This window comes from Diceros bicornis, chromosome 29 (genome assembly GCF_020826845.1).
Source record: "Diceros bicornis minor isolate mBicDic1 chromosome 29, mDicBic1.mat.cur, whole genome shotgun sequence".
NCBI lineage: Eukaryota > Metazoa > Chordata > Mammalia > Perissodactyla > Rhinocerotidae > Diceros > Diceros bicornis.
The window spans coordinates 13522761-13594849 of record NC_080768.1 but is presented as its reverse complement, the minus strand read 5'-3'; the positions used below and the strand labels follow the sequence as shown (position 1 = coordinate 13594849).

Here is a 72089-nt window from a genome sequence, read left to right as displayed (position 1 = left end):
ATCATAATTATTTCCTTCCACTTTTGTCCTTGGGATAATGCTGCTGGTATCTATCAATCTTGTCATTCATCTATACATAAACTTTCATTTAATTATTTAATTTTTAAACTCACACCAAAAAGTTTGGAGACTTCTCTTTCTTCATACATGTATGTTAATTTTGGCAGAAAGAAATAAAAACATCTGTCATCTAAATAATACAGATGACTCATCAATAGTGGGCACCTATTCTAAAATAATATCATCAGTTCATTCACAAATAAAACGTCCTCTTTATGTGTATTGTAATGATACGGCCTGCATGAAAATGTCCCCAAACACTTATATTAACACTGAATTTTGTGTTTGGTTAACATCAAACATTATAGCAAGTGTCAGTAAAAGATGAATCTATCTCTGAATTTAATAGTTGATTTTAATCTTTCCCAACTTAAATTTAGTTTGTTAAACACACATTTTTTCATTATTTATAAATTGAGACATAAATATAAGCTTTACACTCACAATCTCACTTTTTGTGACCTGCTGCATGAGCAGTTATTTCCAGGTGCTAATCTGAATGAATAAAACATATTACGTGTTTTTATTAGCACGGATAGTATAGAGGAGAAGGAAAAACAAGCATTTTAAGTAAATGTGATAGGTTTTTTAGCAATTCAGTCAATAGGAATTGATCTAGGTTTCTTCGTAGGATAATTGTGGATAAACTCATAGTTGGTCCTACAGTAATACTATAATTAGCGATAAGAATTTTATTTGTACGATCATAAAATGATGTTAACAAAATGTAAATATATGTTATCGGTCACTGTGATTGCTAAGTAATAGCTGAAAATATACAGTGGCATAGAGCTTAAAATTTTACACAGCGCTTTCAAAATATCCTTTCTCCCATTCAGCCTCCCAACCATCCTGTCAGGTGAGTTAGAGCAGTTTTATTATTCTCATCTTATAGCTGAAGGAACTCAACTGACATCTTGAAATGCAAATTTTTTGCTACATTCCAAATCTGTTCATAAAATGAAAAAACATACTGTAAACATGCAGAACAGGTCAAAAGATATTTATCTTTTCAGTATCAACAAAGTTGGATAAATCATGATTTTATGTTAAAATGAGCCCCGGTAAATTTTTACACAAAGCACTGAAATTCCTCCCTGCTTTTTAACTGGAGAGATCATGTTTATGAGAGTGGAATAGAGGGCTATTTTTTAAGAGGAAGAAAGTTAAGGGGGCTGGACAGACAGACAGGTCTGGTACTATAATCATTTTATTAAAACAAAGGTTTTTAAATTGCTTCTGGCAAAGACCACAGAGTTTCTCTCCAAAATCCTGCTCCTAGTTTTCGCAGCCAACCTGTGTATAGGTGATTTGTTATTTGCTTTCTGATGCTTAGTCAATTGAAGCATCGGGTTCTACAAGAGAAAGCTTAGTCGCAAGTCTAAGCCTTTTGTGACATGTCTACCAAGCAGAGTATTATGTACCATTCCAATCAGCATTTTCCAAGATGTTCATAATGGTTACCTAAGGTGATATTTGAAAATGTCACTGTTTAAAATAACCATATGAAATTAAAAGTTAATATCAGGAATAGATTCTAAAAATGATTTTAAATTTGGCTTCAACAATGTGCATTAATTGGATGGCAGACAACACAAGACCATTTATTTAGAATGTTCTTTGCTATCGGGTCAAATTCTGAATGTCTGCAATTTGCTATTTTGATCTACTACATGCAAAATCTGGAAAACAAAAACTTGCATAAGCGTGTGCAGGACATTCCTTATTTATATGTAAAAGCTTTATTCTATTTTGTTATTTTAGATTAAATCCCATTTCAATTCTATTCTCTCAGGGAAGCATTAACAGTTTGAGCTCAGCGTGAAAACCATCAAACACTTGAGCTGAAATTTAGATTGGGCAATTTTGTCTGGTGAAGTAGAAAAGGGCATGTGGAATGGCCATGAACAGAATGGCTTATGGAAAGGCAGATGTTTTAATAACGTGTCATCTAGTGGGGTCTTCAGATATCTAAATTTAAATCTCTTGATATATTTAAAGAAAGTAAGTTGAAGAGAAAGAATGCTCTTTTACAGACAGAATTAATAAACTTATCTGTCTTCAATAAAAGTGAAGGATTGGAAATGGCCAGTGTGTTATTTAAAGCAATGATTAAAATAAAAAACTGTTATAACCTGAAGCTTGCAAATGTGAATGGGCAGCGGAAGTTCAGGATTTCGATTGTGAGCTTTGCTGTTGGCCAGCACAACGTATTGTGACAGCAGGTGCAGGATCAAGTTGCTAGATCTATTAGGCAGCAAAGAGAGGCAGTAAAATTACAAAAGAAATTCTGAGTCCACTTAACGATGACATTTTAATAAAAGACCATACTAAGGTATGTCTTTAAATTTATGTTTTTATAGCTTTTTCAGAAGGAAATAGTAAGGTTATTATAATACCGTATGATAATGTTACATTAAAATAAACTCCAAGCTTGTAGCACATTTGCATTTTATGGACTAGTTTTCATGAGCAAAACTATAATTGTTGCTTTTTGAAGAGAATGGCTACACATAAAGTACCAGTAGTCTCCCCAAATGCCCACTTATAAGCTCTGTCCCATTAAGGATAATTGAAATATTTTCCACTAGCATTTAATTGATTTGATTATAATTCTTATGGTATGTTTGGAGACAACTTTTAATATAATCCAGTCCATTTCTCACATCCAAAAGCAAGCTGCAAATATTTTTCCATCATTAATGATTTAAATAGGCTACCCTGTCTTATGCAAAGGGCAGAGGGATGGTTAGGTCATTTAAAAATCTCTTAACCCACACTTAAACATATAAAACCAAAATTGTGGACTCCCATTTTCCTCCTTGTAAGCACTAACATGATTCCGAATGTATAAATGCGTATGAGTAATTGGAGACATTATCAGCCACAATGAATCACACCCAGATGCTCATGCTCCAATGGTTTCCAATTAGTTGCATCTGAACTTTTTGTTGTTGTTGCTGGCAGCAATTGGTGACTGAAGATTTCAAGTCCTGATAAATTGTTTACGTATATAAGATAATTCTTTTTAAAACAAAGGCTCCATCTGGGAGCAACAGTCAGGCCATATTTTGGGTGGCCTTGAATATTTAACAATGGAAAAAATAATTTAGATGGATAGAATACATACGGGTCTGTGTGCGTATGTACGTGTGTACTCCAAATATTTTATCAGAAAAAATACAAAAAAAATTGACCTATTTTATTTTGAATTTTTCCTGAAATTTCAGGTACAAAATAAACAAAAGTGAGAAAAGATCTTATACGTACATACGTTACTAAGTCAATGAGAAGGAAATGTAAAAAATTTTAATGGAAGTATAAATTTTGCAGCTAGAAGATCTCTTGAAAGATCACTTATCCAAGTCCCCAGTTTTCAGGCTGCTTCCTCCTCTCAAGCTTTTGTTTGAGGTAACTAGATCACAGAAGGATTTTGGGACCTGCTGAGGGCCACAGAACCAGCCAGTGGTGGAAGAAACGATATAAGTGACACATAGTAGGAACTTGAGAAATATTTTTTGATTAAGTGATTATATGGATGAATGAAGGAATAAGTGAATGAACAAATTAGTTGGGTTTTCCTGTCTTCTCTTGGGCCAATTACCTAACCTCTGCAAGCCACAATTCCCTGCTTGGTAAAATGAGGCAAATAACACAGGAGCCTAGGCGGGCCTTTCAGATCAATGTGATGCTGCAGGTGCATTAAACGTGTGTGTTTCCAGAAGGTGCTATGCACACATGACTGTCCTTCTTTTTGGAAATGAGTGCCAAAGTCCTAGTCAGAGACCTGTCCTTATGCGCAGACATCCAAGGTAGAAAGGGCTTCTGGATTAGGTTTTCCTCTGCTTAACTGCGTGAATAGAAGAGGTAATTTTGAAGCCTCAGAAACTTTTACTGCGACCATTACCAACCCACTCAAAACATTTATGGCACATTCTTTAAGGAAGTGTAACAAATAGTTCTCCAAAATGAGCTGTACATTCTTTTAAATTTAGCACATAACTGTCTCTTACCTCTCTTGAATGGGGTATATAATTTAAGATTATTGCATGCAGTGCAGGGAAAAATAACGCTGTTTCCACCCCTTCACCCCCAGAACACTAAACAGAGAACTTCCAAAGACGGCTACTACTTCTCTTCTGGATGTTACTTTCAGGGTCAAAGCCACTCAATGAATATATTTATAAAACCCTAAAAATATACCAGTCATAATTTAATCCATTTGCATGTCCATAGCGTACTGAAGGAAGAAATATACAATAAATTCTTAATAATTGTCTATTAAAAGTGGCCTGGGTCAACTTGTTCAAGGATGAGTTGCTGCTGCATTCTGAGACAGCCCGAATAACATCGACCCTACTTATCCAGCATCTCAATTTAATATTCGTCGTGCGAGGGTTGCCTATGTTATCAATGTCAAAAAACTGAAAATTCTCATCTTTAACTTTCATTCCGGGGCTTCAAAAGAACTTTGAATTTGCGTCTTACTCTAGGGAAGATGTAGCTTAAAAACATTTTTGCCCAGCTTGCTCCATTAATTTCTGAGGAAAATGCACCTACTGCTGTGAATATGACAGTTCTCAACCTTGGTGTTTTTACAAGATGTCCCTCCCCAGGGAACAGTCAGTACCATTCTGACTTCTCTGCTGGAAGCACACCGCTTGCTGGGTAACCAGCTCCTGGCACTGCAAGGAGACACCTCAGCAGGACTCACCCACTGCCCCTTGCCCAAGCCCAGCAAAAGGAGTACAGCAAGCTTTGGTGGGTAGAAATATGTTTTACGTGATCACCTATATTCAGTTTGAAGAAGAATGTGCGGATGCCTGCGCTGGCTCAATTATTAGCAACACTTGGTACTTTTTTTTCGTAATAGAAAGCGTTAACTTAAGATAATCTTCATCACACCTATCAAATATTTTCCCCCAATTACTTCCATTGAGTCAGGAACAAAACTCATTTTGTAATGATTATCTGACACAGGGAGAGCTGATTTTCTATAAATCTAGGCTGAAGCCACTGACAAGGGCACAAAAAGGATTATCTTTCAGCCATTCTCAGTCCAGCTAAATCAGCAGATAATGGCATCCATGATGCAGAGTGATTCTGACCTAAAACCCCTTTCATTGTTAATGTGTCTCACATCTCAGATACCCGCAGAGGCAAAAAATATTCTAGAGACATCTCCACTGTCTCCAGAGAGCAAAAGGACAAGTTGAGGAATTCTTGATTTTCACGCTTTCAGTCAATTAACAGCAATTGCTCAATAAAAAGCCCAGAACTCGGTTCCTTTCTTCCTAGCATTTTTATGTGGGAAAGCACCAGCTAATAAATCCAGAGACAGAGAATTCATCTCCTTGACCTTGTTATTCAGATCCTAACAGTCTACATGGGCCCAAATGAGGACACCAAACAAAACTTTCAAATCTTCCGCCAAAGGTAAGAATAGAGGCTGCAATTCACTGGCCTTAGAGCTTATTCGGAGACGAGCAGGTGCCTCTTTCGTTGCAAACTCCCAGAGCGTAGATTTGGCTTTGGCGCAGAGACAAATTAGATTTTAAAAATCCTTATATTCTTAGGCAAAATTGACCTGAGATAGGTGTATTTTTTTTCTGTCTTTTGAGGACTACGTTGTTATTCATTTTAAGATATTTATTGCATAATCATTTGTTTAAAACAGTGTTTTTCAAACCCTTGGAGTCTAGAGTCTCTTCAACAGCCAAGTCTTTAAGTGGAGGATTATATCAATAAGGTAGGGGGCATGCGGGTGCCCTGTCTCCAATTCAACCAGGGCAACTCAGAATTTATCTGCTTTGCGTGTTGGATTTCCACGTAAGGAAGAAAAGTTGAAAATTACTGGACAGAAAGATCAAACTTTCATTATCATACTTGGGGTCTGGCATGGAGTAGCCACTCAATATATACTCACTGGATGAATGAATAAAACTGTTTGTTGTAAGTGATCTATTTCTTAGAATTATTTTTTAGTCTTTTGTAGTAAAGAAAAATGTATTTGTGCACTGTATTGTAAAAATTGAACCTCTCACAATATTCTACTGTTATTTATATACATATATATGTTTGTACACATATACATAATTGTATAATTATAGTTGTGACAATGGCTAAATGATAAGAAAGATAAGTTGAAAATGAGCAGACAGTAGGCATGTCTTGTCCCATTAGGGAATCTTAGCCATGATGGTCCAAAATCTAGTCAAGAACAATGGCTTTGTTACTTGACAATTACCTCAGCCTGATCTGTGGCTGTGACAAACATCTATATAAATAAGCTGATTGAGCCTTGCCTTTATTTGAAATTTTGTTCACTGTAGATTTTTTTGCATTAATTTTGATTTTAAAAATTATGTCATTAAAATATTGTTTATCTTGATTACTGAACTTTTGGCACCTGCTCCTTACATTTTATAAGGATGTGAGAGCCTCAATTATAAGCAGGATTAAGCAAAGTTGTGTCTAGATCAGCCAAATACCAAACTATCTCTACTATGATGACCAGGGTTTGTGCAGGGACTGTTCTAAAATGTGTTCACTCATCTGATTCTCACAGCAGTCTACGAAATAGGTACTACTATCCCTATTTTTCTGCATGGAAACCGAGGCACAGAGAGTATAGGTAACTTCACAGGATATACACGATTAGTAGGCATAAGAGCCCGGATTCAACCCAGGCAGGCTGCTCCAGGGCCCACGCTCTTAGCCGTTATGCTGCACTACTACCCAAAACATAATGAAACAAAAAACAACTCACCGCCCCAAATAACTCCAAGAAGGAGAACATGCTACACCATCCACTTCTGTATCTGGAGGGTTCCTGACCCTTCCCCCAGCCTCTAGAGGTCATCCATCCTGTGCTCAGGAACTACCCCCTCCTCAGTATCTGTTCTGGCCTCCTCATCCAAGGAGGGGCCTGGCAATAGGTTCTACACCAGGAGGGCCCTTTGGGGCTCCTCTATTCCCGCTCTCTACTCTCTGTGGAACCGACTCTGTGTTCTATGTTGAACAAAGGAGAAAACTCCTTTTCCCAGGGGTGTCATACTTTGCCCCCAGGTCCTCAAGTCCTCCAGTCACCTGACTTTCTTTTTAGAAGTGTCCTTGCGCCTTCTGCCATAACACCGTTCTCCTATTACATGTCTTTTGTTTTCATCTTCACTATCATCTCTCACAAGCGCTTGTGCAACAGCTTCCCACCTCCTCTTGTAATTCAATGACTGTGTAAGTAAATCAATCAACTCTTGTGCGTACCAAATTTTTGGACAGATGCTTAAGCAGGTGACCAAGGGCCTCATTCATCCAAAATCATTTTAGGCATGAAGGGCACTTCCCCCTATAAATGTTTGAAGCTAAGTGAGACGAAGAGACTTCAACGAAATAACACTAGCATCAAAGAATTGAACCTAGGGTTTTACGAACCAAATTCAAAGTTTGTCCCTTTATTTCTGCGTGTATTTGTCTTAACTTCATCACAGTTGTGTGTAAATACCCAGCACTGCAGTCCATACAACTACCAATTCTGCAGCTGAAGGGAAGGGTGAATGACTCCAGTTCCTGAATCTTTTTACACACTGCTGCAAAATAAGGCTCTGAATGAATTACTAAAATAATAACATTAATAATAATAATATAAAAGTAATTCAGAAACATGATACTCTCTAACAAAGTAGATGTAGGATTTGAGATTTCAATTGAATTATCCAGTTATCTACATTGGCAACTTGTGTTGCCTGAACTTACATACTTCAACTGTGGTTGATAAACCTAGGGTCTTTTTTTGAGATAGAATTTTTATTAATTGTTAAAAAAAATATGCATTGTTTAATGTACTCTTAACATTTACAGTCTGGAAGCTAATGCAATTTCTCTTGCCAGTCAAGGAATGGACATGTTGAAAAATCCATATGCAATGCCTCTGATTTAGTTCTCAGTAGTCAGTGCTAATGGGACCTTCCTAAAATCATGTCTACTTTCTTTTAAAAAAAAACTAACCAAATTATGCAATAAATGAAAATAATCAATTATGTCAAAAGACATGATAATAACTAGAAAAAATAAGTTATTTCACATTAAGGTGGTAAAATTACTGGTATTTGATAAAACTTTTATAAAATTTTCACCTTATAACCTATAGTGTTGCTTCTTGGTAAGCATGCTTTGTGTATACGCTGGTGCTGCAATTTGGTTTTCCAAGCCAATTATTATAAGGACTTGAAGAACAAAAAGTGGTCCATAGCATTTTAGCAAATCATATTACTGTGAGCTAATTAATTTTGATATATTTATAAAAAGACCGTTAAAGAAGTTTAAATCCAAGATCTTTGACAGAGAAAATACTTGGTACCCAACCTTAAAATGGAGATCTGGAGGCAGAAATGCATCCACAGACTCTCGTCACTGTGGACTGCTATGTTTCTACTGCTCTAGGAAGGAAGGCAGTTAGGGAACACATTTTTTTGGAAGTTTGTTACTGACTCACAGAGCAATCTTATAAGGTCCACTTCAATACCCAGTCTTCCCTTCCATAATGACAAAAAATTGTGTTTTACAAGTGAAAACAGCTTATCAGCAAATGTGTAGTATGAAACAAATACACCAGTTATATATATTTTTTGTGTATAAAGCCTGGAAAAATTTGAAAAGAGAGCTTTGGAAAAAAAAGTCTACATATACATTTTCCTCAAAATTCATTCTCTACTAAGACCCAGTAAACTGAAACTCATCAAATATGTTTTAAAATATTTTCTCTCTATATAAGTTAAATTATTGTATAGTTGAAAATTCCTGACTTGAACTTAAAATAATTTATTTAAAACATTGATAAATTCCTTTTGAATATTTTTTAGAGTCTTTCATAGTCGAAGCTACCTTTCATTTTTCTCAGTTAGTAAATCTTGCACTATGAATTGGCAGAAAGAAGATGTAGTCACATGTTGGGAACGAAAACATGTCATTATCTCATGTGCTATGATCTGAGATGAATCATATCTACTGGAGTAATACAGTGTGCTGTGCATAATAATCAGACAATAATAAAACATCGCGGAGGTTCTGCCGTTTTCTTATATTGTATATGTGCATAAAATGACTGCGGTTATAATCAAGTGGTGTTTTAAGAGTACAAGTGTCAAGATAGCAAGTCCCAGGCATAACAATTTGATAAAGTAGAATTTTATGAACTTGTTCATTTTTGGATGAGAATAATACAGTTAAAGGGAAATATGTAAAATACTGTTATTTTTAAAGTTACAGGAAAAGAACTAGACAAATTAGCTTTTCACTTAATTATTCACAAGAATTTTCTGGAATTGGTATTTGGTTATATGCATGCAAGACTATAGATATTTAGAAATGGCTTATAATTTTTCCATCAGCTTTACTGTTCTGGCCATGAACCGTGGCTTACTATCCTTAACTCTGATGCTATTCAAAACTGTGTCTGGACTCAATTTCCAAGAACAAAAATATACGAGTGTTTTTTAAAACAAAATTTTAATGAATAAATATCTTTAAAATTGATTGATTATAAATAAGATACATTTTTGTCCAAATAACACTATAAGATATTTGAGCCAACATTAGAACTTTATTTCATAATTGTCATAATAATTTATAGTAGTAGAAGTGATCACAAGTCATATTATATATATGGAGAGAAAGAAAAAAGATAGGATTGAGGGATTCCAAATATGAGGCTGTAATGTGGTATATTTTAGTTCATATATAAGCAAGATTATATTATACTATTATGCCAGTAAGCACAACATTGTATCACTCCAAATCAAAATCTATGATATACCTAGAGCAAACCGACGAAAAATCTTGCATGACAATTGAGAGTTACAATAGAGCCATTTGACTAAATAACTTTTTTAGCTCTTTGGATCTAACACCTGTGGATCAATCATTTATTAATTTTACAAAGATAGTGACTAACGTATGTATGTACTGAAAAAAATTCTGACACCCGACTTGACATCTTAGATTTACAAACTGATATACCAAGAGAAAGCAACAGGCAGATTTACACAGAGGAGACAAATAGGTCCGTTGGAATCAAAAGAGGTTAGTAAAATGTAGCAACATTTCCAAAAACTGTATTTGTAAGGAAAGCTGAAGATATCATGTAAAAAGCATGTTAAATCAGTGAGTGCAAAGGCAAAATGCTGGCACAATTAAAACACTTATAAAAAGCTGAAAATTAGGGCGGAATGATAAAAAGATAGGCATCCACATCAGGGACTTGGCAGCAACACAGCGTGAGAAACAGATCTAAGACTTCATTTGTCTGCCATGGATCGTAGGCACCCTAGTTGGAGGAAACTGCCAGCCCTAATGTGTCACACTACACAAATGCAGTTGCTAAAGGAAGCAAGAGAATTGAAAATGGGGAGGTTTAAGAGAGCACTATGCATATGGTGGCCAAACACACGTGATCAGTTGTGGCTTAAGATGATTGGAATTCCCATCTGGGGATGGAACATACAGAAATAGAAATTGTTCCATGGTTCCTTTACTGTGTAAAATAAAGTACAGAAAACTTAAGCACATTTGCAAGAAATAGAGACAAGATATAAAAGAGAAATAAAGGAAGGGCATAAAACCAGTGGTCTAGTTCAAGAAGTACTTTTTTTTTTAATTTTTAATTTCATATTAAATTTGGTTACATAAATGTGATGATAGAATATAACTTGAAATAGAACCAAATAATGTTGATGGTTGTAAAATCTAAATTATTTACCCTGGAAAATCTTTAAAATATATCATGTAGGATCAATCCTATTTCTTGAACATGGTAAAAGTACTGAAAATAAGTATTATTATCATCCAATGACACAGAGATCACTAACTTGCTTTCTTTTAATACAAAAAATCACTTGTTTTACCAACCATTTTAAAATATATATCAGTGCCAATGAGTCTTCAACTTCTTATTTATTTCTTGCTATTCTACCCTGTTCCTGTAGTTTTAGACCCTGGATTTACAATATCCTTGTAAGTGTCACTTTATATGAGTGTCACTCATTTCCATTATCCCTCACTCATTCACACTTAAATATTTTTTTATAGGAAAGTACTTTGCAACTTGGAGTATTTTTTTAACCCAACTTAATTATTTTTCATACCCCATTAAATTTTTTTATCCATTGAAAGGAGACAGTGTAATAATTAGACATTTATTGTACTACATTTGTGATCTAAGAAACTTATACTTTGAATAAGATAGTAATGAAAACCTATACTGGTAAAAATATTACCCAGTTCACAGTTGTCATGTGGAATAGAATAAATTCTAAGTTTTTATATAAATTAGATTAAAGGGAAATTCTGAACATAGCTAAAGTTAATTCAAATAAAGGGAAATCTATTATTTTTTCCTAAAAATAGCACCAATAAAAATTTTTGAGAGAAGTAGCAAGGAGGACTTACTACATGAGTCAGGGGTATCTCAAAAGAATTGGATAAAAGTACTGTGTTAACATGTTCAACATTTTTGTAAGTAAAATCTGGACAGAAATTTGAGAGGAATATTTTACTTCAACCTGTGAATGTTTGGGGGCAGTATTTCACATTTTGAGCAGTTATTTTCCTAAACATCAATATTAAAATGTGTAATAACATGTTCTGTCTCCAGTATGAAATCAGAAAGGTATATAAAATGCATAAACGACATAATTCTGGAGGGCTTGTTTTTCTAATGTAAACAAGCTGAGTGATTTTAAGTAGTCTAAATACTTATTACCATCCGATTGTGATATGTTCTTCCTTCTACCTCCCCAAGAATTTCTTGTATTGTAATAATGGATTTTCAAGGAATAAATTGCATACACACAACCAGTTCCTGAAAAGTGTAGGCGGTTCGCACAGCGTGATGCAATCACACTGTGGCATATAGTTTCCTTGTAACAACATTGACCTTAAATTTCATGAGACTCAGCCTTCCTCCACACGGGCATGGTCCTTCCCAGTGGTTAAGTGGATGTCAAGAATTCCATTGCTTGGAATAAGTCACGGCATGTAGGCTGGATCTGATTCACCATCTGAAGGTAAAGTGTGGAGTCAACTGAGGTTCAAATAAGGCACTGTAGAAGGGAAAAGATCATTCCCCAACAAAAGGCAAGAGGCACAGTGTCACAGTAGGACTTAGGTCCATCTTCTGTGGCTGTCTTTCACTCTGTGATGTGATGTGTACATCTAGTAATTTCCTCATCTGAACTTTCCTCTCTTTGGTGCTCAGAGAAAAAGCCACACTGAAGTGGTGGAGGAGAGTGGAGCAACAAGTCTTGAGGCCTTGGGTGTGTCAATGCTGTTGACCTTTTTAAATCTATGCCTACAAAATCTTACTTTTTAAAGCATAATTTTTATGGAATCTAAAATTCTGCTGGAGAAGAAATACAACACATATAAATACTTCTATAGGTTTGTATAATTCTAAAATTATTCATTTTGGGGGTCTTGGCTTCATCTGACTTCATCGTTTCGGAATGACATTGTGTTTTTAGAAGAAAAAAGTTTTTATTTTTTTTTTTGAGGAAGATCGGCCCTGAGCTAACATCTGCCAATCCTCCTCTTTTTGCTGAGGAAGACTGGCCCTGGGCTAACATCTGTGCCCATCTTCCTCCACTTTATGTGGGACACCGCCACAGCATGGCTTGACAAGCAGTGCGTTGGTGCACGCTCGGGATCTGAACTGGCAAACCCTGGGCCACCGCAGCGGAGCACGAGCACTTAACCTCTTGCGCCACTGGACTGACCCCATAGAAGAAAGAAGTTTAAGGAGAATTGATGAAAAGGTAATTCCTAAGTAGAAGTATTCTTTGGTTTTTAGCAATCCTAGGCAATAAAATGCTCAGTTGATCAATGTCTGAGGAACGTATTAGTCAGTCTAATATATCTAAATAAAAAAATAAAGAATTTGTAATAAATATGTGAATTTGACAAATTCTTTTCAGTTTTCTTTTTCTCTCAACACATCTACATGTTTACTTGATTAAAGAACATATAATGGAAAACAATTTTTAAAAAGGAACGGGTGCAGATTTTTCATTTCTTTTAAAAAACATATCTTTAAAGAGTGAAGTTGAACCCCTACTTCAGACCGTATACAAAAATTAACACAAAATGGATCATAGTCACAAATGTAAGGATTAAAACTATAAAACTCTCAGAAGAAAACATAGGAAAAAATTTGCTTGACCTTGGGTTAGACAATGGATTCTTAGATATGACACTAAAAGCACAAACAACACACAAAAAATAGATTGGACTTTGTCAAAATTAAAAACATTTATGTTTTAAAGAAAACCATCAAGAAAATGAAAAGACAACCCAGAGAATGAGATAAAATATTTGCAAATCATGTATTTGATGAAGGAATTTTATCCAGCATATATAAAGAACTCTTACAACTGAACAACAAACAGACAAAAAAGTCAATTAAAAATTGGGCAAAGAATTTGAATAGACTTTTCTCAAAAGAAGATGTATAGCTGGCCAATAAACACATGGCAAGATGCTCAATATCAATAGTTATTAGGGAAATGCAAATCAAAACAATAATCAGACACCACTTCAAACCCACGGGAATGGCTACAATAAAAAAGATAAACAATAACAAGTATTGGTGAGGATGTGGAGAAACAGGAACACTTGTACATTGCTGGTGAATTGTAAAGTGACATGGCTACTTTGGAAAACAGTTTGGCCATTTTTTAAAATGTTAAACAAAGAGTTATCATATGATCCAGCAATTCTACTCTTAGGCATATACTTAAAAGAAATGGAAAGATGTTCACACAAAACTTGCACACAAATGTTCATAGTAGCGTTATTCATAATAGCCAAAAAGTATAATCAATCCAAATATCTGTCACCTTATGAATGGATAAATAACATGTGGCATACTCACTCAATGGAATATTGTTTGGCCATAAAAAGGAATTAAGTACTGATATGTCTACAACACGGATGAACCTTGAAAATATTATGCTAAGTGCAAGAAGCTAGGCACAAAAGACTGCATATTGTATGATTCCATTTATATTAACTGTGCAGAATAGGCACATCCATAAGCACAGAAAGTAGACTCATGGTTGCTAGGGACTAGGGAAAGGGGAGAAAAGAGCAGCTGCTAATAAGCACAGGGCTTTTTGGGGGGGGGGGTGATGAAAATGTTTTAAAATTGGATAAGGATGATAGTTGCACAACTCTGTGAATACACTAAAAACAATTGTACAGTTTAAAATGGTGAATTTTATAATATACGATTCATGTATCATAAAGCTGTTAGATTAAAATATTTGCTACTGACAATGACAACAACCAAAATCCTTTTTACTATTTCCTTTTTTTTTATTAAACACTTATTGTATTCCTACTATTTTAAGTGTAGCTCCAAAAGAAAAGAAATACATAATTTTTATCTTAAAGAGAAAATAACCTAGTAGAATGATGATGGGAGAATTGGGCTGGGATGTCAGTAAGACTCATGTAGACGTAGAATAATGTTATTGAATATGAAATAGCCCTAAAATAGAAAATACATACAATATTGTAGAATACATAGAAAGGGACAGAATAGTACAGAACAGGAAAGATAAAATAGAAAACATGACAAGTACGAGTAAATTGCCAAGGCATTACAAATGGCAGTCAACCAGAATAAGCATCAGGGAAGCTGTGCATGATGTGTGTGTTAAAACAAGGGCAAGATTTTGATAGGTAGGGTTGGTGGAAAAGGAAATTCCAGCCAGGGGAAACAGCATAAGGAAAGGGCCAGGGGCAGAAGAGCCATGCGGTTTTTATAAATGATGAGCCCTTCAGATTTGCTAAATCATGAGGCTCTTGTAGAGAAATCCATGGTAGTGGATTAGGTCGTGTTATGGATGGTCCTGAAAACCAAGGTGAGATATGTATGTTTGATATGTGGACAAGGCAGAATAATTCAAGCTATTTGTTTGTTATAGAGTAGTAAGTTTGATTTCATCCAATACAGGTGAAGTGCTAGTACTGGGGGCACGGAAATGAATAAGACCCAGTCTCTACCATCAAGGGGGACACCAATTCGTGAAGCAGAAAAGGAAACCAACACTCAATATTTAATGTAAAATAAGTGTCATAACTGATGGAATCACTGTGAATGGAGATGTGCTAAGTGAGAAAATGACTCAGCTTGAAAAGTGGGGTCAGTGGTAGTCTCCAGTGAAAATGACACATGAAATATGTCTCAAAAAAAGAAAACAAAGAAAAACTGTCTGCTTCTGGGAACAGTTGAGTAGCATGGACCAGACATACCATCCTGCCGTGAACAACTATAAAACCAGACACCATATCTGAAACAACAGTTTTCAGACATTGGATGACAGGAAGCATAGGATTCTGATCCCCAAGACAAATGAAATAATGAGGTGAGTCCTAGCATTGTTCCAAGTTAGCGCCTGGAGGCGATTTCCAAGCAACAGCACAGAAGGAGAAATCCAAAAAGAGCCTAGCCATCTCACTGAGAAGAGGAGACCTGGAATCGGGTTCAGAGAGTCCAAGGCAGCTGTAACATGCAAGGTAGAGAACTGAGGAGGACTCTGGAGATCTGCAGATGGGACCCATCCCGTCGAATCTTTAATCTGTTCGTGCATAAGAGGAAACTACCAAATATGAGGAAAGAACCACTGGAAAGCAGTAGTACTACCACTGGAAATATTCAAAGATCACTCAGGCTTAGGGCCTTACCAACAGCTAGAATGGAAAGACATCATAAAATATGGGGAATTTTGTAGATTTCTCAAATGGGGTATCATTTTAATATTGAGGCTAAATTAGTCCTAGATTAAAGTTGCTTTGGACCCTCCCTAACAAAGCTTAAAAGCAAGTATAGAAAGGATCAAACTACTTGAAGTAACTTAACAGCCTGTCAGAACAAGGTATGTTGTAAAGGAATACAACTAAATCCAGAACCCAAAAATGTAATATTCATAATGTCTAGCCTCCAATCCCAAATTAGTAGGCATGCAAAGAAGCAGGAAAATATGAGTCCTAACTAGAAGAAAAGTCAAGCAATTGAATCAACAGATTCAGACAAGAGAGAAGATGGAATTAGCAGGAAAGAACATTAAAGCAGCCATTATAAATATGTTCCACATATAGGCATACCTTGGAGCTCTGTGGGTTCGGTTCCAGACCACTGCAATAAAGTGAATATTGCAATAAAGCCAGTCACACAAATTTTTTGGTTTCCCAGTGCATATAAAAATTATGTTTACACTATACCATAGTCTAGTGAGCAATAGTATTATGCCTAAAATAACAATGTACATACCTTAATTAAAAAATGCATTATTTCTAAAAAATACTAACCCTTATCTGAGCCTTCAGCCAGTCACAATCTTTTCGCGGGTGGAGGGTCTTGTAAAAATCACAATATCTACGAAGTGCAATGAGAAATGAAGATCAACAAACTGAGGTATGCCTGTACTTAAGAATGTTAAGAAAAGCATAAATATAATGAGGAGAAATACAAAAAACACACACAAAAACTGAAATGGCACTTCTAAAGATGAAAGAGACAATATCTGAAACGAAAAATAAGCTGGATAAAATTAACAGTAAATAATACACTGGCATAGAAAAAGATCATTGACCCTGAAAACATAGCAATAAAAATAATCCAAAACAAAGTGGAGGAAAAAAAAAACTAAGGGGAAAAAAATCAACAGCACCAATGACCTGCAGAACAACATCGAGCTGTTTAACGTACGTGGAAGGAGCAGGGGGACACAAAAGAAGTGAAGAAGTTACCGCTGACATGTTTCATGTTTGAAGGAAACCATAATCCCTCAAATCAAAGCTCAATAAGCTTCAAACAGAATAAATGCAAATAAAACCACATCAAGGGACAACGTAACCAAATTGCTGAATAACAGTGATAAAGAGAAAAGCTTAAAAGTAGGAGCCAGAGGGGCCGGCCCGGTGGCGCAAGCGGTTAAGTGCGCGCTCGGCTGCGGCGGCCCGGGGTTCGCTGGTTGGGATCCCGGGCGCGCACCGACGCACCGCTTGTCAGGCCATGCTGTGGCGGCGTCCCGTATAAAGTAGAGGAAGATGGGCACGGATGTTAGCCCAGGGCCAGTCTTCCTCAGCAAAAAAAGAGGAGGATTGGCGGATGTTAGCACAGGGCTGATCTCCTCACACACACACACAAAAGTAGGAGCCAGAGTGAAAAGGACACGTAAGGTGTAGAGGACGAAAGATCAGAATGGTAGTAGACTTTGTACCAGACATGATGAAAGTCAAAAGACAAGCAACATCTTTAAATTACATGAGAAAAAGTCACCATAGACTTATACACCTAGTAAAAATAGTTTTCAAACATTGATAAAGTAAAGCCTTTTTTTCCCCAGATAAACAAAATCTGAGAGATATGCACTACATATCAGCAGACATGCACTACAAATTACAGCAACAGATGCTCATCAAACAAAGGAAAATGGTAAAAGACAGAAATTTGGATGTACAGAGAGATGAAAAACAATGGAAATGGTATATGGGCAAATACAAAATACATTTTTTGTTTACTTTTAATTTCTTTAGAAGATAGCTGACTCTTTAAAATAAACACAGTAAGGAAGTATTGTGGAGTTATAATGTATGTAAAAATATGTACATATATTTATAACATAGGTAACACATGTTATATGAAAAAGTATAATGTACGATAGCAGCTAGCACCAAGGAAGGAGGCAGGAAATGAAGGTATAGTGTTGCAAGTTTCTCACACAACATGGGAAGTGGTAGAATGTTGCTGAAAGTAGTCTGTGATAATTTAAAGGTGTATATTGTGAGCGCTAGAGCAACCACTAAAAAAAAAAAAAAGAAAGAACTATAGCACTTACAAGCCAATAATAGAGATAAAATGAAATACTAAAAATAACTCATTTAATCCAGATTAAGACAGGAAAAAAACATAAAAGGAAACAAAAAACATCTGGTCAAATGGAAAAATATAGTAAATTTAAACTTTTTCACTCAATCATTTCAACAATGACATTAAATATATATATTTTATAACTATAAATATATAAATAAAATATATAAATAAAAATAAACTCCAATTAAAAGCCAGAAATTGTCAGATTGTATAAAAAAGCAGCACACAAATATACGCTGTTTATAAGAAACCTACAGAGAAATCATATTAATGGTGAATGACTGAATGAATACTTTCTCCCTAAGATCAGTAACAAGGCATGGTTGTCTACTTTCTCCATCTAGATTCAAATTTGTACTGAAGGTCCTAGACTGAAAACAAGAAGTAAAACTGTGTTTATTCACAGATGGAATGGTAATCCATTTGTAACCAAGGGCCCTCCAGGACCAGTTCGACAGACCCCATCTTATCCACAAAGTAATTAAAGTTGTCTTTCAGGAACTGAGAGTCACCCTTTGTCCAGTTTGGACTGGTTGAGACCACCAACCCATCAACTGGGCCTGCACAAATGCCCAATAAGTGACCCTTTTGACGTCCAAGGGCTGAAAACTTTACCCTCAGATCATGCTAACACCATCATTTTTTGAACACGCGTCCTATGAAAAACCATGAAGCTTGACTACACTCGTGCAGATCATCAATTACCTCACCTCTCCTCACCTCCAATGATCTATTTCCACAATTCAGACCACCCTACCCTTTTGCCCCAAGCCCTGAATCAGGGAGACAGATCTGAGAGTATATGCCTCCTGTCGCCTTGCAGATCGACCTAGCAATAAAGCTGTTTTCTTTTCTCAAATACTGATGCTGTAATAATTGGCCTTTTTTATGCATATCGAGTAGGAGAACCCCAATTTTTTGCCGTAACATATTCAACTATCCTATGGAATACACAAAATAATTCCTAGAACAAATAAGTGGGTTTTTCAATGTCACAGAATACAGTATCAATATACAAATATCAATTGTATTTCTACGTATAAGCAACAAACAGTTGGAAAATAAAGTTTACAACATGATGTCATTTAAAATAACATCAATGTCATAAAATATGTAGAGATAAATTCAAAAAATATGTCCAAGATCTTTATACTGAAAACTACAAAACATTGCTAAATAGAAGACCCAAATAAATGAAGAGATTAGGAGACTAAATATTGTTAAGGTGTCAGTTCTCCCCAGATTGATTTACGTTTTCAATGCAATTCCAATAAAAATTCCAACAGGTTTTCGAGGTTAAAAGGCTGATTCTTAAATTTATACGGCAATGTCAGGCTACTATAATAGCCAAACTAATTTTCAAAAAGAAAAACAGAATTGGAAGATCTATGTTACCTGATATCAAGACTTACTATAAAATAGTCATTAAGACATATGTGATATTGGCATAAAGATAGATATAAAGATCGATGAAACAGAATAGACAGTCCACAAATAGACCCATTCTTATATGACCAATTGATTTTTGACAGAAAGAGTCCCAGGTAAATCAATGAGGAAAGGATGTAGTTTTCAAAATGTGGTGCAGGAACAACTGGATATCCATATGTAAAAACATTGACTCACCTCACACCATGTACGTCAAGTAACTTGAAATGAATTGGAAATCTGAATATAAAAACCAAAGTTATGTAACTTCTAAAAGAAAACATAGGTGAAAATATTTGTGACTTTACATTAGACAAAGATTTCTTAAATACGATACACAAGGCCCAAATCATAAAATAAAGAAATTGATAAACCCTACTTGATTAAAATTTAAAACTTGTGTTCTTCAAAACACATTGTTAAGAAAATGAAAAGGCAAGTTATGCACTGGGAAAAATACTTGCAGACCATATATCTGATAGATTTATTCAGAACATACAAAGTATTCAATAATAAGAAGACAAATAACTGTATTTCTTAAGTGGACAAAAGATTTGAACAGACAGACACTTTATAAAAGAAGATATCCCAATATCCAATAAACACACAAAAATATTCAATGTTATTAGTCATTAGGGATATGAAAACTACAATCAGATACCACTACACATAATTTAGAGTGGCTAAAAGTAAAAGGACTGACAATACCAAGTTTTGGTGAAGATGTGATATAGATGAAATCATGCAAATGCAAAATGCTATAACTACTTTGGAAAACAATTTGGCAATTTCTTAAAAGTAAATATGTACTTATCATAAGATACAGAAATCCCACTTTCTAGATATTTGCCCAAGGGAAATAAAAATATATGTCCACACAAAAACTTGTTCTCAAATATTCATAGTATCTTTATTCAAAACAACCCCCCAAAATAGATTACAATTTAATGCCTCTCCATTGGTGACTGGTTAAATAAATCAAGTATAGCCATTCAATGAAATACTCTCAGCAATAAAAAATAATGAACTACCAACATGCTCAAAAAGGAGAGAAAATCTTTATGGAAGATAATATTATACAGAGCAATGCATGAGATGGATTGGACTGGTGAGGTGTTGGATGGAAAGAGAGGGGAGATCAAGGGGTCAGTAAGGCCGCAAATCAAGGTTGGACCAGGACATGAGAACACATAAAGTGTCTGTGCATTCAGTGGCTATTTGAGTCAGTTGTCACATGTATCTGTGTATACTACTCTTGTTTTTTCACAAATAGGATTTCTTTTTGGTTGGTTTGTTTCATGACACAAATATGATTTCTGTACGGCAGTCCAGGAGGACATGTCACTCAAGCAGCTTACAATGATGATGGGTTGCAACTTTAATGAAAAAAATTAGAATAATAGCTATTTGGGCAGATATTGGGGTTTAGACATAGATTGTGATCTAAAAGATCTAGATTTCAGAAAACGAAACAATCCACTGTTTTAAAAGTGAAAAACTTCACGTATAGATCAGTTCTTTCCTCCTACATCTGATGAGCAGCAATATTTCATCTCAGAAAACAATTTTATGCTACTTTCCTTTAGCCTGCATTTCAGATTCTTTGTAAATACTGAAAAGAATATATTATCTTGATTTTTAAGCAAACATTATATACGAGGACACATATTTGCAAGATTAGAAAGTTATCATTCCCTTTATAAATCAATTATTTGCTGTACACTAGGGTTCATTTAGGATACTTTACAATATGAACTCCGTTAGTTCCTTTAAAATTTGCTTTAACAGACAAATATGTAGAACACACATAGCATAAAGCAATGCACGCTTATACTTAATTTTAAATTTAAAAGAAAGTTATGCAGTGGCAATAAGAAAACTAAATAAAAGTAATTTTCTACCTCTATTTCGTACAGTTAGTCAAGAATGGAATTCACACCTAGAATCTGATATTCCTTATGTCTTATCTTTTTAAAAATTGTAAGTCATTCAATTATATTCTTCTGCACAGGATATTAAAATGTGAGAATAATAACTTAAATTCAATTTTAGTTCTCTTTTAGAATCCTTGTGCTTCATTTTTTCTTTGTAACTGAGCATTTTTTGAGCAATTGACTTCTTTATTTTGGATATAATTCTTATGTCACCTATAGAATATCTACCGTGTCTTCCTACAAAGAGAAAATCAATGAAAAGAGCATGAAGAGCCCCAGTAAGCCTGTTTTTGATGAATTATGTCCTTAAAGATATACCCTGTGTGTGGTTCAAAATGTATTGATTAGTAACAACTGTTTCTGTAATATCGATAGTGCACTATTCTCTTGAACTTCCTCCAAAGTGACAGGGTTTAATCAAGAGAGCCCTAAACAATAAATTCACTACCAAGAAGGAGACAGAATAATGACATTGACTCAAACTTCCGAAATAAATAATAATTCTAAACTTGAGGAAAACATATTGATGTCTCTGTTTGCTCTGCCTTTTTTTGACTTGTATCTTTCATAATAAGCTGCTTACCGAAGGGATTATTGCTTTACCAGATTTAAACTCCTACAGAGCCCATTGACATTTACTTTTCTATATGCTATCCGATGTTAAGAAATTAAAGATGAATAGAAATCATTTCGAAATACCACTTTCACCATTTTAAAATCATTTTTCTATTATAAAATATAAACTTTGAATAAACTCTATTTGGTTTAGTTCACTTTCTCTTGTGTTTTGTTTCATCACCAATTAAGTTACTGAGGAATGTCAACACTTTTAAAAACTTTCTCTAGCGGAAGAGTATGTCTATACTGATGTTATCTGTTAGACTGGAAATTATTTCCCTATTGAATGTTCAAGCTACAAATAAATTGCCCCAATGCACGAGGTGAGCTATATAGAGTTGTATTCTTCTCAAAATGTCTATACCACTCTATGGATAGTTGTGAATTAAATTTCTTAATTATTCAGAGAATGTAGTCTTGTGATTAAAACCTTTTACTCTATTTTGTAAAGGTAAAAAGTCCTAATATATTATTCATTCAAAATCTTTTCTAAAATATTTTAAACAGAAAATTTTGAAAAATCTGTTTTATACACTTTAAATCTCACTTGCAAATCTATAATTTACATAATCACATCTATGACCTTCATTTGCCAATACAATTATTTGACAATACATGATCTCAGCACGTATTAAGTAATAATTCTATGATCTATCTCCCATTTCTCCATCTTGCTCACAAGTTTCTTATGATGGAAGCTTTATGATATTAGCTTAGAATCCTGACTCCTGCTTTGCCAGTCTAAAAACTATCAAAAGAAAATGACAAATTTTGACAAAATTTGTTCTAGCAGTTCTGCTGCATTTTCTAAGACCTCATAAATCATTTGTTCATTCCTTGATTTTCAACTCCTAACTGCCTTATCTGTGTTATGTCAAGATCAGAACAAATTGGTTAAGAATTTGCAATGAATAGGTTAACGGTCTGGGGCTTTCTAGACAATCCAAGGATGAATTGAAGCTTCATATGTCGGTGATCAGAATACTGGTTTTGGCATCTGACAAAATTCAGACCTCAGCTCTGTCACTTACTAGCTGAGTGTTTTACTAAGTCAATATTTCCTGGTGTCATTTTTTTACAATATGAAAATTAAGGGCAATAGTGTATGATGATTAAATGAGATACGCCATATACAGTGTCCATAAGATTTTATCTTATGGATAAAATCCATAAGAATGGATTTTATGAATGCTAGCTGCCTTTCTCCTTGCCATCATAATATAACAATAGTAGCTTACCCACTCATTCTATGTCTGATATCTGTCGTTGGGAATATCCCCATTCTACAATCTCTTTGACTTGATTCTGTGATTAGGACAATCTGGTCATTAATATAAAAAGTTAAGTTGAATCCACTACTTTCAGACTTCTAAACTTTCTATTTTCTTTTAATTTTTTCAAAATTGCAATGAATATATATTGAAAGAATAAGCTTATTACACCTGTTTGCAGCTGATAGTGTTTTATGTCATCATATTAGCACCAATCTAATCTATATGATATGCAAGCAACCAGATATTACTTAACTTAATTATAATTTTAAAAGACTGAAGTTTTGCTCACATGGTTGGTTTCCTGTTGGGCATGACATCTTAAAAAGCGACTCATTTAAATAATAATCCAATTATTAAACTTTGAAATACTAGGTCTTTTAAATATGTTTCTATGGGATTTAATGTTTTATAAACCTTTGCCAAATGTTACTCAAACATCTTTTTATCATATTTGAAATAGTGCCAGATTAAGACATCTGCTCAGCAGGCATGACGTGGGGATGTTAAAATTTTCATCATTTCTAAGACTGATTATTGTATCTCATAATTATCTATTCTCCTAGCCAACCAACTGCACCAGAAAACAGCACTTACAATGGAAGAAGAAAAGAATCCTCACTTTCTTCACTCAATCTAGTTTAACAGACTGCCTCTCTCTGGCACTGGCTTTCTATGCCTAGTAGTGCTTCTAGAAGAAAAATAAACCACACATCTTTTAGTAACCTATCATAAGTTCCCCTTTTGTACTATTTTAAATTAAAATATTGTTTAGCACCTACTTTGATCCAAGTTCAGTTTCAAGTGCTGAGGATAATACATTTATTAGGTAAGGTGACCAGTTTACTATCTAAAGTCTGAAGAGAGAATAAATTTTGGCCTGGAAGATATGTGAGCCAGTTTAAGATGAAAGTGCTAGTTAGATGTAGAGTAAGGGGCATCCTGAGGGGTATTGCAGAATGTTTAATGTCACAGAGGCAAGAGAAAGCATGGTTCACTTTAAGAAGCCTTTTTGAATTATTTGAGCTTAAATATTGGTATGTGAGATGCATGATAGATTAATAATAATAATAATAATAATAGCGCCACTGGCTTCTACTTATTAAATGCTTTGTATGTGACAGTAATGCCAGCCACTTTTATACACATTACTTTCATTAATCGTCACAATCTCACATTGGAACTTATTATTATTCCCATTTCACAGATGAGGAATTTGAAGTGCAGAGATATTAGTGAACATGACCATGATCGCCAGCTTGAGAGTTGCAAAGTGGGAGAGCCACATTTCAAACCCAGGATCCTCTGATCACTGCGCCAAAAGAGTCTATCGGGCAGTTCTTCTAAGACCTGGGACATTCCTATGTTGGCCAAGGAGAGTTAGTGAAGGACTTGACTCTAAAGAAAATCAGGCATCTCTGTGGGACTAATGGAGTAGTTGGACTAAAGACTTTGCAGTTTCCTCTCAAACCATGCAACGTAGACAAATATCTATGGAGTTAGGACAGGACAGTGCTCTTTACGAAGGATTAGTACTCTGCTTGCTGCTGCAGACCGTTTATAGGGTATAATCCCTTTATCCTCTTGGAGGGGAAAACTACCCTTTGAGTCTATGTTGCTTAGTTATGCCTCCCTTAACCTCCTCTCTTTGCTGTCAACTGCTAAACTTCTGGATATGGCTCTTCGTGAACTTAAGATTTTGGCAACTGGTTCTCCCCTTCCCAACCACTGCCATTATTGGACAGCAGGATCTGGCCTCTCAGTTCCTTGAGATTCATATTTTCAGTGACCTTTTCCTCCGCTCCAACTCAGCTACCCACTCTCAGAGTCACAAAACAGGATATCCACACCCGAAACTCTACTTTGAAATATTGAATTCAGACATCCTGCTCTCTCACCCCAAGCCTCTCTCCACCTACCTTGTTTGCTCAGTTACTCTCACTAAACCTATTATATCAGAACCATCAGAAACATTATATCAGATTCTTCTCATCTTTGCTTTGTTTCCTGTCCTGGTTAGTATCCATGATCCTACATTTCAATCACTCTCTTGCCACTATCTTATAGTCTCTGCTCTTTTGTTCCTTATACATCCATATGGAAAATCCCATCCTGGATTAATACCACTATGTGAGTTTTCCTACTGGAGAGCTTCTGTAGAAAATCATGCATCCCTCTGAATATTCGTAGTCATCAACCTCAGTAACCTCCCAGCAACGCTGGGTAATGCCAGTGCATTTCTCTAGTTGTTATTCTTTTACATTCAATGCAATGCTTATTTCAAACATTCTTGACTTGCCTCAACCTCATGACTCTGTCTTTGCTCATTACTCTCAACAATATCTTCCTTCATACAGCAAATACTTCAATCTCCTGGCACCAAACCAACAAAGCCTTTTAGCTTTAGCATCCATCCTTTCCTCTTTCTCTTCTGATACAATGGAAGGGATCTTCTTTTCCCTTTTTATGACCATTTTCTACACTGCATTGCTGGATTTTCTCAGGAATTTTGCACTATCATTAAAAATACCCTCTGTTTATTTCACTTCTTTCCTCTTAATGCATTTGTATTTGTCTTTTCTATTTCAAAGCCAAATTTGGAAAGAGAAGTCTGCATTCGTTGATTCTATTTCTTTCTCAATCACTCACAGAACAACCTTCTTTAATCTGGATTTTGCCTCACTTCTCTACCAAAACTCTGTTGCAAAGGCTGCCAATGATATTCTTGTTGTTTAATACAAGGGATACTTCATAATCCTCATTTTACTGACCTTTTAACACTTTGTTGAAATACTCTCTTCTTCCCTTGGCTTCTATGATGCCTCATTCTCCATGTTTTTCTCCTAATTCTCTGTCTATTCCTTCTCAGTGTCTTTTCCCAACTGCTCCTTCTCTACCAGTCAATAAAGTTTGGAGTCCTTCCAGTTCTTTCTATTCAGGACCTTTGTTTTTTATCTCCCTATGTTCTCTCTTCAAGCAATCTCATCCTCTACGATGCTTCATTTACCACTTAAGAGCCAATGACCCCAAATCTAGACCTTTGGTCCAGATTTCTGAGTTCTAGAACTACAGATAGAGCTTTCTTTGGGATATATCCATTTCAGATATTTTGTAGCCACTTCAAACTGAACATAACAAAAATTAAAAACATCATGTTTCTCCAGCCAGAAACATGAGAGTCACGTTGGCTTTCTCGTCTCATCTCTGGCACTTCCACTCCATTCTCTTCCTTAACCAGCTGTGAAATCCTTGTACTTGTCTCCATCTTCTCTCTTCCCTACACCTTCACCCTTTCTTCCTTCCTGAACTGGTGCAAAATCTTCCAAATTGGTTTTCCCATATCCTCTCCTTTCTGTGTCTGTTCTATTCTCCACACATCGATCAGAGTGATGATTTTCAGTAGAAATCTGACCTCATCACTATCCTGCTTGAAGTTCCCCAGTGGTTTCTCGTTGCACTTAGAATAAAGATCCAATTTCTTTAATGGGCTCTACAAGGCCCCGTGTGACCTGTCCTTCACTCACTGCGCTAGTATGATCTCTATCTATTCTCTTCTCTGTTCTCTATGCTCCAGACATCCTGAGCTACATTCATTTCCACATGTATACCAAGCAGTTCCTCATCTCAAGAACTTTGTCCTTGTTCTTTCTACTGCCTAAAATACTCCCTCCGCCTGGCATTGTTACCTCAAGATTCAAGTCTGCTCAAATATCAAACCTCCTCTGTGCCTCCTCTTCCCCTCTATGACAATGACAGTTTTGCCTGTTATATGTAAACCAAGGTAAAATTTGGCCTTATTTTTTACACCACTCAGAACAACTTGTAATGATAGCACAGTGTAGGTGTAAGTTTCATGATCTCTAACACCTAGCAACAAAGTTCCTGGTGCACAAATATTTGTTAAGTCGAAGAATGCTGCTTCCATTAAGCTTTTTTTAACTAAAGACTAAAATTACTTTTCTTAAGTGTTTCTTTTATTGCCATTATTCAGATTAATTATAGTCTATAACTGAAAATTATTATTAGTGGCATATCCAAAGTGAGATTTTCATTCTTTTTAGTGACACCACATATTATGGAAACACTAGTTCTAGAATAATGCATCCAGGCTTAAGAATGAAGATTCAAGAGGTACAGTTTGGTGTTTTTTATGCTTTCTACTGAAGAAGCTTGTCAAAACATGAAGAAATTTACATGATAATAGAAGAATATGAGAAACTGGTGTCATCTGAACAAGTCAGGTCACATTCTGAAATGGATGCTCAGGCTCCCAGATAGGCAAAGCGATTTTGAATTGCAACACACTTCTCTTTTTCCCATAGCAAATTCCCATGATCCAAAAAACAATAAAATCGTTGAGGGGGGGAAGAAGCAGATGCTCTTTTCTTTTTAAAATATTTCTGTCCCTAGGAAAAAAGCAGTTGTATTCCTTCAACAGTTGTTTTATTTCTGCAAAATTACTCTGAAAGTATATGCAATGAATATTACTCAGGTAACTAACTCCAAAAACGTTATCGTCAGCAATAGAACCCACTGTATTATGAATTATAGTACCTATAAAAATGCACATTTAATTATAAATGTTGTTGTGGTGCTATCATCAGACAGAATGTAGTTTGGATATTGACAACTTCAAGGGCTTAAGTGTTGTCTCTGCTAAGGAATGTTCTGTTTTTATACCAATTAATGTAACATGAAGTAAGCAAATGAGGCTATCATTTAAATACAACATTTCTCCTACATATTAATTAGTAGCTCAATGATGAACAATTTGAATTAAACATGTGCAGAATGACATAAGTGACAGGTTTTCTTTTCATTACATTTTTATATAATGCATTTAACTAAAAATGTACCATCTCACTTCGCTCTAAAGGAAATTGTTTCTTAATTTTACTTAATTTCTGCAAAACTTAATGATGAATTTTGTCAATGAAAGACTATGAAGACTTTGATTTTGTGGTTAAAATACCAAATAAAATGAACCCTTTCATTAATCATATGTTTTCTAACTTTCAACTCTACTTTCATTGAAATACAATTTTCCTATAATAATTTTATGACTCATTTTTCTCCCTCCTTTTTCAAATAATTAGATTGCCCAAATTACTTATCTCCAAAGTAAAATCTATCCCATATTGACAGACAGAAGCCCCATCTCAGCAAGATTTCTTACAGTAAGTAGTTAATTCAGCTCCACTCACCAGCAATATTTAAAAATGATATATAGCATACATCTTAATGACAGCAGAAAACCTGCAATGTCTTTATTTGCCAAAGCATTCATGCTCTTAATTTCATGAGGGTATTTTTAGTTTCTAGTAATTTGGAGAAAAGTAACAGGTAATAACATCAGAAAATAAAGTGTAAAAATATGGTGTAGAACTCTAGCTATATATAATACCTATAAAATGTATGGAAAAGCACATTTGCATTCCAATAACACCTGTGACATTTAGATGTTCTATAGAATTCCTGCTTTCAATCTTTGCCTGTATCATATGCCAGTATTAGTTCTCTCTGAATATAGTCAGAGACCTTAAAATAGTTGAGCACTCAGAGGGTATATGGTGCAGCAAATAGTAAATTTTTATGCTTTTCTACTTTTTATAATTCTCATGGTTATGTTTAGAAACACTTAGAAATTCCACATCAAAAAACGTTAAGTGACCATGGTAAAAAAATAAGGAAAACCGCAGCTTTATAAAACTTTTACTTTACAATATATTCATAATTACCATTCCCAACAATATCCTAACAATAAGAATTAGCTTTATATATCATGTCTTCTGAAATAAACTTGTTTTTATGTAGATGGCCAAGGTCTGCTCATTAACACGGCAAATAGTCTTGATTTCCACTTCATCACGTGAGCGTACAACACATTATCATTCACGTAGTTCACTACACACTTGTTATAGATTTTTTTTTCCTGGCAACATCTATCTTTCCAGTTTTATGAACCAAAGCTATTTTACGTTTTCTATCTCTTCTATATAAAATTCTCACAAATAATTACTGGATTTCAAAAGCCCCTGGCAGCTGAACACTTGATGACAGCTATTTCTAACTGATGTTAAAAGAACTATGATGGTGGGGTTAAAGACTTACAAAATAGCCTGATTTCTTTCTTCCTCTTTCTTCTTCTTGTGAGTTGACATTGGTGGCATTGCACACTCATGCACAAACAGAACGTAAGATGTCATTTATCTACAGAAGTACTGTGGCGATAGGCAGGGTGCAGAAAAAGTATAAAGAGAAAGTGTAGATGTTTGACAGTTTCTTAGAAGTTATGTCTGAAAGAATGACAGAATTGACTAGAAAATCAGAAAACAAGTTTCTCCAGAAGACAGGGTTATCTAAGTACCCAGCCTCGCACGGACACTCACCACTGTTGCGTCTTCCCAGGAGGCTGGCCCCGATCTCCAGGTAGGCTGGCTGCCCGTGAGCTCAGTGCCCAGACCCCTGGCTCGGCCAAGTTGGAGAATCGTAGCCACTTAGCTTTTTAGGAAGCAGCTCTTCTTAGGAAACAGCTCTTGGCCTGGAGAGAGAAGGGCATTCCTTATACAGAAACCAACAAACCACTATGATTGCACATGAATAACCCTCATATATAAACTCAATTTCTATTGGTAAATCTTATGCTTAAACATTTATAACTGCATGAGTTTTAAAGTTTTTTTTTACTGGAAAAGAGAAACAAATAACTAAATTGGATATAATTGTGCATTTGTAGGTACACAACATTCACTCAAGATATAAATAAAATAAAACACTGAAAGCATATGGTTTGCTATAGTTTAGTAGCAGATCCATCAAGACTCTGGTTCTGATCTTGGCATCGGATTTAATTTTCTTAGGATATTCAAGTTACAGTATTCAAGTCTAGTGTGATCATATACTGGAGTGTATCTTGTCTGTTCACTTTATAAAAACACACATTATGGATTCTAATAGCAATGAAAAGAAATTCAACTTTATGGAAAGATTTTCCTTTATAAAATGATGGATTTTATTATTACTTCCAGAAGAGTGAAGGACACAATACAACCATTGTGGGAAGCTCCTTCCCCACTCCTGGACTTTCTTTCCATTGTATGGGCACTCCATTAGTGTAACAGTTCAGGCAGTTGCTGCCCCCTCATTCCTCTGCCACAGGGAGGGTGAAGTGACTTATCTGATTGGGTAATTTTAGCCCAAACTCTTATCTCTCTCTCTCGGGAGCTGGCCTCTCCTCAGAAAACACACATTCTGAACTGTTTTCCTATATGCCATAAGCTTCTTCAAGGGCACGTACTATCCATGATGGGGGTGGGTGGGTGGGTGGTGACCATAGCTGGGTGTGTAAATTCAATTCAGGAGAGTGTTAATGATGCCCAACATTTGTACCATGGTCAAGTTCTCTCCTTGTCTACCTCTCCGATCTCATTTGTGTGCACCCCCTAACATGCACCATCACACTCCCGCCAGAGAGGCCTTTTCCACTCCCACCTTATGCTGTACTCTACTGAATTAGGATCTTTGCACTGCCATCCTCTGCCTGGAATGCTCTTCCCATTAATTTTCACCTGGCTGGCTCGTTCTCATCTTTCAGTCCTGATTTGAATGCCCTCTGTTCAGCTAGCCTTTTTGACCACGCTATCTAAATAGCAACCCTCTCTCCGTCACTGAATATTACAGTCTTTGCTCGTTTCCTTCTAACTTAACTCAATCTGTCACGTATTGCGGTCTTTTTGTTGATTTGGCTTCCTCTCCTGGACTCCAAGCTCCACAAATCAGGGATCATGGTTGTTTCAATTATTACTACTACATATTAAGTGTTCACTCAACATTTCTAGAATAAACAATTGAAAAGGAGTTGGTAGATATGGAATCTTAAAATATATTTAATTTCTAAGACACATTAAGAGGCCCACGAGAGTTTAAGATCACCATGAAATATCTTTGAAATGAGTATATGAAAACTGTGGTGTTCAAATGATACCATCTCTACAGATTAAACAGAATACCCAGAAAGAAGAAAAAAGAAATTCGTTGCTGTGTCATATGACATTATTATGTAACAAGACACCTAGAGATGGTGTATATCATTTACCAGCTTGCACTTGGGAGCTTTACACAAAGTAAGAAATTTTCACAGAAAATCTAGTATTCATTGAGTATTATCAACAAATTCCAGCACTTGAGACATTATCTGAGATATTCCAAGCGGCTAAGTAGAAAACTGAACAGTCAATTGCAACACGTTCTTTGGAAGACTGGCGTGCAGCATGTGGGATCAATGTAACCTAAGTTTTCAGACCACTCAAAAGAGCTGAGTTGGTGACAATAGCCATGAAAACAGTGGCTGCAGTGCCAATGGTACAGGACAGCCTCGAAATAGGGAAGGAAAACACAATTCTTAATACATCATAAGATGATAGGGTTTGGTGAATGGCAATTTACTTTGCAGATGAGTTTTTAGTAATTACATTTACCAAGGACTGTTTTCTCTGCTTGTCATTGATTGTATATCCTCTTGTAAATCCTCTACTAACAGGAAGAAGACAACAGCAAACAGAGTTTCTGAAAGCAAACACAATCTGAAACTCACTACTGAGTAAACGAAAGTTAAATAAGAAAAGACTGGAGCCACAGTTTTCCAGGAGCAGGCATGGACCTGCAGCTGTCTCAGCCAGCCCCGCCTCAGACTCTGGGCTTTCCAAAGCATGAGCGGGCTAGAGTTTGGGACCTTCTTTGTCCCAGACTAGCCCTGATCACAAGGAAATGGTAGACTAATCTAGGCAGGAAGTGCTAGAGATACGATACAAACTAAAATCAGGTTGAACACTACCCCAAAGGACCAGAATTTACAAAGGGACTCATGATGCAATCTGGTTAAGAATTCCTTGGAAAAGGAGCCACACAGATATATTACACACTTCTCAATCTCTGAATTCTGGTGGGATTCGGTGTATACCACTCAGAGATGGGGTTCAGACCAGGAAGCAGGCAAGTTACACCTCAGAACAGTCTTAAAGGTCTTGGAGTGTAACTCTCAACATGTACCCAAAGGATGCCCAACAAAATTATAGATCTATCAACGTTCATATTTTATAGTTGCTTCTATTATGAATATTAGCCAAGTTACTATAAACTCTGTGCCTTTCGAGAGTAAGTTATCAAAGTAACAATTATCAATAGAGGGTGATATTATATATATGTAATATATATTATATAATAAACAATAAAAAATATAACATACACTAATATATAATATTTACTAAAATATAAATATACAAAATAGAAAATATAACTATATTTATAAAAATATAAATATATTTATAAACAAAATATATATATTTATGGATATATACTTTTCATCGTGAAAAAATATATATATTCCTGAGGACTGAGTGAGAAATATATCACTCTGCAACTATGCACTTTAGCTCCTCATTACAGCCTTTTTTCTCAAACCATTAGGAGTTTAAAATTTCTTTTAAAAGTAATTACATCAATATTATTATAAGCTCCAAAGTATGCAAAGCTTTACGGTGTTGAAAAATATATGATATTGGAGCTAGTTTTAGAGAATGTGTTTCATTGCATTATTTACTTTCCTGGGTAGATGTATGTGTGTACATACACAGAGCACCTTAATGTGCTTATTTTCAAAGTATGCCTTCCTGGAGAGATTCCTGCCAATAAAGTGAGCGTGGCGATGAGATATTCGTGCTTTCATGTTATTCTCTCAGAATCTGGGTGCATCACCAGCAAGTAATGGAGATTATAGCTAAATTAATGACTCGATAGTCACCTTCTAGAAATGGTTGTATTTAGCTTTTAGGGTAATGTTAACTTCACTGTGGTATTAGTAATCTCATCAACTTTTTGGTTCGGGATGGATAAATAACTAGCTTTTAGTATGTAAATTACCAACAAAAACGTTTTGCAGAAAATGGGTCAGGTTAGAGATGTAAATGAGGCCTAAAATGTCTCATTAGGTTTTGAATTGCCTTTTTTTTTTCCCCAAGCATTATAAATCTTGCAAGCTTTTGGGGTAATTTTCTTGCTTGAATAAGCTAGTAAGGTCTTTTCCAATAATAAATGAACTAAAATACTTCTAAAAACTAATTCTGCTTGAAAAAATAGAGCAAATTGAATATCGAAGTATAATTTATTTTAAAGTTACTCAATATTTTCTTCCTAATATTTTTAGATAATAAGTTGTATAGACAACATGTGCAGATTTCATAACAGACACAGTGTTTAGGTGTGGGGAGATATCTTTCAATGGCGCTCATTTAAAATCAATTGTATATTTGAAGGATACTTATCAGATCTTGGGACAAATTAACTATAGAATATAAGTTCATCTTTTATAAAGGAATGGATCTTTGATTTAGCGAAAGGTCTCTCTGTTTCTCTTCCGACAAGTCCTATTTGTAACGCTTATTACTAATCCATATTTTCGGAACAAACACTATGCAAGATATGATCTTGCTCACAGCACTGCTCTTGGGCCAGGTGACATAGTTAAGTGATCACTACAGATCCAAAAGCAAGGCAGAACTGCTTTAGATCTTAGAAGACATTAATAAAACAGCGTCACATCCCAGAGAGAGACTGTCACTAGGCAGTTTCACACATCTAACTTTTACCACATCAGTTTCTCTTCCGAAAACCAATCATTTACAGCCTTCTAAATTAGCCTTTCGCGACAATGTATGAAGTGTTTGTTGGTTATGTTCATCTGTCACAGCACTGCCAACGTTTAGGACAGTTTAACATATCAAACTCATGACAGGGGGCTGAATTTTTGTTGCTCTAAAAGCTGCAAAAGTGAAATAGTAAATATGCAATTACAGCAACTACTTATATTTAACTAGCTTAAAAATCTAAAAGGGAAATCGATCACCCACTGTCATCATTTGGCTGGTTTCTGTGTTAGGCTTAACTGAGGATAAACAAGTAAAGTCAATGATTATGAAACCACAGAAAAAAGCTTTCTTTTTTTTGTGAGGAAGATTTGCCCTGAGCTAACATCGGTTGCCAATCCTCCTCTTTTTGCTGAGGAAGAGTGGCCCTGGGCTAACATCCATGCCCATCTTCCTCTGCTTTATATGTGGGATGACTGCCACAGCATGGCTTGATGAGCAGCGCATAGGTCCACACCAGGGATCCGAACCTGGGAACCCTGGGCTGGGTGCTGAAGAGGAGCTGGCGAACTTAACCGCTACGCCACTGGGCCGGCCCCAGGATAGCTTTCTTTGTAACTGTCAGCATCAACCCATATCACCATTTGCAACCGCCAAAGACCATCAGCTCTTTCCAAAATACCCACTGCAGTATTTGCCCGCTCCTTCTTACATTAACCTTAATATTTTGCTATAGTGGCCTTTGTTATGGATCTTTGCAAAAGGAAGCCTTTTACATTTACCCTAAGAAGTCTAAACTATAATATGTATGTATTATCATATTCTCTTACAGAATAGATTTTATTGTTTCATTGATTTTTATATATTAAGAAAAAGAGATTGTGAAATTAAATTCTTCAGAAAAGTATCTAATTTAAATTGGTCTATGCTGCCTACTAAAGTTTTACAGGTAAATAGAAGATTTTCTCACACATTTAGCAAAGAATAAGAGAAGGCATTGACAACAGACAGTGAGGATGTTGAGGCCTAGCCTCAGTGGGTTAAAATAACAGAGCTATTCAGGTGTTATGTGGCTGTTTCATGTCATGTATTTTGATGGAAGATAGTTATTTCAGACAGACAGGACAGATAATCTGAGAGAGAAATATGAGTCCCGGCACGCATTTATATGGCCTACACACTGCCATGTCACCGTTTTTTGCTCGTTACTAAAATTCTACTACTGGCCTCCCTAAATCTTGCACAGCTTTTCTTGTCTTGCCTTGGTCCACTGGGTATTCCTTCCACTTTCACCTTAGTTACATCGTGAGGGTGGCCTCGAATCCTCCCTCACAGTCTAGCCGGGGTCTCCTTCAAAGAACGACCTCCTCCATGAGGCTTCAGGAGGCAGGAAGCATGCACCATCACCCTTACGCTTTTGGTTACAATTACTTATTTATCTCTCTAATAAATGCACAAAAGATTTTATCATATTTTCACTTATTTAGAGTTAATAATAATGGCTAAAATTCACTGAACACTTCCCATGTGCCAGGTACTCATCTTATCCTCCAAACCATCCAGGCAGTAAACATGATTATTAGCCCCATCTATAAATGAGGATACTAATGCTTACAGAAGCTAGGTCCCTTGACCCAGATCATATACTATGTGGAGGTGGTAACAGAACTTGAATGCAAGTACAATAACTCCAAAATCAGTACTCTACATATGATGAACACAGATTCTCTGTTAGGCATATGCTTCTTATACTCATTCTAGCTTCTTCCACGTGCTGCCATCTGTGTGAGGGTATCTAATACCAGAGGAGTTAGAGCCCTGATGCTCTCATGAATCCAGCCCAGGATATCTTTGCAAACAGCACCCCCATCCCCAGGCTGTATCTGAGGGGGCACATGTTCCCCTTGATATAAAGATGAACGTGAGCTGGAACACACATTCAAGGGGTAGTTCATTATGCTCCTGTCATTTATATGATTATCTAAAGACTTTCGGAATATAATTATATTTCCTGGTAAAGCCTTTTGGCATGAGTTCCTGAAATTCATTACCAATAATAATACCTCACAATTAATTAAATCTTCACAACATTTAAAGTTTTCGCAAATACGACCTCATTTTATTTTCAAAGTAGCTCCATAAGTTAGATAGAACCAATATGTTATCCTGTTTTGTCAAATGATTAAACAAAATGGATGGAAGAGAATTTAACATTACTTCACATCAACTATTTGGGGACATTATTCTAAGTACTTTACCTAAATTCTTCCTTTGAGTTTTCATATTTTTCTTACGGTATTCAGGTACTTAACCACATTTTACAGAAGACATTACTGGAGTTCACAGTTAGTTAACAGCTTGTAAAAGGAGCTTGAACCAGGATTAGAAGTCATGTCTCTCTCCAAGACCATCCTCTTTTCCTTGTAACTCAATTTCAGTTGACAGCGCTTGTTCAACACTTACACGCGGCCTTGTGTTATTCGTTATCTCATGCGTAGGTTGGTGTCACATAGGTTTTCTTTTTGTTAACAGAAAGAAACATGTTGTATTTTCTTTGAATCACTCACAGCACACACCTTTTAATCTATGCTTAAAAGGCCAAACACCTTTGATTTGAACATGGTCTGGAAATAAAATGAGGCTTTCCTCATCTGTACTTCTGTTCATTCATCCACCAACTATATTGCTCAAGCACTTGTGCACATGTACTGTGGTCTTAGAAACCCCTATTCATTCCCTGGCCCTTCTTCCTCAGGTGAGCTACTTTGAGGGCCACAATTTGAACTCACCATATTATTCTACGTCCTCTGAGGCTCAGAGAGTCTAAAATGACTTTTCCAAGATTGTGACGAGTAAGTAGCAAATGCCTCAACCACATCCTTGGACATCTCTTTGCAGTGCACCTTTGCATAAACTAGTGTTTGTAGCTGCTATCTTTATAATATATACGTAAAAGTAAAGATCTCATGAAATTTATAGGATATTTTTACTCAGTAAGCAATCAGTAGAATATCATGATGATAAACTAAATTTTAAAAAATAACCTTATATAAATAATAAGTTATCAGAATGTTGATTAGTTAGAACAAGAAGAAACAGGTTGTGTAACTTAAAATCAATGAGCTGGATTCAGGAAACATGACGTTTTTCTCATCGGTTTAGTCAGTGTACGTGAATGTATTTACAAATGGCCGTTTATATTTTGAAAGTATTAATACAAATCAGCTTTCTGTTCATGGATTTTATTTCATTTCTCTCTGCCTCCCCCATCCTGTTGTTTTGTGTGAAACAATTTTGAGGAAAAGTTATGAAGACCCACTGCATCACAGCACATAGCATATAATGGGCAGATAATAAATGTTGTTGAATGAATGAATGAGGATCCACGAGGTAGTTTGATTACATTGGTTGAATTGATCATTGCGTAATGTATAATAACATGGTGAAAGGAATTATGAGGAATACATATACATATTTAGCTATAAGAGTCTATATCCCATGAGATCATAGAATATACCTGAATCTTTCATCTCTATATACCCAGCATCAAGTAGCGTACTAGACCTGTGTTAGATATTCAATGCACATGTCTTGCATTGATGAATACTCCCTGCTCACAAGCAGCTTATAATCCAGGAGAGTAGATGCACGGATAATGTTTTTCACTCTCTTTATCATTTCTGGCCTTAGTTCTTAAAAAGGATGGCCAGCCTCTTGCAAATATTTGGGAGGAAGCTTTGTCTTTTCTCTGACTCACTTGTCTGTTAGGCACACATGTAGCCTAGCCTCAAGTATTTCTCTTGGATCCTATCTGTCCACAGATTTCACTCCTACTGATCAGGGTGGGACTTTTCAGACCTGTGGGCAGGCCATATATGTCCATATCCAGCCAAGGGTATGTGCTGAAACTGCAAGTATTCCCAGTCACAGTCCTAAAAGTCTAGATTTTGGGGAGGATGTGGTAAAATGCCCAATTTGTGCCTCAAGTCTAAGCCATATTCTTATATCCGGCATTGCCACTTAAATCTTATTTGTGTCCTTATCATCTGACTCCTGTGCATATTTGTCATTATTTGGCAGAATGCAGAATGCAGAGCAGATCACAGCTAAGTGCTAACACTTGACTCAAACCTCAACAGTAGATAGAACGTGTGCTTAGGGTTGTTCCACTTTTCACAACAGGCCAATTAGATTTTGTGGCTCAATGGGGAAGCTTGTTGTCATTGTTTATTTAATGATTTTTTTCAAATCATCTTTCTGACTTTTAAACTACTAACGTTTTAGCTGTAATACTGTTCAAGGACTCAAAAAACATTGCACCCTCGAGGATTTTAAGCTCAAATCTGTCCCCTCCCAATCCCATCCCAACCCCTCTCGTACTTTAGCTTGAACTATTACGCCTTATAGTTCTCACCTATTAGATCCCAGGAAATCGTGATGCTCGTCATTTCTGGAAGTCAGTTCAATTATAGCTGGAGAGAAAATGGGAAGACCACGGGACTGGAAGTCAGGAGATCTAGCTTTGCCCCATGTAGGTTTATGACCTTGGCCAAGTCATTTAATTTCTCTGTCGGTTTCCTTTTCTGTAAAATTAAGATGTTAGACTAGTTGTCTCCAAGGTATCTTCTGGTCCTAATGTTCCATTGTAGGAGCTTCCAATTGTCGCATAAGAGACTGGAAATCTCTAATTGCTTCAAAGATTGTGTCAGGAGACAAATTAGATTGTATGGGATTTAGAAGCTTTACCTCACATGATGTTGTCAGTCAGTTAATGACTTTTTTTTTCCTATAAAAGGTTTCGAAAGGTTATCCCACTTTTTGGATGACTGATTTTTTCAATATAACTATTTTTTCAACCAAAACAAAATCCACACAAAATAAATGCACTCTAAGAAGTGATATTTTGACATCACGGTTTCAGGAAAAGACATATTCACCAATTTGCTCAACACAAAAGATGCTACTCAGAGAATAAATTTGAATCATACATCATGTTTGAATGAAATCACAATGTTTTTCTTTCCATAGGTCATTTTAGTAAGAGAGATGAAGAGTAACATCTTTTGCAACTCTTCAGTCTGATATGCATATGCTATTCCCAAGTGTTTCAAAGGGATTTCATATTTTGCCTTTATTTTGTCCTCATGGTGTTTCTCTGGATTATAACTTTATTTTTGTGTGTGTATTGCATACAGCTTAAAGTTACACACAACTTAGATAAAACTTAGAATTGCAGATTTGTAATATGTTCGATATGAAACCACATAAACCTTAAATGAAAAAATTTCTAAATGAGGATCACTTGTTTAAATCTCACTAACTTTACGATATCAGTAAATTAGCTGACCACTTTGTGACAATAACTTTATCTTTTTTTAGTTTTTTTACTTTTTTTTCCTGAGGAAGATTAGTCCTGAGCTAACATCTGTGTCAATCTTCCTCTACTTTACGTGTGGATCGCTGCCACGGTGTGGCTGACAAGTGGTGTAGGTCTGCAGCCCGGATCCAAACCCGTGAACCCAGGCTGCCAAAGCTGAACATGCCGAACTTAACTGCTACCCCACGGGGCTGACCCCCAACTTTATCTTTTAAGTTCAATTTGAATGCAAAAAATCCATGAGCTCTAAAATAATTTGAAGACTGGTAAAGAAAGGAAATGAATGTAATAACCTTTCATTATGCTACCTTTTATATACAAATTCAAATATTTTATTTGTAAAAACTTATCATTTTCAATTGCTATTTTGTTTAAACTGTGAATAGTTTTGGAGCGTCTTGGCTTGGGATGAACTTATCATAAATCTACCCATACATAATAAGGGAAAATATTATATTATTTTTTAACACTTTTTTTTTTAACTTGGCAAGTTTTCAGGAACGAGTTAAAGTTGTAAAATCATAAAGCAAGACATAGGTATATTTACTTCCATCTTCTGACCTGAGTAAGGATTTATCACGTGTTAAAGATTCTGATTAAAAGGAAGATATATCCCTCTTCAGCAATCCACTGAAACTTCAAAGCTTATCGATACACTCATGGAATCTCCACCCCGGCAAGGGTTGGTGTGTGTGTGTCTGTCTGAGTGTGCATGTGTGTGTGTGTGTGAATATATACACACACAGTCACATGCATTTAGAGTATTTCAAGGCTACACAGAACTTATGTATATGTAGAGAAAAGAGACAGGAATACCTTGAATAAACAAAGAATTAACAATTAGAGAGCCTAGTGGCCGGCCTGGTGGCGTAGTGGTTAGGTTTGCACACTTTGCTTCAGTGGCCCAGGGTTCACAGGTTCTGATCCCAGATGCAGACCTACGCACCGCTCATCAAACCATGCTGTGGCAGTGACCCATGTATAAAATAGAGGAAAATGGGCACAGATGTTAGCTCAGGCCAATCTTCCTCAGCAGAAAGAGGAAGATTGGCAACGGATGTTAGTTCATGGCCAACCTCCCTCACCAAAAAAAAAAAAAAAAGAAAGAAAGAGAGCCCAGACCCAGCTGGAAAGAGCAAAGACTGATGAAAATTGGAGCTGCCTTCACATCCATCAGCAAAATTTCCCTCCAAAGGATCTATCCATGTTACTAACTGTTTTTATCCGTAGCTCTCTGACCTATGGAAGTGGTGAGGGAAAGGAGAGAAACCAGGAGAGGCACTTTCCTTCTGGAAATCTATCCTTCAGTCTCTGACATGAAGTTACAACAATGGGTACATGTTCAAGTCCTACTAACAGGAACTGGGTTTTGCTACAATGATTTCTGTGTGAACACTTACTGGTTCTATCAGCTCACCTGTACATGCCTGCATCTGACGCTATCCAGTCATGCATTCCCCATTGATTTGGTCAACAGCATCCATCCAAACTTTCTTTGGGATGGCTGTTCCATTCTCTAATCAGGTTTATAAGAGGTATATAGTTTCATCAAATCTCTTTCATATATACTTCTACTTTTGCTACACAAATACAACAGATAATCATTTTTTCTTGCATAACATAGACACGTAATTTATCTATTTGAAATTTCCATATTTATTTACTTCATTAAGAATAATTTATATTAATGTTTTGCTGTGATCAGATTGAATGTGCTAAAGCTGGAAACAGGCAAATACCTTAAGAAATAATAATTTAAACAATACTTATTTCCCTTTAAGGATGTGTGGCATACTAAGGAAGAAAAGTGATATATAACAGGCTTATATATTCTGAAAATTTTAAATAGAAACATATAAATGTTTTTAAACTAATCAGATGTTTTCTATGTGAGTACACTATTTTACAACGATCAAAACTCTCAGGTTAAAAGGGCTTGCTTTATTTTGTACTTAATGGTTATTTACAATCATGTCCTGACCCTTTGCCAGTTTAATTTTTGGTTCATTTTTAGCTGCAGTGCAGTTCAAGAGCTCAAAATATTGCAGTTTAAGTCAATCTCCACCGCCCCGGGCCCTAGTCCTACCTGAATTTGAGCTGTAATTATAACGTGTGATAGGAGGTCAAGGCACTGACTCACAACAGTGTTCCTTGCGGAGACTGTGATGTTGTCTACCACCTCTGCTCAGAACAGCAAACCTGAAGCAAGATACCGCATTGATCTTGCCATCACTGGGAGCTGGGCCTAGTGGAGGCCAAGAGGACTGTCCGGCAGGGAGGGAGACCTAGTTACGACATCCATTCACACCCCTCTCTAGCAAGAGGCAGCCTTCTCTTGTCACCAGCTCTGAAGGCAGCTCCCTGTGCTGACACAATGTCCAGCAAGGAGAGGGGAAGGCTGCAAGGAGCAAGCTGATGGCCACTCTCCAAGGACACGGAGAAATAGAAAGGCCGGAAATTTAAAATAAATAACACAACTCATTTTCTGATGTAAAATGCCAAAGATTTCAGAAGGGAATGCAAATCCAGCACAGAAGACCTCTGTTTCCTTCTCTGGTATTTTGACGTTTTTCTAGAATCACTTGATAGCACTCACATTAAGCTTCATTTCAGATTCCCATTCAAAGTCAAACTACCAGATGCAACAGAGTGTGACAAAATTTTCCAAAAGAAAAAACCAGAATGAGTGCTTTTGTTGATTTTCATTCATTGCAGTCCAGAAAAGACCAATTAAAACATCAAAAGTCACACTAAAAAGAGAACTTCGTGTTAATAAAGTATTATTTCCATTATTATAAAAATATGAGATAGAATATCTAATTTTTACAAACTCTCCAGATTTTTGTATAATTGAAGTTATCTTGTTTGTGTTTTACCTCCATCACCAATAAAGCTTTATAAACTAAAATAACTCTAAATATGAAGATGAACACTGTTAGCAGGAGTAAACTGTCAGATTCAGCGAGGAGGATTTTCATGTGGAACGGAGTGAAGCTGTAACCACAGTGCATGCTATACACTTGCAACAATTGTGTAAATGCAAACTTCATATAGAAATTCCAAATAGCACACCCTGAAAGCATGAAAGTGTATTTGAAGGGTAATGCTAAGTGGCATGAGCTATATTTTCCAAAGACTGCACATCAAGGAGCTAAGAATAAAGAAATAAAGTCCAGAAAACAGCATGTCCCACACTGTTTCCTAGCTGAGGTTGCAACAGAGTTATAAAAAACACAAAAAAAGAAGAAGGAAAAAAGAGAAAAAACAGGAAGGAAATTAAATTTCTATTTTCACAGGCAATAATGTGTTGTACAATTTGCAATGAAAAATAAATTAGGCACAAAATCTGCAACAGATTGTTTTTAAACTTTCATTAAACCTCTTGAGTTATGCTGCTAGATGCAACGTGCTAACAGAAATGCTAGGGTTGAAATGAGTTTCTGGCATATGAAATAAAATTATGTCTTCAATATACAAAAATTTAATTTACGGCTTAGCTGATCGGATGTAGCATTTTAACACTATTGTGGAGGTTTAAGAACAGTAAGTGCCATAATCCTCTAAGTATTTTGATCACTACCACACAAGCATGTAACATACTTTGTGTTCAAGGGGAATCTTTATCCAGGATGCAAAGCTGGTGCTGAATTATAATCACATTCAAAAAGATTGCAAGCCTGTGGGTATTACGTTTTGCACTCTCAAGCTTTGCCAAGAAGATTTAAGCAATCTACTCTGGGACCATACAGTTGATCTGATAAGAGTATTCCGAGACCTTGAAGTTTATTTTTATCAGAAGTTTTGCATTCAAGGTCTCAAACATAAGACATTTTTAGTGCTAATCAAAAGTGTTTCCTTGCAAGCTCCAGCAATGACACTCACAAGCAGATGGAATTCATGAGAGAGAGAAAGAAAGAGCAGAGGGACAGTCACAATAGTTTACCCCTAAATAAAAGAAAATCTTGAAGGCCTAAAAACAACTTCTGATGTCTTAGATGTTATTCCAGATTTCTTTGCTGTATTTGTCTGAAAAAGATTTGTCAGATATTTTTGTGACTCAATTTAAATAAGTTATTTAAATGACAGATGCCATCTGTATCATAAAGCAGTCAACTGTTTTGCTGAACTTTTTCTGTTCAGATGAATCAGTGAGTTATTTATGGAGCAGGTGTTGCTCACATTCAGTCTCTAATATAAGATACGGGATAAAAAGGAGATGGAGTTTAGTATTTATACTATTTTTAAGCATTGTTTCACAAAGTGATTGTTGAACATTTATAAATTAAAATATAGTTGAAATATAACGTCAAATAATCATACATAAATTTCTCTCCACTGTGGACACGAGAAAATAAAGGTATAGACAGCTGAGGGTCTCTAGGATACCTGGATCAAGAGACTTGAACCTAACATCATCTGTTCTTACTCTGCTTTTTTGCAATCAGTGACTATTTGGGGAGCTGTTTCTCTTACATTTGTGTCATTTTGATTGAAAATGATAAAGGACTACAATAATTTCACAGCAGTCTATACTTTCACTTTCTTACTTATTTATCATTTTTGATTTTTTCTTTCTTTTTTTAGCCAAGAAAACATGGATATAATTCAAACCACAATATTTTAATAAGCGTCCAAGAGATAATATTTTTATTTTTCATTAAAATGAGGTGAGAGAAGTCTCCCATATGTCTGTTTCTCAAAAACGCAGAGCAAGAAAGACACCACTTCTCTTATTCATGGTCATTAAGGCTTAGCTCAGTCTGTTTACATCCATTTTGGCTTCTTTCACCAATGACACGATGTGACATGGTTGTAGAATCCATACTTGGTAGCCTCAACTGCCTGGGCAGGACCGTGGGCATCATCTGGTCAGAGTAAAGAAGAGGCAGGGATTGGGCTTAGACTGGACCATCTGGGAAAAGGTGCCAGAGAGGCATGCAGGTTGGAGGTGGTATGCAGATGACCTGAGATGACCTTCGCAATTCTCGGAGTCCGAACTGAAGAGCCATGTTGACTCTTGGTCAGGCCAGGTTGGTAGGCCCAGTGGAGATATATGTGGGAATACAGGCTCAGATAGTTACATAGAGGTCTGAGTCAAGAAAGAAGAAAAGTCAAAGACTCAGTTGAGAGTTTAGGATTCAAATTGGGCCTGAGAATAGAAGTAGGGATATAGATGTTTCCTAAGTTGATTGGAAGGTGTTTCAGAATCATGAGCAAATGATGGCCTGCACCATGACACCACTTGCACACGTGTAACTATGGGTCCCAGGGGCAGCATGATTTCAGCTCCAGCTTCTAGCATACTTTGAGGTGTTATCAAGTAAAGGCTTAGAATAACCTCATTTTTCACCATCCTTCCCTTTGCCAAAAGAGTAAGATAACTTTCTTCTGGTGTCCGTTATTGCAAGAGGACTAATTCCTCAGGGGCGTCTTCAGCTTTAAAAGGATGAACACTGTAGCTATGAAGTTTTCCATGATTAATTCAAGGATGAGGACAAAAGACCTGTGCTGACAATGTATCCAGAAGTTGGGTTAGGGCCTGGCTGAATAAAGTAACGGAGTACGCTTAATTATTGTAGGCCCATTTAAAGTCCTTGTCATGTTTGACCTAAAATATTTGACACCATTGATTGCTCTCTGATTTTTAAATCTCTCTCCTTTCTTATTTCTTGGCACTTAGCTCTCTGCTAGTTCTCCTACCCTTCCGATTATTCATTTTTATTGTCCTGTTCTGGCTTCTCAATATCCTCTTCATTTATCTAATTATTAGAGAATTTCACAATTCTGCCCTTGGTTCTTTGCCTTTCTCATGCAAAATACCCTTCCTGGATTTTTTCGTTTTATCCATTGGCTTCAACTCCATTACACCCATATGATTCTCAAACTCTATCTTCAGGTATTAGCGCTCTTTCAAGAGCCAGCATCGCATTTCAGTGGCCAACTGGACATATCCAACCTGGCTGATTTCAGGCACTTGAAAGCTAAAATGTCATGATCTGGACTCCTTTTCTTCCTTTCCATTCCTCCTCCATCCATGCCTAACCCTGCTCCATCCCCTGTAGTCTCCATCTTGGTTAATGGGGCAATTATCTACCTAAAGTAGATATGTTGTTGTCATTTCCAACCTTCTCTCATCTTTGCCCCTAACATCCAAAGTCCTAAAACTCTGTCAGTTCAACCTCAAAAATATCTCTTGGGTCAGGCATTGTTTCTCTTGCCATGTTGCTATTGCTTTAGTTCTACCCATCATCTTCCCATCAAACTTTTGCAACAATTCTGGCATCTGATTCCACCAGTTCAGTGGTTCTCAAAATGTGGTCTCAAGATGAGAGGTATCAGCATCACAATTATTAAAAATAGAAAATCCCAGGACCCACCCTAGACCTATTTAATAAGAAACCCTGGCTGTGGGGACCAGCAATGTGTGTTTGTAACAAGCCCTCCAGGTGACTCTGATGAATGCTGAATTTGAGAATCACTGATTTAGTTGATCTCTATGCTGCTGGACAAAAGCTTTCCTGTGTAAGAAATCCATTTGTGTTGTTCCTCCCATGCATAAATCTACTGGTTACCTATAAGATTAGGCAAGTGTCTTCAGCAAAGTTTACGTGGTGGTCAACAGTTCTGTTTACCAATATTTTCAGTTTTCCTTTAGGGCACACGGAAGATTGCACTTCTCTGCCCCTTTGAAGTTAGGTGTGCCCATTTACTTGCTGTGGCTAACAAAATATAAAAGTAGGAGATGTGTTTCACTTTGAGTGAGTTTCCAGTGCACAATTTGCCAGGTTTCTTTTTTCCCTATCATACTATCTAGCAGCATTCAGATGTTGGAAGATCTGTTAGCCTGAGCCCTCGAAAGAGGAAAATGAGGAGGCGAGCTCTGAGCTGAGTGTAATAGCCATGTAGTGGGAGTAAGAAATCAATCCTTGCTGTTTTAAATTACTGAAATGTGGGGGTTTTTGTTACTGCAACATAACCTAGCCTGTTCTGAATGATTCACTTTACCTGCTCAATCTTGCCTCCTATTTGTAATTTTCCTTCTCCTTTCCTATTCTTCATGTGCCCAATAATAATAAATTCACTGTTCAGCAAATCTGCCAAGCTTTTTCATGATCTCATGACCTTGTAGATGCTATTCTCTGTACCTGGAAGACTTAAGACACATTTTTACCCATAAAATTCCAACTCATTTTTTGATTTTCAACTCAAATGTTCATTCTTCTGGTTATATTCTCTTGAGTCCTTGGGGCAAAATCAATTACTCCATCCTCTGTGCTATCACAGCAATCTTTGCATAGCTCTGATATATTTTGTACCATGGTTTACAGCAATTTAATTGTCCAAGCTGTTTCTCTGCTCACTAAACAGTAATTTTCCTCAATGATTTCGACTCTGACTTATTCATTTTTAGTCCATCAGGGGAATTTTTTTTTAAAGACTCTTATCAAATCTTTTGCATATTTTTCTAGAAGTAAAGCAACCCAAATCTCCGAAACTATCATGGTTTTATGTGTATATGTAACATTAAGTAGCTCTTTAAATTTTTTCTTATAATCTTTAATATTAGTTTGGTTGTTTTACTCAATGTCAAGTCGGGTTAAGATCTTTAGGCAGCAGTCTGAAATAATCCCCACATCCTTTGCTTAGGTGGCAACAATGGCTTGGTACAATTAACCCCTCGAATATTGAAACTACAAATTTACATAGCAGAAGTGACAGCTTTATGAGAGGACTCATCATGCTAAAATTATAGTTTTTATCTCTTTCACCTGAACGCATTATCTTGTGTGACCACAGCATCATTCATCTGCCACTTTCTGCCCACTACACAATTTTATGACGATTTCCTTCAGTTTTTTTCATGTCAGTTTCATACGTCACTGTCTCAAACAGTTTAGTTTCATGTGATAACAGGTATTTCATCATGGATTTGCCCTTCATAGCTCATAAGATCATAAATGAGACTTCTTTATACATATTCCTTCATCTAATCTTGCCAAATGCCTCCTCCTCTGGATTTAGCTCTTTCTGTAGATGACAGTATCGTTTGTCTGAGATATCCTGTACTACGTGGCCCCTTCGTCTTCTTGGCTTCCCCTAGCCAATCTAGCAAGCAATGTCCTTCACATTTATTTCTTTTTGTCCATTCTTTTTTAAAACTCATCTCTCTGAGTTCTCATCTATCTCTAATTAATTCTAACAACAACAAAATCTAGACCAAACCTCTTAAAACAATACTTGCCCATTATTTTCTTGCCTAAGGCCTTCAAAAACTGTTATCTTCGGGCCTGGTGGCGTAAAGCTTAAGTTTGCGTGCTCCGCTTCGGCAGCCCAGGGTTCGCAGGTTTGGATCCCGGTGGGGACCTACATACTGCTTACCAAGCCATGCTGTGGCAGCATCCCATATAAAGTAGAGGAAAATGGGCACGGATGTTAGCCCAGGGCCAATCTTCCTCCGTAAAAAAGAGGAGGATTGGCAACAGATGTTAGCTCAGGGCTAATCTTCCTCAAAAACAAAAAAAAAACGGAAAACCTCTTATTTTCCATATAAACCCAATTTCTTTAATGGATTATCTAAGTAACTCCCATTGGCCTTTCCCTTCCATTCTATCTTCATCTTCCACATGTCTCCCAGTTTGACTACCTTCAGTTTAACACCCTTCTGTAGAATTCCATGAGCTGGACTTATGCATTCCTACTTTTGCTCACAGGATGTCTCTCTATTGGAATTCACTCTCTTGTTCTCATTGCTTTAATAATCCTACTCATCCTTCAAGACAAACCTCATTTCCTTCCATCATTAAGCAAGATCTTTCTAGCCTATAGAACTTTTTTCCTTCTTTAAACTTCTAACAGTTGCTAAATATATTATTTATTTAATAATTATGCCATAACATTCTTATTTTTTATTGTCATTTCTCATCATCTAATTGTCTCTCTGATTGTAAGTTTATTTACTATTGGGTTGCCTCCTAATTTTCTCCCCAGCAAATTTTCCAAACTATTTAATACTAATAATAATATCTGCACCTTATTGCACACATATTGTACTGAACAAGCCGTGCAAGAAGCCATCATTTACAGTATTGTCATTGCCAAGGTTTCTGCCAAGGGTTTTCTTACACTTAACTCTCTCTGCTTTTTCTCATGAGAAGCTCCCTCCCTAGAAGTGTGCAAATGCCCAGAAGGCAGCCAGTCTTCGGGCTGACCAGCAGCCTAGGTGGGACTGTGGAACTCAGTTCACAGTGGTGTTCAATATTGGATCGGTGGAATCAACCAGATTCTTTTTCTCAAGAAGTTATACTTAAGAGATGAAGAGTGAAAGAGTTATTTAACACAATAGAAGACTAAAGTAGAGACAGAGTAGCCTGTTTACTGCAGAGCTGGAGCCCCGGAATCAGAAGAGCACCGTTGCCGGGAGAGAGATAAGATAGGCAGGCTGGTTGCATCCTGATCAGTGCTCCGGGCTCTGATAGACCTGGCCACTGGCTGAACCATAGTCCTCATGAGATTCTCATAGGATCACTCAAAGCAGCTGACCCTGGGCTTGTAAGATTGTATGGACCTTAAAAAAACATTTGAAACCTCAAAAAATATATAAAGTTAAAAATGCAAACATGAGACTAATAAAATATAAGTGACACATCACGAGAGTTGGCAAATTTGGACTTTGTAATAATTTCATTACTTTTGAAAACAATTTGCACATTAGATTTTCTCACTTTTTAATGATATGTTTTCCCAGTGCTTGCTGATCACCATGGAAATACAGCCAATGGCAAATTAGTGACCCATGGCCAAGTTATTTCAATAGCAGAATAATTTTTGCAAGTTTTTATTTACTGTGAACTTTGATTCATCGTAACGGCTTTGCTATGATAAGGAATTTGACCTCCAAATTAAGAGATCACAGGCCTTGTAAATTCATAAAAGAGTCTTGTGTTCCTATAAGGTCAACCCCTACCTCCATCCTATTAACTGAGACAATCTTAGTTTCCTTTCATCATAAGAGCCTAATACACATACCTTGAGCCCAGTGATTTGCCCATATTGCCTCCAATCCATACCATCAGCCCATGAGAAAGCCAAATTCATTTTATAAATGAGTATATAAAAGCCCCCTAAGACTAGGGGGTTAATCTTAGCATCAAAAAGCTACGACATGGCAGAATGAAATTCAAGCCCATGTCTGTCAGGCTCCAAAGACCTCCTTACACTCTACCTCTACCGTGTTGCTTCCTAGTTGTTAATCGCTCTCCATTGTTAGCAATCTCTTTCTATCTCTGTTCTCTTTATTTTCAGTCAACTATCTAACAATTAAAGAACATTTTCCGCAATTCAATTATAAGTTCCTTTATGTAATTATGTCTCTATGTCTCTAAAACCTTGGATTTTAGGATCAGTGTCAGGAAGAGAGAAACTGAGACAGGCTTGAGTTGAAGGAAGGGCAAAATAGTGACCTTAGAAGCCCAGGTGTTCAAGGTCAAGACCTTCTTGAGATTGCAGTGCCAGAGGCCAAATGCACAGTGCTCCTCAGTCCCTGACCTGCCCTGGCCCTAGAATTTCACCCAAATAGCATCTTAATATACAAGTAATCAGAGTAAAATGAACAGCAAAGTTTGCTTTTAAAAGGACAAGAAGTTTCAAAAGAGAAATGCAAACAAATGATGTGGACAGAAGAGAGGAAAGGTAGCCCCTCTTTTCTTGGTGACAGTTTGGAAGGAAGAGAGGGTAGTGGGCTGATTATCTGTGTGAGCCTTAGACCATTTTGTCATTGACCTTGGTTCCTGCCCAGCTACTGGATCAGAGAATGTAAGTCCCTTGAGGCCCGGGGTTGGGAAAAGGAACCAGGAAGATAGAAGGATCACAGCCTGTGGGTAGTCCAGATAGGAACCACAGGCCAATGTTGAAAGTCAGAATCACATCCACATACTCAGCAAAGACAGGATCTTAAAAGAATTAGAAAACATCAAGTCAGAAGGGCCAACTCAGAGCTGGAGTCCATGAAGAAAAGTCAGAAAAAGAAATGTCAACAGTGGTGCAGGAACTTAGAAAAAAATCTGGGCAACAGAAATGGGCCAATGCAGCAGACAGAACAGCGACTCTGAGCCAGATTTCTGCTGCAGCCACAGAAATTTTAAAGATTCATGATATGGGAAACTATAAGCGACATAGTAGCTTACTAAAGACATTTAGAGAGGATCCTCAATCATTGCTGCCCTTGAGAATCATTTAGGTATATTTTTACAATATGGAAACCTGGGTCTCACGCCAGACTAAGTCCTGACCTGGATGGGGCAAGAAAGAGGAGTGGGGCAGGGCTTGGTGTGAATATTTAAAAAAATATTTCTAATTAGTTCTAACTTTTTATCCAGAGAACCATTGGGGTAGAAGGTCATTGGGAGCACCTAGCTGAAGCAAAGACTGGGAAGTGGGGAAGCAACAGCAGTTTCTGGTAAGTCCACTCCCTTTATTAATGTGATCTCAGATTATAAGGACCCAGATTATAGAAACTATGTAGGAACAGCAATACTATCTATACACCAGACATTTATCCCCATGAGGCTAGAGGCCAGGCCTTTCTACTCTCCCCATTATATTTGTAGTAACCAGCACATTGCCTGGCTCATATTAGATGCTCACTGAATAACACGTGGAATGAAGTAATGGATTCCAACCACCCAATGGCACTTGTACTTCAGGTTGAGTAATTTTAATGGAAATCTGTGCATTTCTGATAAAGGCACTAGGTTAATATTGCATTCAAGCCTTCAGCTAATGATTTAAGACAGTCTGGAAAGAGTTGTGGAAAGAGCACAAACTCTTAGAGGAAGAGTTCAGGGTTCAAATCCTAGTCTTGTCTCTTACTAACCAGGCAACATGGAACAATTTATCCAACCTCCCTGGTTCCATTTTCTGATTTGTAAAATCAAGTCCTAACATCAACTTTGCAGAGCCGTTAGGAGGATTGAAGATAAGTATGTAAAGCGTTTGGAGCAGCTCTTGGTGATCAGCAAACCATAACTAGTATTATTATTAATAAATGGCATTTTGCTCAACAGAGCTATACATGAGAGTTCCATTTTTATCAGGCAAGAGGTTGACAGGAATCAAATGCTAACAATAAATTGATGAAGTTATAAACTAGGGCAATGGGAGTCCACCACTAGAAATACTTTTAAAATGTATTTGAACAGAAAAGTAATGTAATACTTTTTTTACCCAGCTTTATAGAGGTATAATTGACAAATAAAATTGTAAGATATTTAAAGAGTACCTTGTGATGATTTGATGCATGTACACATTGTGAAAGGATTCCCCCATCTAGTTAATTAACACAGCCATCATCTCACATATTTACCTTTTTTGTGTGTGTGAGAAGGAATGAAAGACTTTCATATGTTGGGATGCAAATATTATCTTCCCTCGCTGCTCATAGTATTGAGGCAAACATTCTAAATAAAGAATTAGGCAGTTCTGTGTAATATGCAGAGAACTTAGAAATGTACCTAACCCAGAAGATTCCTCTGGCGCTCTGGGAGACAGAAAACATTGCACAATTCTGTTTGAAAAACTGCAATCAGGCAGTTTACAAAAGCGTCGGCATGTTCAAATTTCCGAAACTTTGCCAGTGACCAAAATATCTAAAAAATGAGAATAAGGAATTAAATACAAATCTTAAGAATCTTTTTTCCTCCCATTAGTCTTAGCTAGTAAAACAAAGGTTTGTTTCAATTTTTAAAGATAATTTTAAGAAGTAACTAAACCCACTGTTTGGGCTAGGACTATATCTGAAAGATAGCCAAGTGTTTACAGGTGTCTTAGACAGGACAAATCTTTCAACACTGAAGAATAATTTTTGGATTTAATGTCGTAATCCAAATTTTCATAAAAATATACATGTAGAATCTGCTCTTAAGAAGAGGTATTCCAGAGAGCAGCAGGAAATAGTCATTTCAGGGGCCAAGCAGTTGATCACTGGACTGCTCAAGTCCATTTTACACATCAAGGTCGGTGACAACCTGATTAACGACATGCTCACTTGTAAGAGAAGCCCAGGCCTCCCCAGCTGCAGTTCCTGGCTGAGATAGGAGAGGGCAGAGAGAGCGCGGTGTGTTTGTTTTCTGGGGGAACAGTCTCTAATGTCACTTGGCTGTGAAGCTGGCCTTTTATCTGGACACATTGATGAGGATTGATTAGAGGTAGAGCAGTCTGAATACACTACCTCAGGCCAGTTCCACCGGAGAGATAAGATGGCCGGTGAAATTAACATGAAGGAAGACCGGCCGTTTGGCTAGAACAATGAAGGTGGCTGGCAGGAGAGCAAACACAGCAGAGGCTAACGTGTGTCCCTAGGGGTTGGACGGTAAAATGTACACACCACCACTATCTTTCACAATGGAAGATTAAAAAAAAAAACATAAATACCAGTCAAGGAATAGTTTAAATATGGTATTTCTGAATATTTTTTTCACAAAATTATTTTTTCACAAAACTAAATTATTTTGTTTTCACAAAATATGTAAAATAACATGCAAACAGGTTCACAAGAGTTATAAATGAAAAAAGATGCATAGAATTATTCTATTAAATATATGTATCACAAAGACCTTTGTATAAATATATATTTGTGGACATGTATAAATTTATATATACTTGTGCACATTTATACATGTGCTATAGTAAACAAAATAACAAGAAAGAATATCAAAAATTTTTCTTTCAGATGATGAAATTATGGGTGCCTTTCACTTTGTTCTCTGATAATATCTAAGGGCAAGAACATAGAAGTCAGGTGGCCTTAGCTTCAAATCAAGCTACAGAACTCTTTAGCTGGGTGATCTTGGGAAAGGTACCGAACCTTGCTGAATCTCCTCTTTTTCTCATTTATAAAATGAGAAACCACCTTTGCAGACAGAAGGATTATTTTGGAAGTGATTTAAGATCAGATTTGTAAAGTGCTTTCACAGAGTCTGGCATAGAAGAAGTGCTCTTTCAATGCTAATTGGTATTATCATTCAGCCTACAGAAAATTTGAATTGTAATTAGAAATAAAAAATAATCTGTTAATGGGCCGGCTCCGTGGCTTGGCGGTTGAGTGCGCGCGCGCTGATGTTGGCGGCCTGGGTTCGGGTCCCGGGCGCGCCCCAGGGCACCACTTCTCTGTCCAACGCGAGGCCGGGTCCCACGTGCAGCAGCTAGAAGGATGTGAACCTGTGACATGCAACTATCTGCTGGGGCTTTGGGGGGAAAAAAATGAATAAATAAAATCTCTAAAAAAAAAAAAAAAATAGTCTGTTAAAAATAAAATAAATGACAGCGTGAACAACAGAATAAGAATGCAGTGTGGGGAGCCGATGGGAAGGGACCTAGTGCAGTATCTGGAGTGTTTGACCAGGCCGAGTTGGAAGAAGGAAAAGGGAGGTACAGTGACCACTGGCCAGAGAACAGAAGTGATGGCAGCAAACACCTTCATAGCACTTTTTACCCTTAAAATTCCAGCAGACACTAAGTAGATGTCACGTACCAAGGAGCAAGGAAAGACAAAACAAAGAAAAGGGTAAGACCGAGAGGTTCAGGTTTAAGACGAAGATCTGAGCTACTCCTGGGACAGAGAGACACAATGGCCTTCTTGGTGAGGAATTGGCATTAGCTGACATACCATTTCATTGTACGGCAAATCTTTATATAATTTATCTCAATTTGTCCCAATATAGTTGGTTATTCCATGATAATTCCTTTGTTTCCAGAGTCTCAGACCAAGAGTCCCTTTTGGGTACAGCACAGAGTGCACATTCCTAAATCTGTGTCCCCACCCTGCATCACCAAAGTGATGACAAAATTCACAGCCCAGAGCTAGCCCTGATGGCCTAGTGGTTAAAGTTCAGCACTCTCACCGCTTTGGTGGCCTGGGTTTATTTCCCGGTGGTGGAACCACACCACCTGTCTTGTCAGTTGCCATGCTGTGGCGGCTCACATAGAAGTAGAAGAACTTACAACTAGGATATACAACAATGCACTGGGGCTTTGGGGAGGAAAAAAAAAAGAGGAATATTGGCAATGGATGTTAGCTCAGGGTGAATTTTTCCCTGTGGAAAAGAAAAAAGAAAAAAATATTCACAGCCCAGGTGTTTTACTGAGGGCATCCTAACTCCATTCTTCCTGAATAGGATGAGCTAAAACAGTTCTGCCTTCATAAGAAAAACTCTAGACTGTTTTTCCCTTTGTCTCTGCTTAGCAGGTAAGGATGCCTCTCAGAATTGATAGCCCAAGGGGAATCCTTCGGTTACATGTAGACATAAAAGTGATGAACTAATATACCTCGAACGAATAATCTAAGAAGCTTGACGACAAATTTTTGAAACCTCCATAACCAAAAGCAACTCTCTGTGAAGTTTTAACATCAAAGATCAAGTTTAGAGTGGTCAGATATTTATGAAATATTTTTCCCAGGGAAGTTTCCTTTCACAGATGTTCAGGAGATAGATACTGCTCTGATAGAGGGAATACAGAAAACAGTACATTAATTTAAGGTTATGAAGTGAATATATTCTTTAACCTCCAACCAATATGTGAGAGGTTCTGCACATTTTCCTTGGAACTTTAGTTAAGACAAATAAATATTACCTTTGGTAAGGAGTAGTCAACCGTGAAATATACATAGTAATTTTGCAACTATTCTTTCAAGGTTTCTTTCTGTTTAGATGAGAGGGGAACAGAAAAAAATAGAAAATAAAATTTAGCAAAATGATACATTGACGCAGAAATTATAGTCTCACAAAACCATCCAGAAAGTGCTCTGGTCCCATGTTTGCTTTTATTACCAGAAGCAGGTAACAAACACCTAAATTCCTATTCCTCCATTCACAGTTTTCATCCCCTTACAGTAAAACTGCCCATAAACATGACAGCAAAGCAGATTTTATTAGTGACTTGTAAGAGCTAAAACATGGCTGAATCCTCTTGCCTCTTATTTTAGCTTTTTGCTCAATTCCTTAACACCTGATTCATTCATCAGTGTGTTCAATAAACATAATGAAGGCCTACCATGAGCTGAACATCGGCTGAGCAAAAAGATACAAAAATGGGGGCTGGCGCCAGCTCCATGGCATAGTGGTTATGTTCAGTGCACTCCACTTTGGCAGCCTGGGTTCACGAGTTTGGATCCCAGGCGTGGATCTACACCACACGTCAGCCATGCTGTGATGGCAGCGACCCACATATAAAGTGGAGGAAGATTGGCACAGATGTTAGCTTAGGGCTAATGTTCCTCAAGCAAAAAAAAAAAAAACAAAAAAAAGAGGAAGATTGGCAACAGATATTAGCTCAGAGCTAGTCTTCCTCAGCAAAAAAAAACCCAAAAAACAAAAAACATGGAAATGAAAAACAGAGGCTTTCATCTCAAAGTTTTTGTATAGATTGAGGATAAAGACAGATGCATAAAGCAATAGTTGACACATAATTTGGAAAGCATTAGGTTAGATTCAGGAATATTCAAAATTCTCTGCAACACAGAGAAGGATGAGATGAAGGTAGATGATGGTAAGAGTGGCCTCCCAAAGAAAAACGTTGTGAGTTGTATCTTCTAACACGTTAAGTAGAAGCAATTCTGGTTTAAGATGGAGAATTAACTGCAGGCATTTACAACTGAAATAATAAGAAAGTTGACTTTTTTTTGCTTGTTTTATTCATAAACTCACATAAAGGGATAATTGGTAATTGACTTAGCAAACCTAGAAGGCTGGATCTTATGTCAGCAGTGAAGAAAACTTGGATGTAGCCTAATTTGTATCACAGAATCATCAAAAGTCACGGGTATTGATTGCACCAAGTACCACTGAAGTTGGTACAAAAAAGATGGGTTGAAGCTGTTTAAAGAGCTTTCAGGAGACCTGCCGATCCTCTTCTACAACCGGGCAACTATTCCTTGTTTCTACCTAGCATAGGACTAGAGGTTTAATCTCTGGAGATGTTGAAACAGAGGGACCCTAGACTGCAGACACTAGGATGACTGGGTAGAGAGATCACACATTGGAAGCAAATGTTTACATGATGAATGTTGAGATTCCAGGCTTTTTAACTCACTTGACTCATGGAATGCTCGCAGCCAGACATAGAACTTCACTGAGAAACTCTTCTTTGAGGAATCTAGCCAGAGCTGGAGGAAAAGTACTGACTCTAGAGACTCTCCAGTGAAAGTGTCCAGTCAGGTTAACCTATGTGGAAACTACAGCTAACCCAGCAAAGTGCACAGAGCTTTCTACATCTTTAGATATAAGTTGATAGTAAAGAGTTTCCAGATTTTGAAGAGAACATTGACCTGAAAGACAAAGATCAAAACAAGAAAGCAAGCATATTGGAAGAAGCAGAAATCATGCAAGGAAGAGAACAACTAGACTTATCAATTATCATTAGCATTTTCAGAGAAATAAGAGGAGATATTGCATCTATGAAATAAGAGTAGGATGTTATAAGAGAAAAAAATGCAGAGATTTTAAAAAACTCTTTGAAGTTAAGAACATACAGTAGTGGGAGATTTGGAAGAGAAAATGTTGCAAGAAAGTTAAAAAGACAAAAGAGATGGAAAAAGGAGACAAAATATAAAACAAACAAAAAATGTAGAGGACATGTCAAGGAGGTTCACCATCTAAATAATAAGAATTTCATAGAGGAAGAACTGAAGAAATGGAGAGGGGGAAGTTTTCCAAGAATAAATTCAAGAAATTTCCCCCACACCAAGAACGTGATTTTACAGATGGAAAGTACCTTATGAGTGCTCAATACAAGGGATAGAAATAGATTAATCACCATCGGACTTATCATTATAAATTTCAAAAATTTCAGAACACCAGGAGCAAAATAAGAACAGCCGATAAAATTCCAGAGAGAGAAAAAGAGAGAGGAGCAATGTCTTAAAACTTTTGAAGGAAAAAATTATTTCTAACCCAGATTGTATACCCACTCAAACTATCAATCAAGTCTAAGAATGCAGAGAGAGAAATTTCTTCAAGATGAAGAAATTGACTGTTCATCTGAATATTTGAGCATAATGAGAGATATTTACCCAGTGAGGAGTGAGTTTGGAGTTGTATTAATGATATGTAAATAGAAAATTAACATTTTTATGTGGTAAGAGTAAGTCTAGTTTTATAAGAAACCACCAAACTGTGTTCCAAACTGGCTGTACCATTTTGCATCCCTACCAGCAGTGAATGAGAGTTCCTATTGCTCTACAATCTTGTCAGCATTTAGTGTCATCAGTGTTCTGGATTTTAGCCATTCTAATGGGTGTGTAATGGCATCTCCTTGTTTTAACTTCTAATTCCCTAATGACATATGGTCTTGAGCACCTTTTCATTTGCTTATTTTTCATCTTTGTATCTTCTTTGGTGAGATGTCTCTTCAGACGTTTTGCCCATTTTTAAATTGGGTTGTTTAATATTGAGTTTTAAGAGTTTTTTCTTGCATATTTTGAATACCAGTCTTTATCAAATACGTTTTGTAAGTATTTTCTCCCAGTCTGTGGCTTGTCTTTTTATTCTCTTAATAGTTCCTTTTACGGAGCAGAAGATTTTAATTAAGTTAACCAAAATTTTAAAAACTTAGGATAATTATTAATTTCCAAGGAAAACCAAATTTGTAAGAAAATTAAAAATAATTATAATACAAGTCTGCCATCAGTATTGTTTATAAAGTCTAATTAATGTAAACAATGAATATTTATTTAACCAAGATTATCATATAAATATATTAGGAGACTTGGGGGACAGAAATATTTGTGCATCTGTGTGGTTATACCAGTGAAAGAAAGTTAAATCATCCTCTTCCATTTTGGAAAATGAAGAGACAATGCTGAAAACCTAATAATCAAGAAAAAAACAATATAATGATATGATTGAGAGATATTTAGGCAAATCCTAAAAAATTACCTGCAAAAGTTGAACATGGTTGCTTCTAGCAAGTGGGATATTGGGAAAGTAGAGGACTAGAGAAACAAACACATCAAGAAGAAATCGAAAAATCATGTTTTTTAAAGTTAACAAGCTTTATAGAACTATTTTATTCTTGATATGCATGTATAAAATGTATTAGAAATAAAACTAAATCTTAAAAATGAAGATGGGGTGCCATCCATGTAGTGGTTAAGTTTGCACGCTTTGCTTTGGAGGCCCAGGGTTTGTGGGTTTGGATCCCGGGCGTGGACCTACTCACCGCTTATCAGGCCATGCTGCAGCTGCGTCCCATGTAAAGTAGAGGAAGATGGGCACAGATGTTAGCCCAAGGCCAATCTTCCTCAGCTAAAAGAGGAGGATTGGCAACACAAGTTAGCTCAGAGCTAATCTTCCCCGCACCAAAAAAAAAAAGAAGAAGATGGATATCTGTTAGCCTGAGAGAGAAGAGAGAGGAAAGGATGATGTTCCTCCTTGTGGGTTGACTTGCATGTGAAGAAGTGTGGAGATAAAATAGATCTTGTTTCAAATCTGTGCAAACAGTTCAGGATGCTGGGAATAAAGATGGCTGTCCTAGTTTGGGTTTTTCCAGAAGGAAACTAACTCTAAGAGAAAGATTCTAGTCCAAACGGTTTATTTGGGGAATGGTGAGAACAGTGGTAAGGAAGTGGGGAAATGACATAGGGAAGTGACCCTTGCCAATATATGGGCTCTATTAAATCAGCCAGCACAAGGGGCAATGACAGCTTAATCATGTGGGGGAAATTCTGGGAAATACTGCTAAACTTTGCAAGACCTACTGAAACCTCAAAGGGATGGAACAAGGCACTGACAAGGTCTGCTACAATTACATAAGGAAGAGGTAGAAATTAAGCATGGATGGTGACTCCGTACAAGATTGGCTTCATATTTCTATGACTATACACTGAAGATACCAACCAAATCACACAATATACTTAAAATAGGTGATACTACAGTTTGTAATCACATATCACTGAAGCCATAATAGTAACATTTTAAGTATTTTAGTGCATACCTACTGAGGGATTCAAATATATCTTGAATTTGAACTCTAATAACCTTGAGTCCAACATTTGTTTGTAAAAGCCTATGAGCATCAACATTAAAACTATATCCCATGGCTAATTATGAAAACTATATTTCAGGCCAGCCCTGGTGACGTAGTGGTTAAGTTCAGCACACTCTGCTTTGGTGGCCCAGGTTCAGTTCCCAGGCATGGGCCCACAACACTCATCTGTCAGTGGCCATGCTGTGGCGGCAGTTCACATAAAAAAAAAAAAAAAAAAAAAAAAGAGGAAGATTGGCAACAGATGTTAGCTCAGGTGAATCTTTCTCAGCAAAAAAAAAAAACCCAAAAAACAAAAAAACTGTATTTCCTTATATATTTTTTTAAAAAATTGATTAAATACTGTTTTTTAGCAAGCATTCCAAAAAGTGGCTTCTGTAAAACAGTGTGATGACAATGGCCTGAGGATGACATCACCTAGAAAATAAAGTAAAATAAAGATAAAGATCTGGATTCTAAAGCAAAGAGTTACTTCATATGATGAGATTATCCTATTCTCTTTATCATTCTGCTCCTTAAAGAGAAGACATCATCAGAGAGGAAATGTGCTGATGATGCTCCTATCACATCAGTGTTATAGTAAGATTGCTGAGATAATACATTCACCCAGACTTTTTAGAGAACTACCAACTGGTTAGCATAGATGCCAACTGAAAAAAAAAAAAAAAGCAAATTATAATCACAAGAACACATGCAAAGGGAGATTTTACCATGGAAGATACAGGTTATCACCCTCTTAACTCAGTAATCAATCCTATTACCACTAATAGTGAAACAGCCTGTGTGAGGCAATATGAAATATACAGCCCTACTGATGAAGTACTCAAAACGTCTAGGTCGTATCTACTCAAACTTGTGAGCCTAACTTCAAGTTTACAGAATAGAAAGGACTGGAGAAGTAAAACACATCAAGAAGACACCAGAAGACAAACCCAGAGTGAGGGACATTCTACAGGACAGCAATGGATCCAAAATCTTGAACATGTCAATGTCATGAACAACGAACACGGAAGACAAGAATACAAGGTAGAGAGGCAGAAGGACCAGTCTATACTGAAAGAGACAGAAACCAAGACGCAGTGCATGGACACTGATTGGGTCCTTCCAGAGAGATATTTAGGGAGAATTAAGAAGTCATGAACGTGCGCCGAATATTTGCTGATACAAAGAAATCCTTGCGACGATTGATAACGGATTTTGTGAGGTATGATAACGGATTTGTGATACCATTACATAACGAGGTATTTAGGAGTGAAATATCATGATGTCTGTAATCTACACTAAAATGTTTCAGGAAAAGAAACAATAGCTAGAAAAACTAGCTCATGAGGTGTATAGTATACATTATTCTATCCCCTCTCATTTTCTGTATATTGCAAGGTTAAAAAATCATGGGAGCCCAGAAAAACTTAGCAGAACTGTCTTTTTTGTCATGTCTAAAAATATTTCTTATATATATTTGCATTTCTGAGATAAAAAAATCACAGAATCATAGCATTTGCAAACTGGAAGGATACTCAGAATATTTCATATGCAGAGGAATTGAAGATCACAGAATTGAATTGATTTGCCTAAAGTGACAAAGCAAGTTATTTGCAGAAACAATAGTAATTTGAATATATGTCCTTTTCTCCTGATGACCAATATTTCCTTGAATATGAGCTTCCCACCTAATTAATCTCTGTCATCTTTTCAGTGCCCAGCATACATCCATTGGATTTACGATACATCAATAGTTTGCTTATAGAATAATTTTATCTGCTTTCCAAATCATTTTACACAGAATGTATCCAATTTCTATCAGTGTAGAGAAATGAATAAGATCAAGTAACTTTCAAAGCAAACGTTGTAGTTCGCCAAAATTATTATGCAATTCATAGCTGAACATAGAGCAGAGAACAGCAGCTCCAAACACTAGCAAAAAATTGACTACATGATTCATGGGATTTTTTCTTAAATTCATGTACATGTTACCTTTCCTATCTACTCTTTAGCTTAAAAATACCAAGTTTAACAATACTCAGTTGCCAACCCAAACAAAGATACTAAATTTAAAACGTGTGATTCTTTAGAAGGAAGGGCAACATTCTCATCAATTAATCCTCATTTTTCATAATGAAAAATGTGGGCCAGCTGCTGAATCAGGCACTTGGACAAACAGCGTTGCCTATTTTGTAAAATCAGCGGTAGCACGTTTGTGCATGGAAAGAGTAGCTGATTTTGCAAGATGTTGAAATATACAAGCTACATATGGTTCAGTGTATTTCCCACTGTATTGTTATTTTCAACCAAGAAAACACATTAGGCATTTGTACCATCTCTCCTTGACTAATGTTTTCCTTATGCAGATTATTGCCCTAAATATATAGCATTTGACCCATATAATTAAAAAAGGGACTATTTAACCTTAAGTTATATCTTTCTAAGGTTTTAGTGATAAGCAAAAAAATGTTTGTTCCAGGGGTTATATTTTTCATTTTACAAAACAAATATGAGGTGGCTATAAATAAGATGCTTTCTATCTATTGATTCCTCTTATACACGTCACATTGTGAAAAGGAAGCACTGCAAGTTATCAATTGGCTATATACATACCATGTGTAGTGTCCTTATGGGACGTCAGGAAATTAGTTTTTAAAAGTTTCTAGCAAATTCCATATCCTAAGGGGAAAAGGAAAGAAACATAACACTATGTTCTTTTTTATTAAAAATAGGAAGATAATTTTATCATATTTATCATTGTAATTTCTTCCTTTTAAAAATTTCCCCTGTTTTCTAAAATGCAAGTCAGAGTCCTTTTTTAAATATTTAGGTATTTTAAATTGGCTCTTCAGAGATCTATACTTAATATTTAGGCGTGTTTTCAATAAATATAGTGTCATTAAGAATAGCTTATTTGTTCAGAAAAATACAGTGATAAAGTTAAAGGCAAGTTTTTGAACATTTTGATATCATATAGTAATTTTATATAGATATATGTAACTATATAAAAATTAAATTAAAATATAATATTCCAAAGCAAAGAATATTAAGCTCACCAGATGGAGAGGGAGAATGAATAGATGAATTTAATGTGTAAACCTGAATACTTGATAAAACAGGAAGCAAATTTTTCACAAAAAGAAATACTAGTATTGAGAACAAAAGTTCCAAAAGATCGCTACTACACGACATAAAGACACCCAAGACATTGATGTACTCTCCATAAACAGTAACCAAGAACAATTATTTTTTTATTCACTATTTAAGTATTTTGAATGATGGAGAATATGTTCAAACTGATCAATGGCTCTTGTACTTTTTTTAGTTATTAATAATTGATATAAAATAATATTTAATAATATAGTAATAAAATATGAAAATCCTTAGGCTGAATCAGAGAGGACCATATTAAAGAGTATTCCCACACCTGAAATATCTTCATCTTCTCAAAGCCTAACACAATGTGCCTTGAAAGAATTGAGGTACCCATTGAAGCATCAGATCTAGTGATAGTCCTTAGATTTTAGATAGAACATTCTTGATAAGGTAGAAATGGTTATTCATATTTTTAAATATGGGCTTATATATGGGCTTATACTTATTCCTATACATTGGATTTTCCAAAGATGTTTGCTTAATCGAATATTCTTTCAGGCAACACATTTCCTAAGGAATCTTGACAAAATTTGGCAACTTAGTACCATAAAGGTAAAAAGTGTAAGAAAGTATATTTGTAAGATAATGACAAGCTTTCAGGAGATAATAGCCTCTCATTGATCGTAGTTGTCTTCCAACTTGCTCTCCAGATAGTGAGGCAATTGAGTGTCAAGGAGGTTGGAAAGAATGACACACAGTTACCAAGTGATCCAGTTGTGACTTGAGTGGGGTGACCCGCCCAAGAATCATGCAACCTCCTGGGAGCAGTCACGGTGGCTGGTGGTTTGGGCTTCTTTGAGTTAAGCTTGGCCAGTATTTAATTTGCTGTCTTTTGGTAACAAATTACTTTAAGGACATATATCGTTAGATCTACCTGGCTACTATTATAAACAACTTTTTTTTGGTTGATAGTTTATTTTGTAGTGTTTTGATGGTTAGATATATAGTTGAAATCTCCCCAAGCACTATCCTATACAGTGGCGATAATGTACTTTGCAGAACTCATGACAAGAAACAAAACAAAACATTAAATGAAAATAAGAAGCTTAAGGAAATGAACACACTCATGGACATATTTCATCATAACATTAATGAGTTTTAGTAGTATAGATGCATTTCTGCTCTGGCATTTTCCTATATGTTGTCCATCAGGCTATCTCTATGAGACATTTTCAATTTTTACACATGCCCTTTGATGATGTCACAGAAATAAAGCAAAGAAACTAAGATGGACACATTTTTAAAAAATGAAGACCTTCTATCTTTAATCACTTCCTACTAAAGCTTGTAGGAACACCTTCAACTACCCAGATATGCAACAGCCACTTCGCTTGCTACGAGGGCATATGTTTAGTGGAAAAGGAAGCGTCAACTCTTCAAAGAGGCCATATTGTCTCACCTCTTCCGTGAAGTCTTCCCTAGCATCCCACCTCAACTTGATTTCTTCTTTTCTTGAATTTTCCTTTTCTTTTCTATGCAGATATTTAGATACCTAGCCTTTTTTTTAATATCATTGCTAGAAGGACATTTAGACATCATTCAACTCCAACTTCCTCATTTTACCGAGGCCAAGACAATGTACATTGCTTACAGAATTAGTAGTAGAGCTGGAACTAGCAACCTCGATCTCTGACTCCTATCATTTTAATTTTTTTATATTACTTCACAGGCATTCTAAGATTTACTGTGTTGCCATTAAATGTTTCCTACATAGGTAATTTTTCTCTTCTGACCAGACTGCCAGTTACTTGAGGGCAGGAGCCATGTTTTATAATTCTTTCAAATCACGTACCTTACCTAACAAAGTACAGTGCATATAATAGGTTTAATTGAAGTAAGTTGAATGAGTTAAAACATCTCATTGCAAGGTAAATACACTGTATTATACTGATTCAGGGGAATTATTAATCTCTCATGACTCATGCTTTGAAGCTTCTTAAAAGTTTTTTCCTCCATTATTCTAGAGTAGTGGCGAAAGTTCTCTAATTTTTTTTTGTGTGTGAGGAAGATTGGCCTTGAGCTAACATCTGTGCCAATCTTCCTCTATTTTGTATGTGGGACACTGCCACAGCATGGCTTGGTGAGCTGTGTGTATGTCCGCACCTGGCATTAAAACCCGTGAACCCTGGGCCGCCGAAGCAGAGCACGTGAACTTAATCACTTCACGACAGGCCAGCCCCCGAAGTTTCTCTAATTTTTATATAAACACTTATTCAACATAACTCACTATTAGACATTCATAACTATAAAAATATAAATATTGTAAGATATTGGGAGGCAGAATTTAGATACTGTCTTGGAAATGAATGTCAACATTGAGGGCTACAAAATATTAAGACGACGACAAGACAATGTAGTTAACTTTCAAAAGAGTGATTCTAGGATCCCATTGTTTCCCAGAATAATTACATCTTTTACTCAACTAACCATGAAACTGATGCTTTTTCTTTCTGTTTCAGACTCCTACAGTTTGTTGCTCATTATGCATTTCCATTTCTTCCTTTTATGATGTTTTTACATTTCAAAGTCAATTGAAAAACCCCATTGTCTTAGTTTGTGTTTCTGAGCCTTAAAATAAAACAAAGGGAATTATCAAGTCTGAATACCAGGCTGGAGGCTTTGCTTCTCTTTGTGTTATTATATCTTGTTTAAAATTACCACAGAAGTGTAGCCTAGGAGGATATTTCTCCTGTTAATCGATGTAGAAATTATTGTGGCATTACCTTATGATTATAAATGTTGAATTTTGACACTACCAGCCTCTACCACAAACATGTCACCCCCATAATAAGATGCATTTTTACTTCTAAAAAAGTGTAAATGTGATCATTAACTCACCACATAAAATAATCCAAAAAAATAAAAAATTCTGAAAACAATCCAACCCACAACTGTCCTGCTATTGCCAGAATGTTTAGAAACTGCCAGAGCTTGCTTCCTTGTTTTGATTCCATGTAATGAAAAAAGTCAAGAGATTAGAAAGCTCAGCGGATTGGATTCTTTTCTCTTACTTGGGAGACGGAACTGCATTTTTAGCATCCAAAGCTGACAAGTTAGAATGCTGACAATATAGACCCCAGTCCATTTTGAATAAAGTGACCAATCTAAAGCCAGAGGGAGTCTATCCTGCAACCTTGCAATGGATCTTGTTCATACTGGGGAAAAATCTCAGGTTGCTCTAAGCATACTGCTGAAAATGCATAAGAGTAACTTATCTATGTTAGAGTTCACACAATTACTTTATAGCAATGTTCTATGTTGCCTTCTAACTTGAGGAACTAGATGAATTATCTTGCTTGCTTTTGTTTAGGAGGGAAATCAAATTGTCTGGAGACTAGGGTGAAAAAGTTATTTTTATTATTTTTAGGTGCCACAAAAATTTACACTGCAGCATTGTTTTCCAGTGACCAGCAAAGGTCCCTCACATAATTATTTGAAATAACTATGGACAATAAATATATTTTTCAAGGTAGAGGTAGAGGGCTGAGTATCTGTGTTCTTTTGTCCTTCAGCAAATCTTGAGGAGGCTGATTACAAAGGAGAAGAAATGTTTCGTGGGGCTTTGTGCAGATTTCAGCATATGGTCCGAGTCCGTGCACGTGCGCGCATTTCCATGTCTTCTGTACAGATAAATGTGCAGGGCTGGCTGGAGACAGGTGCAAGCAGTGTGCTAGCATCTGGCCTCCTGCTCCAGCTCCAATCAGATAGGTAGCTTTCCTTTAGCAAAGCAAATTAGTAAAGGATCACAGCTCTGATGCTCAAAGAAATCAGACAAGTCTAGAAGATACTAGAAAAAAGAGAAAAAAAGCACACTGAAATGTTGGTGAGTGCAATGCATGCAGGGAGTTCTCACATTCCTCTCCTGCTCCTGAGCTGTTCTCTCTGTTTGCCTTCCCAGTGGAGGCCCATGCCTTTCCATGCCTGTGATGTATTTGTTCCTGATTCTTCAGGCAGCTTCTGTCTGTGTCTAAACAGGCAATAGCACATGCGTCCTGAGAGTACTCTTTGCACTGGTGGGCATTCCTTTCAGTTTCTGTTCAAATGTTAGTGCTAATGACCTTATAATTCTTCCGACTTTTCAACGAAGGGTGAAGCACTCAAAGCATGTCAACAAACTGTCAAATGCAATTTGATATGTCGTGGTAGTCTGCGTGCTTCGCATCTTTGGGTTTTGTATAACAAGAATCATGACTACTGCACGAAAAGATAGATTAAGGGAGCCCATCACGGTTCAGAAAAAAAGCTGTTCTAAATAGTTTTGCTTTTTTAATGAAGATTTATAGAAAAAATGAGGTATGTAGGGGAGAGGTTTTACGATTAGGTTTCCAGAAGGGTCAGAAGGCTAAGCATCTTATATGTAGGAAATCCATCGGGGTCTGCTCAAACCTCTGGGTCAGGAAGCCAGACTGAGCACAGTGACTGGTAAGCCATGGTTGTGGCTGTGAAACATGAAGAAGCAGACTCAAAAGACATTTCTTGTCCCCTGCTGTTATTTTTTAGAATGAAAATTTTGAAGAAACTAAGGAGAAAGTAAAAGATGAAAGAAACGCAGGATCAGTATATAGTTGTAAACGTAATTTTCTATGACAAAGAGAAACGACATGGTTTTCACCATTGATGACAAGTACTGGCTGAACGCCTTTTTCATGAAAGACTGTTTAGGTAACCCTTTCAGAGGGAGATCAAGGCGAGAGTGAAATGGAATAGCGCCCACAGCCAGGGCTCAGCCGAGGTTCCAGCCTTGCCTCTGACTGTCCACGTTGATGGAAATACTTTGAGCATCAGCTGTTTAATGGCGGTTCATGATTTGTAAGGACCTTTCAGCTCTAATATAACCCCAGTTTATGAGTTCAGAAATCAGTGGAATAATTTTGACTACTCCTGCCTACTAGAGGAAATTCACTGAGAAAAAGGAATGTATGATTTCACACTTACTTAAAAAATCTTTTTTAAGAGACCCACATCATCCAAATCATTTCCAAAGAACTCTAAATTTTAAGAAAGTAAATAAAATAATTTTTAAATTAGCCACTTCATTATGGCTGATCGTTGAACACATTATGTTTTAAATAGAAAAAAAAAAATGCATGAGTTGGATAGATCCAAGTTCGAATTCTGACATCACTATAACCTTGGGCAAGTTATTTAAGCTCTCTGCCCTCAGTTTACTCATCTATAAAGCAACAACAATAAAAGTTTTGGGGTAGGAATTTTCTGAAGATTAAATAAAATGGCATCTGTAAAGTGGTTAGCAGTGTGACAAGAGCATTCTTAATCAGTGATAATTATTTTAATATTATATGTGGAATTCTAAAAACAGTTAATTCAAATCAGAAAGTGATACCACATTTATGTGACCTGGAGCATGTTTTTTTAATTATATACTATATTTCATCACATTTAACTTATCATTGATTGTAAGATTCACCATTATTTTATATATCACTGGGAAAGAGGAAAATAACTGCTAACTAAACTATGACACATACTAAGATGCCATCATTTGTAAGATGAATCCAAATTTCAAAAATACTAGAATTTGAGAAACATTCATCTTAGAATAATGACATATGGTAATTCTAGTGGTCTCATTTTAAGCTCTGTGTAGGATACATTTTTACATATAGTTACTATTGAGTTCTTAGGGTCCTATGGGAAGATATGCTGTTCCATTTTATGGTATAATGTAGCAAATATTATAAAAGATGAATGGTCATATTGTAATTTTCATTGAAATGGTCCAGTCCTGCTATGAAGTTTATCAAGTCATAGGTTAGCTTTCTTCACTCTCCCAAGTACATAGATGTCAGATCCTTAAGGGCAAGGACCTTATCAAAAATTGCCATATATTCTCTCTATCATTCAGCACTAGGACTCATCCCGGTCCCATAGTCATCTAGAATAGATATCCAACACATATTTTTAAAATGATTTCTTGTAAGTGTGCAAACACTAAAATTCTAGTAATTTGACAGTGATTGAATCATCTCAAGGTGGGTGTTTTGTTTGTTCGAATTTGTTCCTCACATGTTGTAACACACATGAGACAGTATGTCTCTCTACCTAGACTCGAGTTCAGCGGCAGACACTGAGTCCTACTCATTTGTATTTACTCAAGGAAACGAGGCACTTGGTGTTTAAATGAATGCAATAAATGTTCTTTTATGAGTGAACAAATGAGTTTTGAGTTTAGGACCCCTCTATGTCTGCTGGAAGTCAGATATAATATCAAGCATTGCCTAAGTATACCACTGAAATAATACCTGATGCCTAATTTCCTATTTTGATCTGGTTTTCTCCGGAGCAGAGGCTTTGTCTTTCTTATGTTTTATACAGCCCTACTATCAATGCCTGCTGGGGTCAGTAAATAGTCTTTAATGATACTAGTTTTTGCAATTATATTTTCAGCTTGATGAAAGGAAAACAGTCTTGTAATGCCAAGTTATTCACTGTGTTCAAAAATTATCCTTATCTCCTCACCTATGTTTCCCAATGCTAGAAATAAAAACGTGAAATTAAGACCTAATAGGGGCCGGCCCCGTGGCTTAGCAGTTAAGTGCGTGAGTTCCGCTACTGGTGGCCAGGGTTCAGATACCGGGCGTGGACTGACACATCATTTGTCTGGCCATGCTGAGGCGGCATCCCACATACAGCAACTAGGAGGACGTGCAACTATGGCATACAACTATCTACTGGGGCTTTGGGGAGAAAAAGGGGGGAAAAAAAAGGAGGAGGATTGGCAATAGATGTTAGTTCAGGGCCAGTCTTCCTCAGCAAAAAGAGGAGGATTGGCATGGATGTTAGCTCAGAGCTGATCTTCCTCACAAAAAAGTTAAAAAAGACCTAATAATAAGACAGTAACAACAGAGGCTAACTTAGAGATAAGATGTTTATATTTGGAGTCACAGGTCTTGAGTTAGATTTTTGCCACCTTCTCACTCTGTGACCTGGATCAACTCACTCAACCTGTAGTGAGAGTCAAGTGACATGTGGGTAAAACTGTTAGGTAAGCTGTAAGGTAAAAATATAACTATATATTTGGAATTTAATTAGTAAACTGCTCATTTTTCTACTCTGACGCATGTGCAAAAATAATCATTTGAATCTGGTTACAAAATACAAAGTCATCTCTAATTTGACAACAAACTTGACTTCACCATCTATGTTGAAACTCCCAGTACGCACAGATTACTATGTCATTGCATCTTTATATATAAATGCAATTATGGTATGTACTTTAATGATTTCAAAGAAAAAAGTCTAAGATGATCTTCTCAATATAACATGATGCGTGATATTTTTGAAACTCTGGAAAAGGAAAAAAAATTGCCCCAGGAGGTGAAGCAGAGTCGGTTTTCATATAAGCATGCTATTTCATGACCATCATGTGGAAATTTTTCAGGTTTAATGCTTTATAATTCTCCCAGTTGAAGCTTTAGAACTTCAAAGCACTGTAGAACATTTCAAATTTCTCTTCTGCCCATGAAAAAACCCTTTGCATTGAAAGTTGCTTTCAACTGGAATCCTACATTTGGTATTACACAACAACGACATATTTTTATGGAGATTAAAATTACACACCAAGAATGTAAAGTTGCTCAAGCAAAACCATGTCTTCTATTAAAAATGCTCCCACTACACACTATGAAGAGCTATGACCTTCTCTTGTCCATAAATAATGCTTACTATAATAAATTTAAAAACCATTTATAAATTCCATATTTGCCTAAGAAATATTCATCTTTGAACTCCCTGCAATTTACAAAGAGGAATTACTTAAGCATAATTATGTTTCCTTTAACTAGTAAACAGTAAATCTACCACGGATTACAAAGACAGGCGATCAGTGGGTATTATGAAGAAAATGACATGAAAATCGATATGTAATTCCTGGGAAAAGGGCATGCTATACTTTTAATTTGAAATCTACCAGTGTTAAGTCATGAATATAAAACTTGCCTCTGTAAAAAGAATTTGTTTGCTGTAAAACTAGGAATCATCCTTGGTTACCTAATACGTCAAGAAACAGTGTATTAGCCCCTCTCAGAATCTGTGTGAATCTAGCCCCCTTTGGCAACTAAAAGAGCTCTCTGAACCATAGAACAGATGTAATGAAAATTGGTTCCATTAAATGCAGCTGGCAAATTACAAACTGAGAGATTAATGCACCATACCATGACTCTAGGGGCTCAAATGAATCAAGGTGTGGTTGCCAGATGCTCGTTTTTCCTCATCGCCTCCCCCAATAAAAACATTTCTGTGTATAGATTTGTTTAATATAATACAAATTATTCATATAGGCAGTACAAATTATGAGGTCATAATGAAGATTACTCAACTAAAACAATAACTGTGTGTATTCACGTAATAACATTTTAAAAGGAGTAAAACCTGAATAGGATGATGCTTCCATACTCCTTCGGGCTTGGGAAACGCACTGGACCACCATAAGAGCTTGCTACCCTATGATATACTGTCTCTGAATTCCAATGGGAAGGGAACGTTGATTCGATACTATCCATAAACAGCATGCTTCTTTGTTGATTTCAACTCAATTTATTCCAATTTGGTGGGCTGCTGATGGCTCTACTAGTAGAACTTGACAAAAGTCCATTTAGCATCTGTTTTTGAGGTGCTCTTCTGTGGTTCTGAGTAGTCCTCTTGAGTCATTAGCTAAACATTGCCTCAAAGAACTACAATTGCAAGGACCCCCCTGTGAAAGACTAAAGGGGAGGGAACAGAAATCTCATTCCCAGGTAATTCCAGTAACCCGTGGGCTATTGCTACCCCTCCCTTCTTAAGAAATAACCAATTGCCAGAGGCCTGGCTTTGTTAGATTTCTATTGAATGGTAGGTATAGAGGCAAAACATTCTGAAACAAAGATGGTTCGACTTTAGTGTATTTGAAAATACCTAGGTTGCTATTAGCCATTTAGTTTATGCAATTAGCTAGTTGGTTGTTTTCAAAGAAAACTGAATTTAGTCATTTAAAACCTGTGCTTTTTAACACCTAATTCAATCCAGTGGTGGAGGATAGAGGCAATGACTCAAAAGGATTCAAAAGAGGATTGAATAATTGGCAAAGTTTTATTTTTTAAGCAGAGGGGTGGGTGTATGCGTATCATTGCACTGTAGTTTTTTTTTGTATGTCTAAAATGCTGCAGAATTATATTAATATTTAAAAATATTTAAATGAGCTTGTAGTCAAAAGTTTTATGGCTGAGAGTTTTAGGGGAGTTAAGTGTCAGTTTTCTAATTTGTTCTCTCACTGTAGTAACTGCTTTTTCTGGAATTTGAACAGAGAACAAAGATTTGCTGGATTACATGGGTAGATGTTTGCGTATTCTATTTCTCTTTGCCTAAAGTAAGTGGCAACATGTATACTTAGCATGGGTGTTTTACTTACATATATTAAGGAATCCATTTTCTCTATATCTTCATAATAAAAAGCTATTGCATAAATATTTAATCCACAAGGGTGGACTGGACTAAAACGTGACAAATATTCTGATTTCAGAACTGCAACAATAAATAATGACCTAATTGCAATAACAATGAGCTCATGTTTTCTTAAAGCTAAAATATGTACAAATGATCTTTTATTGCATAAATAAGTCCCTCTACTATTCTTTGAAAGCAGTTGTTAGGCAAATAATA

At 36.4% G+C, this 72089-nt stretch overlaps 1 long non-coding RNA gene across 1 annotated transcript; it reads right to left on the bottom strand.

Annotated features, from left to right (window-relative positions):
• Positions 1 to 16218: 16218 nt before the first annotated feature.
• LOC131394123 (uncharacterized) lies at positions 16219 to 40141 on the bottom strand. The gene is made up of 4 exons (XR_009216070.1): positions 40074 to 40141; positions 29630 to 29781; positions 16423 to 16489; positions 16219 to 16249 (listed from the first exon to the last, which is right to left on the bottom strand). It is a non-coding gene; the product is annotated as an uncharacterized LOC131394123 (long non-coding RNA).
• Between the last annotated feature and the right edge of the window lie 31948 nt (positions 40142 to 72089).